The 72,089-nt window shown below is 43.4% G+C and overlaps 1 long non-coding RNA gene across 1 annotated transcript; it reads right to left on the minus strand.

Moving 5' to 3' along the window:
• Positions 1–37,732: 37,732 nt before the first annotated feature.
• On the minus strand, positions 37,733–41,202 carry LOC110728732. The gene is made up of 3 exons (XR_002512750.1): positions 40,643–41,202; positions 38,201–38,296; positions 37,733–37,928 (listed from the first exon to the last, which is right to left on the minus strand). It is a non-coding gene; the product is annotated as an uncharacterized LOC110728732 (long non-coding RNA).
• Between the last annotated feature and the right edge of the window lie 30,887 nt (positions 41,203–72,089).

The following is a 72,089-nucleotide window of genomic DNA, read 5'->3' on the forward strand; positions in this document are numbered from 1 at the left end:
CACCTAGGCGCCTATGACGCAGGCGACTGTTCAGCTAACCGCTTGCCCAAGAGGGAGCGGTAGTAGGCGGCAGGTTTCCTTGATGCCGAGAGCTTCTCCATTTCTTTGTCTACATAAGAAAATTCATATGGTTAAGTAAGAAGCATAAAAATAAAAACAAACAAGTCTTATTAAACGCTTAACATTCGGTCATCTACCTCTCGGCCTCTCTACACTAAGGTAACCTTGGGGAACGAACTTTCTCGCCTCAATCTCTGCGTTTGCCTGGATGACCACCTTAAAGAGGCCCTTATCCATGATCTCCTTCCTGGCTTTCCTGGGAATAGGCGGCAGCAATGCTGCGCCTGTTAGAAGAGGTGGGTTCTGGTTCCACTTGTTATACTTCTTGTTCTGCACTTTGTCAGGGCAGAAGACAATGTAGAACTTATTTCTCTAGTCCTTCCATTTGTTCTCCTTCCCAATAGTCATCATGTAGCTCTTGTGGCTCAAAGTGTACCAGCGGGACCCGCTTGTTTTTGGGGTTTGGCTAAGGTAATGCATGTGGGCGAATGCCTCAAAGCTGGGATCCACACCGAGCATTTCACGGGCGGTAACATCGCCCAGGATGTTAAACCAAGAATTAGGGGCAAGTTTCCAGACACCCAGTTGGTATCCGTGCAAGATTCGCTCCACAACCGTGTTGGGTTTTATAGCATCCAACGCTACGCGGAAGAGAAACCCGCCCAAGATCCGCTCACTAATTAAAGCAAACTAAATATTTAATCACATAATTAACAACATAAATAGAAAGGGAAATGACATTCTTACCCTCGACGCGTGCTTCGCTCCTATAGAGCTCGGAGTCCACCCTCGAGACCCGACCCGAACGGCCTCTACCCCGAAGGATAGTCGGGGTTAGACCAAGAAAAGACTAGAGTATTAAAAACATAGAGGTTTTCTCACCTAAAGGGAGATACCTCATTGAGTTCAACTCAAGTTGATTTAAAAAATGCCCAACCAATGGGTATTTATAGAGAATTGCAACTTGTTATCCCATTCATGACCAATGTGGGATAATTGCATTTCCACTAACTTATTTAAATAAAAAATAAATTAGAAACCAATGCAATCAACAATCAACAAGTGGCAATATGAGGAGAGGGAGAAGGTGAGGACAACCAAGGGAGGGGACCATCCCACCTTGCTCCCCAAGGCAATAAGCATGCCTTGGTCCCCACAAGACAAAACCGGACCACCAAGCATGTGGTAAGCTGGTAGCGTGCCTTGGCTGCCAAGGCTGCCAGCTGGCGCCTGGCACCAAGGCTGGGCAGCCTGGCCAGCCATCAAGCACACTGATGCATAGCCCAGCGCATGCGTGCTGCTAGCGAGCCACGCATGTTGTTGCTGCTGGGTGCTGCCATGCGAAGGCACACGCACATAGTGCAAGCACGCATAGCATGCTGCTAAGCTAGCAAGCACGCACAGCACATTGCGATGGCAGTTGCTGCTTGGCTAGCACGCACGCAGGCACAGCACAAGTACGAATAGCGATGCTAGCATGGCCCAGCACTTGCGAGCTGTTGCTGGCCTTACGATGCTACGGTAGGGCTACTATGTGCGAGGCACTAGTATGCTAGCACACCTAGCATGCCAGCGATGCTAGCCTTGCCATACCAGCTAGCTAGCCAGCGCTGCTAGCAAGCTCGGTATGGTGCGTGGCCTAGGGTAGCCTAGCACTCGCATGGCTAGGCTAATGCGAGGCTACGACTTAGTACATACTTGTCGCTTGTTGATTTTTCTCGTCTCCTTGAATTCTAAATTCGACTCGACTCATGACGCTCGATTTCGATGCTCTAAGCTCAATATCCGACGTCTTTGTTCGTAATACTCTAATGACCCATCAAATTCTTCAGATTGATTCGTCGACTGGGATCGATTACTCGATAGGGCGTGACCCGAAGGGTTCAGTCGAGATTAATCTGTAATATTAATTACACATTAATATTACTGATCGGAAGCGGCCTCCACCTAGGAATCCTGATCACTTCACCTCACTGAGGAATTAGCTTTCTAATAATTCTGAACCCTCTATCGGAATAAAACACTTGTTGGAAGGACACCATTCCTTTCAATCTCCCACTTGTCCTTCCGGACAAGTGTGCAATTAGTGTATAGCGTTTTTCCTATGTTGCTTAATGTCTTCATGAACTATAAGGTAAGATTCTTCGTCATCCTTTTTACATCCAGAAGTGTTTCTTGATTCCCGAGTCCGACTGTCAATAAGCAGATGGTTTCTAAAATCCATCTGAGCACGACCATGCATTTTCACAGTCTCGCTCTTCAAGAGGCCTTGTAAACAACAAAGACATATTCCCTATTATTAATAGGGGGACATTCCCAGTCTTGTACAGTAAGCTTCTCTTACTAAGAGGACCTAGTTACTTGAGTGTTGCTGTTATAATCCCCATTGATAGCATCAAAACGACTAGTACTCAAACTAGAGAACTTGCAATACTCATGGTCAAGGAAAAAAGGTTCCGATAGCTATAATGAGAAATATACTTATGACGATTTTAAATCTCTTAAAGTATTCTCATAGGTCGATCCGGTATAGTTCCAAACCAATACCTATGCAAATGATTTATGACAATCATGTCCTCGTAGCACAAGAAACGGTGCTATAAATCATACTACACACTAATCTCAAGTGGTCATTAATCGTTCATCATTTAAATGACCTTGGTTAGGGATAATTTTCGATTTTAATATTCAATGTTCACTTAATAGGTGTTTCTTTATCCAAGACATGGTCTTGATATCTTGTTTTGAATATTCTTAGAAATCGAATGGACTCATTAATTAATTCTAAACCACAATTAAATTGTTTGTGGAATTTTATTAGTAAAATTTTATTCCACTATGAAACTTCCAAACATTTCATCTTATGATAAATGGTTTTTCCCTAAATGTTTTAAGAGTAACACTCATATTTAATATGCTTGATTTCTTTCATGCAATCTGCTAAATGTTTTCGTTCACTTATCGCATAGGTTTAGCTACTATTACTTTGCAAATCTTAGCATCTTCATTATCGAACAATTTCATAATAAGATGTTAAAATTTTGAGAGTGTTTATGGATCATATATGATTTAGGATTTATTGTCCAAGTGATGGCTACCACTCATTTTCATGACCTGAGATCTTTCAACTTGACAACCTACAATTAATGTTCGACAATGAACTTTCCATTGAACGCTATCTTATTATTGCCTCCCAGGCAACAACATTCTAAACATATATTTCAGTAAACATTCTAATGGTGCTTTGCTCGGATTTCATTCCGAACGGGTCACAATGATTTGGGAGACCCTAATCACTTGTGATTATGGAAATTTTCCTTAAATTTCCGCACATTATACATGGATGTGCATCCATGTTACCATTATCAAGCAACAACGCATTCTAGCTCGTGCTTATAAACGGCTTCCTTATTAAGGATCTAATCCTTGCTAAGAATGTGCTTGCAACATCAATTCTTAAATTACATTTGTTTCCATGCCTCAAGAGCTTATCCCCTTTTACTTATCAAAGTACTTTGGATTTTTCTTGATCATAATCTAACGAATCATCACTTAGATTTAAATTGATTGGTATTTTATACTTCTCATGCTCTAAGCATGTAAGTTGAGTGACGACTCCATATCATAGCATACATGATGGTTTTAATTGCAGAATTATTCCCAATATGTTCCATTCATGTGACCTTTTAGCTCATCCAGTTTCACTGAGTCTTGCTAAACTGTTTGCTATGTGATACAGTTGAAAGTCTCTACTAGAGTCTTTCTTGTTTTACTTAGTATTTTCCCAGCTTATACAAACATTTACATAGTTTTATACATATGGGTTGAAAGCCTTTTCAAGTCCTTCATGTTTAACACGGTAAATTCCTCTACTCGTTTAAACATTTCATTAAGTCTATCCTATAGATCTTAATTCCCACCATGTACTAAGTATCGCCTTTTGCTTGGTCCATTGTCAAAAATCCTTTCAAATCTAAGCATTTAGAATTTGATAGTCATTTCACAATATAGTTCATAAACTTCTTGTTGGACCATACAAGATTGACTCTTGCTCCCACTAAACTTCTTGTTTATAAGAATTTCTATGATTCTCCACAAGTCAAACCTTTTATTAACTTTATGAGAATACATGTTCAAATTCCTACATGCAATGCTTCACTTAATCCCACAATGGATTTCTTGAGCTTGCCTTCTAGCATTATTTAGAATTACAAAACCCTTAGACTATTTCCATAGTCTCTTCAAAAATCCAATTTTAGGAAGGCGGTTTCGTATTTTGCCGTATTTTATATGCGCAATTTTGCTCGAACAATCATGAAAAGATTTAAGCATTCCGATTGGTGAATAGGTTTTAATTAAAATCATCGCCGTGAATTAATTGTATCCTTTTCACCCAATCTAGCTTTGTATGCACTATGCATTTCACATTTGTCAGTTTTCTTCTTGAAAACTTATTTGCTATTGATGGGTCTTTCCCCCTTCATGCAAATGTATCAAGTTCTAAACATGATTTACAAACATGGAGTCTACTTCGAAGTTTATGGCCTCTAACCATTGTTCGGTATTTGGATTTGTCGTAGCTTAGTTACTAGACACTGTTCCCTCACCATCCAATGGTTGATAGTAGGCTTGTAAGTCTTAGGTTTATTTCTAACTTAATAGAAATTTATAGGATTCAATCCAAGCCTTTGATGAATTCTATACCTATACGGGTAATTGCATCAAACACTAAGTTTCAAGGTGCTTTCAAAGACCTTCTTACTCCACCACTTCTAAGGTTTTGTGGGTATTGAATTTTCATTTAAGGCACTTGTAAAACCCTTTGAGTATTCTTGATAAATCATTCTCATAAAGCCCTTCTAAAGTCTTCGGAGATTCTCAGTTTAAGTTTGTTGCTAATCTCGATGGTCATCGAGTTCACTTTCCTCCCACTTGTCATTTTGCAAATGTGTTACTTTCCAGAAAGACACCACTTAGAGCAACAAATACTATGTTCTCAATGAGGTTGTGGAGGTAATGCCCGTAGTCTCACTTGAATGCTTACAAAAAGACATGTATACTGTCTTTGTGTAAAAGTTCGTTGTGAAAAAAACAGTTAGCTCCGTCTCGAGCTACCTTAGCCCTTATTGAGCCACTTAGCTCCCACTGAGCCAATCAACTCCCACTGAGCTAAGAGCCCTAGACATATACTTTAAAAGACTCTAGAAACTATTTCTATCCATAACTGAATATGGTTTCCTTTCATAGCTTCGACAATTTTGTTTAGTGTAACATTAGTGATTTGTGCAAATCTTTAAGAACTTTATAGGAAGGGATGTGATCCATCATCATTCGAGTCATTTCCAAATGGCATCGAGGTCTCCGTTAAGACAGACTATATTCTTTGTGGATCTCATTATGAAATTTTTATTTCATAAGATTGATATGATCACTCTTAGCTAAAGCAAACATCGCTCGATCTAATTTAGACGTTTTGATATCTTTCCAAATCGATTCTATACTTCACTGAAAATTTGAGCTTCTCATGGTCTAGTTTGTTCACATTTGATGAATGTAGCAACATTCTTTCAAATTCTTGTGAGACATTGAAGTAATGGAATCCTCTTTAGCTTTTGGAGTCCATTGTCTATGCCAAGCACAATAGCTCCCTTCTTTGTCAATTTCAACAAGTAAGACTTGCTTGTCTTAGAACGATTCTAAATCGATCAACTATCAAGAGTCTATCTAATAGAGCCTTGAGTATGTTCTTGTCAATGTGACATTGCTAAAGATGTTTGGAACACAAATCATGTCCATGATTTGAACTTTTGAGTATTCATGTCAGGGAAATGTTTGTTTATAATCAAGCTTTCTTGACTCATGGGTTAGACAACCATGCCATTCAAATAAAACCCGCAACTACTGCTCTTTTATTGAATGTGAGTCTTTCCGTGTGTAAACGGATCGTTTGCTGATTATGGAACACGATAACCATTATTCGTTCTAGCCTTGGCTTAAAAGGACTTTAAACAAAACAAATGACCTTACAACTGATGTAGCACTACTTACTTCATTCTAAGCTTGTAAGTAAATAACTTAGCTTGTCTTCAATGGTTTGAGGTCACTTTCAAAGCGGAACACTCAAGCACTATCCAATACTTATGAAGATAACGATTTGCTAAGTTGACCATAATAACATGAACTCATGGGTAGAAAAAGAATCTTATTCCTTTCCTTTGTTCCTTGTTTCCTATATTTCTTATCATACACCATCTCATAACTTTAAGAGTCAAGTACTTTGACCTTCACACTTTGTTAGGCATAATTAAGCATCTAATGCGCCGCGAAACAAAGTTCCATCTTTTCCTTCAATTCGTACTTGAATTGCTACATCAATGAGTCCTACTCATTTTTGTATGAAGCGAAAAGATATGTTGGTTGTCAACTATTAAAAATTTGAGTTTTCAAACTCAATATTCCATGTTCATCAAAACTACCCAGTATTTTGAATACATGATATCCAACCGTCCTTTCAAACTTAAGTCATAAAAGTCAATTATGAGAGGTTGTAGTTTAGAAATGCCTTTCCATTCTTTGAGAACCATTCTCAAAAGATTTCCTTTACCAATCATTGAAAATAATGTAATTTGAGTTAGTATTCTACAAATATAAGTGCAATGTATAACAATTTATCAAGTTCATAACATAATAAGTTTGAAATTCAAAGCATACATGCAAACTTTCAATCTTATTACTCGTCTTATCCACGCATTAAAATTTGTCCCTTTTAGGCGACAATTAAACGATTCCAAGATCCCAAAAATCAGAAAGTGATTAAGCATGTTTTGGCTTGTCTTAACACTTAATATTTTAGGGTAAGCAATCCAAGTGCTAGCTCCAAGCTACTCATGGTTCGATAGAACGTCGCATCCAATGCTTTCTTGACATTTTATCTCCATTGCCACGACATCTAAGGACTCCTTACTGATATCGTTGAGCATAACCAAGACAACTTGTATACCTAGTATACCTTACGTTCCTAGGGAAGTAGTGATGCCTCACTTTGGCGTAGCCCATCACATACGCGCATTAGTTTGGTAAGTGTTGTTCTTGGAATGGCATATTTTAGCTCAATATTTTAGGTACCTAGGGTTTCTATGTTGGTTGATTTAAGTGAACTCAATTAATCATCGCAACATTTGAAATCCTAAACATGCATCCATCATACAATTCAATCATATATAAACACAATATATAAATTATAAGTATAAGATGTATTTGGCAACTAGCATGACCCCTTGAAATCTTCAAATCTTCAAGGGACTCCGATGCAACTTCTTTGGCTTGCCTTCTTGGAAACGCCGTCTTCAAGACATCTTCGCCAACTAAGCATCTACTAGCTACTACGAATAGGAATAATCTAAATATTAAGGTACAAAAATACGCAATGGTACGTAGACCGTATTTAGATTTATAAAAATACATAACGGATCGCAGTCCGTATTAACTATCCTAGTCGGGCCCCACTAATTGCCATTTTCACAAAACCTGTGAAACAATATATAAATTCCATTCATCCGTTCACTATATGCGAATGGCCCATGCATTTTACAACGAAAAACAAGTAATAATGCATAAGACGCGCAAACTAGTAACTAACTTAGGTGTTTAATCCAATTAACACGTCTAATTAAAACTAGTCAAAGTTGTTAAATATATTATGTGATTAAAACGCAAGTAGTTCATGCAATTAACGAAGCTCCCACTAAATTCCGCATCAAATTTAATTAATCCAATTAATTAAGCCGGTCAACCCAAATTTTGTCAAAATTAAAATTTTGCAAGAGCCGGAAAAACCGAGGCCTAGCCTCGTTAAAATAATTAAATTAATTAAAAACGGCAAAATTTTGCAAATTCAATAGCCCAAGTCAAGCAAGAAATCGACCCACCCAGAATTCGTGGGATGCGCACCATGGCTGCCTAGCAGCACTAGGGAGATGCGGCTGCCTGTGCTAGGTGATGGCATGCATGCCCAGCAACGCATGTCACACTTTCTAGCACCAGCAGGCGAGTGGCTGGCTGATTGCTGGCGCTGGCAGGCGAGTGGCTGGCTTGCTGCCTCGCTGCCCAGAAGCACGCACAAGCATGGCCAGCAGCCATCCGCCACGCACCATGCACATAACTGCACACACACGAGCCCAGCCACACAACAACAACAACATTATGAGGTGAAGCGCCCTTGTGAGCAGCCTTGCTAGCCTTGGTGGCGCTTGGGTGTTTTGCCTCGATTTGCGTGCCTTTTTCTCGGGATTTTTAATCCCGTTATTCGTGTGACATAAAATTAATGCTAAATTTATTTTAGAATCAATTTAGGCCAAAAATGAAATTAAAACAAGTCCAACTTAATTAAATTCAATTTTTTAATGGTGCACAAGCCAAAATTATTCAAGAACCATTCTTAAAACAATTTAGATCTTTCTTTATGCTACAAAAATTGAAGGGCTACACTCATAATTAATTTAATCAACTGTAAATTAATAATTAGATTTGACAAAATTAAAGGGGTTGAAAAAATAAACCCTTTTATCCAATGAAAAATTTCCCAACAACAACTTGTGTAAAATTAAAAAAATTACATCTTCCAATATGAAGATTAATAAAAAATTCAATCACAAGTTTTGAACTCTAAGGACTTTAATCAACACAAAAATGATTAAATCCAAAAATTAGTTCAACATGGAATTTAGCAATTAAAGTTCCAACCAAATAAACAATTAAAGATTAGATCTTTAAAATTTTAGGGGCTTCAAAATTGCAAGTTCACCATAAACATTCACCCTTAAAGCAATTTATTTGCAATAATGTGAAAAATACAAGTTTATGTGAAAAGTGAACACACCAAATTAAGCACCAATTATGACTTCAGAAACATGCTTAATGAGGTTTATAATTGCAGTAGATTAGGGATGCAACCATACATTTAATCTACCTTCATCATGCAATAATTAATCAAGGTTAAAAGATTTAAAATTTTTCGTCAAAAATGAAAAACCCCTCGAAAAACATATTTCTGGGTGGATTTTGGCTTCTAAACCTAAAGGGTTAGAAATGATTTAGAACATCGATTTCACCAAAAAAATCACTGATTTTGAGTCAAAATCTGGGTTCGTCGTCCAAAATAACAAAATTACGAGATTAAAAATAATTAAAACGAGCTTCTAATCCTATTAAAAAGCACAACCAGAAATTTAAATTCACTTTAAATAACATTAATTAATTATTAGTCACAATAATTAAAGTGAGCGCGGCTCCGATACCACTGTTGGGTTTCATAGCGTCCAACGCTACGCAGAAGAGAAACCCGCCCAATACCCGCTCACGAATTAAAGCAAATAAATATTTAATCACATAATTAACAACATAAAGAGAGAAAGGGAAATGACATTCTTACCCTCGATGCGTGCTTCGCTCCTATAGAGCTCGGACTTCAAAGCCTTAGCTCCGTAAGCACGAGATCCTCCGACGAAGTCCACCCTCGAGACCCGACCCGAACAGCCACTACCACGAAGGTTAGTCGGGGCTAGACCAAGAAAAGACAGGAGTATTACGAACTTAGAGGTTTTCTCACCTAAAGGGAGATGCCTCATTGAGTTCAACTCAAGTTGATTTCCAAATGCCCAACCATTGGGTATTTATAGAGAAATGCAACTTGCCATCCCATTCATGATCATTGTGGGATAATTGCATTTCGACTAACTTATTTAAATCAAAAATAAATTAGAAACCAATGCCATCAACAATCAACAAGTGGCAATAGGAGGAGTGGGAGAACGTGAGGACTACCAAGGGAGGGGACCATCCCTACTTGCTCCCCAAGGCAATAAGCATGCCTTGGTCCACACATGACACAACCGGACCACCAAGGATGTACTAGGCTGGCAACGTGCCTTGGCTGCCAAGGCTGCCAGCTGGCGCCTGGCAGCAAGGCTGGGCAGCCTGGCCAGCCAACCAGCACACTGATGCATAGCCCAGCGCATGCGTGCTGCTAGCGAACCACGCATGCTGCTGCTGCTGGGCGAGGCCCTAGCTCGCTTCTGCTGGGTGTTGCCATGCAAAGGCATATGTACATATTGCAAGCACGCACATCGTCCTTCACAGCACATTGCGATGGCTGGTGCTGCTTAGCTAGCACGCACGCAGGCACAACACAAGCACGCATATCGATGCTAGCGAGGCCCAACACTTGCGTGCTGCTGCTGGCCTTATGATGCTACGGTAGGGCTGCTATGTGCGAGGCACTAGCATGCTAGCACGCCTAGCGCGCCAACAATGCTAGCCTTGCCACACCAGCTAGCTAGCCAGCGCTGCTAGCATGCGATACTAGCTTGCATGCGCTGCTAGCAAGCTTGGTATGGTGCGTGGCCTAGGCTAGCCTATGACTCGCATGGCTAGGCCAATGCGAGGCTACGGCTTAGCAAATACTTGTTGCTTGTTGATTTTTCTCGTCTTGTCGAATTCTAAATTCGACTCGACTCGCGACGCTCGATTTTGACACTCTAAGCGCGACATCCGACGTCGTTGTTCGTAATACTCTAATGACTCATCAAATCCTTCGGATAGATTCGTCGACTCGGATCGGTTACTCGATTGGATGTGACCCGAAGGGTTCAGTCGAGATTAAGCTATAATATTAATTACACATTAATATTACTGATTCGAAGCGGCCTCCACCTAGGAATTCCGATCACTTGACCTCACTGAAGAATTAGCTTTCTAATAATTCTGAACCCTCTATCAGAATAATACACTTGTTTGAAGGACACCATTCCTTTCAGACCGGATGGAGGGGAAATCTAAGGCCAGCCTGAATGGCCGCCTCATAGCAACCAAAGCATTCGTCCCCGTAGCTGGACCCCTCTGGCCAGACTACGGTGTTCTCCGCATCCAGCACGCATAAGATTAAACCATGTCCCATGACATGGTCACCCTTGAAACTTCATACTTTTTTAGCCATAGTCTTCCGCCTGCCTGGGGGAATGTGATAGTTATAGGCAGCATACATCTCTCGGTTGCTAGCATCTGGCTTAGCCTAACCTTCACCCTGTTCTACGAAAAGGGATTCTCTCGTCGTTTCCAGTCGAGAGTAAAATTTCTCCGAGGCATTAGACGGCCTGCTAGAGGTACTCGTCTCGGGTTCACTTCTAGAACATTCGGACCTATCGTCCGCCTGAGGGACCTGTTCAACAGAGCCCGAGACCTCACTCTGCACTTCCTCTCTTGAATCTTCTAATATTGAATCGTTTGGGGTGGTAGGTGACACATCAAATAGTTCACTAATAGGCGCCCTAAAAGAGGAGTCGTCCGAGTTCACCACCCTGGTTGTTTGTTTGATTCTAGCCATGGTGTCCTGCATAAACACATAGAATGTCGGACTTGGGGTAGTTCGCGGAGTGTGGTCAAGCAAGGGGCAGTCGACACTCCTAGTTCTAGATTCAGCTGTCCCCGATGACCAGCTGATCACTAATCTAGGTCGTGTCGTGTGCTTTTGGGATATCATTTTCAAAAAGGAAAAAGAAACAAAGAAAAAGTAAGAGAGAAAAAACAGGCGGTTACCTTTAGTCTATAAAGTCGAAGGCGCTATAAAGAGTCTTGGGAGGCCGTAAGAGCAGGCGGTCCAGTAGCAGGCGGCAGTTGTTTTTCTCGGAAATGACAAATTCTTTTCTTAAAATTCCAGAGATTCTATGTCTGAAAATAACCGTCCTCCAATCTTCAAGTGAAACCTGTCACAAGTGCCACGTGGCAAGCCACGTCACCCCTGTAAGGGGCAAATGATTAGGGGATTTTTACCCCGCAGCGTGGACCAATCAAGATCCTCCATGTGTCATCCACGTGGACCTACCACAGTCCGCCATGTGTCACTCAGTAAAGAGTCAAAAGTGGACCAATCAGGGCATGACATGTGGCAGACAAATGTCAAACTAGGAATGGCTGCCTTCAAGACCCAAACTCCTAGGCAGCCTAATCAGTCCTAGGTTTCCGTAACCTAGGACTGGGCACGTACTTCGAGACCCAATAAAAGGGAGATGTTCCCACCTAGGGAACTAGATTCATTCACAAATGTTCAAAGAGAATTAATTACAGAATTGAATACACTTGAGAGTTTACACTTAGATATTGAGGTTGTTCGCTATAGCCGGATGATCACTTCACTTCCTAGAGGAGCCTGATCCCATTTACATTCCGCATTTTATGCATCCGAATGCGTTCTAACTTGATCATCAGAGGCGGAGCTCCTTGTTGGGTTTCGTAGAGTCCAACGCTGCGCGGAAGAGAAACCCGCCCAAGACCCGCCCCAATAATTAAAGCAATAAAGCATGCATAAACATAATTAAACAATAATTAAGAAAAAGGATAAAGAAGTATTACCCACGACTAGACCCGAACGATCTTCGCCTCGAGGGTTAGTCAAGACTTGACCAAGTATAAAACTAGAGTTTTACGAGCTTAAAGGTTTTCTCAATAATAAGAGATGCCTTTTTGAGTTCTACTCAAGTTGATTTCCAAATATCCAATCATGGGGTATTTATAGGGAAATGCAACTTGCTCTTCCCATACATGATCAATGTGGGATAGTTGCATTTTCTACTAATTTATTTAATTCAAAAATAAATTATAAAATAATGCAATCACAAATCAACAAGTGGCATGAGGAGAGGAGAGGTTAGGTGAGGACCATAACCATGGGGGGACCATTGCCTTGCTCCCCAAGGCATGGCTCTAAGCCTTGGTCCCCACTCACCTTTAACTGGCATCAAGCAAGGGGTGAGTTAGCTGCCAGCACAGCCAATCCAACACAACTAGCATGCATCAGCCAGCATGCCTAGCACATGCGTGCTGCTAGCGAGCCACGCATGCTGTTGGCTGCTGGGCGCTAGGCGAGGCCTCGCTGCTTGCTGCTTGATGCTGCCATGCGAAGGCACGCATACGCAAACTCCTAGCTCGCTGCTGCTGCTTGGTGCTGCTAAGCGAAGGCACGCACGCAAGCACCTAGCTACACGAGGCATGTTGTGCTAGCGATGCACGCACACATGCCAGCGCCTAGTGCTAGCGATGGTGTGTTGTGCGCCTAGCTGAGCGAGCCCTTGCGATAGCACCTAGGCACGCAAGCTCGCATGCTGCGGTGGTGCTGTACCATGCGAAGGAACTCACACACGCAAGCACGTTGCTACTGCTTGGTGCTGCCATGTGAAGGCACGCACACAAGCACGCATGGTGCTGCCATGCGAGCAACGCACACACGCAAGCACCTAGTGCTAGCGATGGTGCGCCTAGCATACATGGTGCGTCTAGTAGCCATGCAAAGTGCATGCTAGCTCGAGCTAGCCTAGCTTCCACGTGGCTAAGCCATTGTGATGCTACGGCTACGCTCGAACTTGTTGCTTGTTGATTTTGCAACGCTCGGTCTCGACGCCCTAGGCTCGATATCCGACGTCTGTGTTCGTAATACTCTAGTGACTCATCAAATCCTTCGGATTGATTCGTTGGTTCGGATCGGCAGTTCGTTTGGGTTCTACCTGAAGGGCTCAGTCAAGACAAAGCTGTAATATTAATTGTTCACTTATATTACAGATCGGAAGCGGCCTCCACCCAGGCATTCTGATCACTTGATCTCACTGAAGAATTAGCTTCAAGATAATTCTGAACCCTCTATCAGAATAATACACTTGTTGGAAGGACACCATTCCTTTCAATCTCCCACTTGTCCTTCCGGACAAGTGTGCATACAGTGTATAGCCTATTTCATGTGTCTCTTATTGTCTCTTCACGAACTATAATGTAAGAATCTTCGTCATCCTTATACGTCCAAAAGTGTTTCTCGATCTCCGAGTTCGGCTGTCAATAAGCAGATGATTTATAAAATCCATCTGAGCACGGCCATGCATTTTCACATTCTTGCTTTTCGAGCGACCTTGTAAACAACAAAGACATATTCCCTATTGTTAATAGGGGGACATTCCCAGTCTTGTATTGTAAGCCTCTCTTACTAAGAGGACCTAATCTCCCGAGTGTTCCCGTTATAATCCCTAGTTACGGCGGACGTTTGACAACATCAAAGAGACTAGTACTCAAACAAGAGAACTTCCCAATACTCATGGTTGAGGAAACAGGTTCCGATAGCTATAATGAGAAATGTACTTATGACGTTCTAAATCTCTTAAAGTACTGTCATAGGTCAATCCGGTGCAGTTCCAAACTAGCACCTTTGTAAATGATTTATGACTACTACGTCCTTACAGCACAAGAAACAGTGCTATAAATCATACTACACACTAATCTCTAGTGGTCATTAATCGTCTATTAGTTAAATGACCTTGATTAGGGATAATTTTCGATTTAAATATTCAATGTTCACTTAACAGGTGTTTCTTTATCCAAGACATGGTCTTGATACCCTGTTTTGAATATTCTCAGAAATCGAATGGACTCATTATTTAATTCTAAACCACAATTAAATAGCAATGGAGTGAATAGTAATTTTACATGAAAAATTAATTACTCCATAAATGAATGGTTTCAACACAGTTTTTTACATTAAAACATCTAGTTTAATAAAAACACATATACAGGGAATTCAATGCCAATCTCCAACATGCTTGATTCCCATTGCCTTGACGTGCTTGTTGTGCTTCACTTGAGGCAGAGGTTTAGTCAAAGGATCGGCCACATTGTCATCCGTTCCGATCTTACAAATTCTGATTTCACCATCGGATTTCCATTCCCTTATTATGTGAAATTGCCTTTGGACATGTTTGACCTTCTGGTGCTCTATTGGCTCTCTGGCCTGAGCAATAGCTCCATTGTTGTCACAATAGAGATCAATTGGAGCCTTGATGGAGGGTACAACACAAAGTTCACTAACGAACTTACGAATCTAAACTGCCTTCTTAGCTGCTTCCGAAGCTGCCAAGTATTCGACTTCAGTTGTAGAATCTACAATGGTGCTTTGCTTGGCACCCTTCCAACTAAACGCTCCTCAATTTAGGCAAAATATATACCCTGACTATGACTTGAAGTCGTCTCTGTCAGTCTGGAAGCTAGCGTCGCTGTAACCTTCAACAACCAAATCTTTGCGGCCACCATAGACCAGGAATTTATCCTTGTTCCTTTTCAAGTACTTTAGGATATTCTTAGCCGTAGTCCAATGCGCCTCTCCTAGGTCAGATTGGTATCGGCTCGTAGCACTTAAGGCGTACGATACATCAGGCCTAGTACATATCTTTGCATACATGATCGATCTAATTAGCGAAGCATATGGAATCTGAATCATTCGCTCTCGCTCAACAGGTGTTTATGGACACTGTTTCTTGCAGAGTTTTACGCCATGGGACATGGGTAGGTGCCCTCTCTTGGCATTCTCCATGATGAATCGTGCCAGTACTTTATCAATGTAAGTACTCTAGTTTAATCCAATCATCCTCTTAGATTTATCCCTATAGATCATGATGCCCAATATGTACTATGCCTCTCCTAAGTCCTTCATTGTAAAGCACTTTCTCATCCAGCCCTATACGGACTCTAACAATTTTGTGATGTTTCCAATGAGTAATATGTCATCGACATATAGGACTAGGAATGCGATGTCACTCCCACTAACATTCTGGTAAACACAAGACTCATCTGGATTCTTGATAAAACCAAACTTACTGATGGCTTCATCAAATCGTAGATTCCAACTTCTGCTTGCCTGCTTCAGTCCATAAATGGACTTCTTAAGCTTGCATACCTTTCCAACGTTGCTTGGATCAACAAAACCTTCCGTCTGTGTCATATACACAGTTTCTTCCAAAATCCCATTAAGCAAGGCGGTTTTGACATCCATTTGCCAAATTTCGTAATCGTAATATGCAGCAATCGCTAGGATGATCCGGACGGACTTAAGCATTGCGACTGGCGAAAAGGTTTCATCATAATCAATCCCGTGGATTTGCCTATAACCTTTTGCTACCAGTCTAGCTTTGTATATTGATACATTTCCATCTTTGTCTATTTTCAATTTGAAAATCCATTTGTAATCGATGGGTGTGTAACCTTCTGGAAAATTTACCAAGTCTTAGACTTGATTTTCAGACATGGAGTCCATCTCAGATTTCATGGCCTCTTGCCATTTAGTAGAGCCGCGGCTCGTCATAGCTTATTTGTATGTCGTTGGCTCATCTCCATCCATGACTAGGATGTCCTGATCTTCGGTTAAGACAATACCAAGGTATCTGTCTGGTTGAGATCTTGGCCATTGCGACCTACGAAGGGTAATAGGCTCAGCATTTACATTGTCTTTTTGAATCTGACCAATCTTATGAACTGCTTCTAAAGCATTTTGATTGTCAATTTTATCAGGTTGACATTGTTTCTCGTCCTCTTGAACTTCTTCGATTTCGATTTTTCTCCCACTTGTCATTTTGGAAAGATGTTCCTTCCCCAAAAAGACACCATCACGAGCAACAAACACTTTGTTCTCGGATATATTGTAGAAGTAATACCCCTTGGTTTCTTTTGGGTAGCCCACAAAGAAACATTTGTCTGATTTTGGGTGAAGCTTGTCAGAAATTAATCGCTTGACATATGCTTCGCAACCCCAAATCTTAAGAAAAGACAACATTGGAGGTTTCTTAGTCCATAATTCATATGGAGTCTTTTCTACAGCTTTTGACGGAGCACGGTTCAGTGTTAGTGCCGTAGATAGTAGCGCATGTCCCCAAAAAGATATAGGAAGTTCACTAAGACCCATCATTGATCGAACCATGTCTAACAAAGTTCGATTTCACCTTTCGGATACTCCGTTCCATTGAGGAGTTCCAAGAGGTGTCAACTCTGAAAGAATACCATTTTCTTTCAAAGTGATCGTCGAATTCATGGCTCAAATATTCGCCACCTCGATCCGATCGAAGTACTTTTATCTTCTTGCCAAGTTTATTCTCAACTTCACTCTGAAATTCTTTGAATTTCTCAAAGGATTCAGATTTATTCGACATAAGGTAGACATAACCATATCTACTATAGTCGCCGGTGAAGGTTGTGAATTGTCTTAGTTTTGTCAGCGGTATCAACATTTGTCTAATCATATGTAAAAACATGCTATTTCCATTGAACATATATAAACAAGACATTTTGAAACAACTATTGTCAAAGTCTTATGATCAATACAACTTGGTGTCCAACACCATAGATCATAGTATGTTCAAAAGCATGATGAAAACAACCATTTGTTTAATTACATGTCATAGACAAAATAAATGTGTCTACAAGTACGACTAAAAGACCATCTTCGTCGTCCGCTCGTAGTTGCACATCCACTTGTGAAGCCCTCTCACTTGGTTCCTGAAAAAGGCAACGTAAAGTGAGTCATATGTGGTATCCAATACCTATGAATAGCTTTTTAAACAAGTGTTAATGAAGATACCTGAGGCTGATGCCACATTCTTCTCCTCCTCCTCCTTTCGGAAGAGCTTGCATTCCCTCTTGTAGTGGCCTTGCCCAACACAATGGAAGCACCGCATCTTTGCCTTTTTCTTGAACTCCCTTCTCCTTGCTCTCAAGGGCATCTCGGTCACTCCATAAGTGGTGGCTCAGCTGAGTAGTTGCACCACCTCCATTAAAGAGTGTGTCTCCTTTCCCGCAGCTATATGCACTCTAAGTGCATCATAGCTCGAGTGGAGCAAAGCAAGCAAGATATGCCACGCCATCTCATCCTCTAATGAGATTTCGAGAAGCTGCATGTGTTTGAAGAGCCTAGTCATTCCAAGCACATGAGGTCGGAAGGGCATGCCGTGTCTCAATTTGGTATTATAGACCTTTGTCCAAAGCCGACGCCTTTCCTTAGCAAGACATCCCACATTCGGTGGCTTTATCTTCATGTTTGAGAGTGACCTAGTCAAATCAAACACGAGTCCATCGTAGTTGCCATTGTCACTCTTGGTGACTCTCACATTGACAACGTCCTCAAGGGCTTTGAGGAACATGTCCTAAAGGTAGGAGGAAAGGCTTTCCTTCCAGTCTTCCGGGATGGAATTAGCCATAAGTCGTGAGACTTTCTTGCAATTGGAAGACCATTCTTCATGAGCCTCATCGGTCATCATCCCCATAGAGAAGAAGCTTGGAATGGGAGTGTCAAGAGTGTACTCCAAGGAACAATTCCGAAGAGTTTTCCTGAGTTCCTCCTCCCACTCCTTGAAATTGACCAAGTTAAGGCAAAAGGCCAACTTGTCGGGGAGTTCTGGGCACATAGAATTGTTGTTTGAGTTACTTGCAGACATGGTTCTACAATTGAAAGAATTTGAAATGAAAAACCATTGGTAAACCAATAAGTTTAAAATTTAAAAGAGTTCATACAAATTTTTAATTTTATTGAGCATTTTATCCACGCATTAATAATTTGTCCCTTTTGGCAAGAATAAAATGATTCCGAGATCCCAAAAATCAAAAAGTGATTAAGCATGCTTTGGCTTGTCTTAACACTAGATATTTTAAGGAAAGCAATCCAATTGCTAATAGCTCTAAGCTACTCTCGGTTTTATAAAACGTCGCATCTAATGCATTCTTGACATTTTATCTCTTTTGCCACGACATCTAAGGACTCCTTACTGATATCGTTGAGCTTAACCAAGATCAACTCATATACCTAGTATACCTTACATTCCTAGGGAGGTAGTGATGGCTCGCTTTGGCGTAGCCCATCACGTACGCGCATTAGTTCGGTAAGTGTTGTTCTTGGAACGGAAAATTTTAGCTCAATATTTTAGGGACCTAGGGTTTCTATATTGGTTGATTTAAGTGAACTTAACTAATCATCGCAACGTTTGAAATCCTAGACATGCATCTAACATTCAAACATATTATATAAACACAATAATATATATAATGCATAAAATAGATGCATTTGGCAACTAGCATGACCCCTTGGAATATTCGTATCTTCAAGGGTATTCATCTTGGCTCGTCTTCATCGAAACGCCATCTTGAGACATCTTTGCCAAAATAAAAATACTAGCTACTACAACTAGGATTAATCCAAATATTAAGGTACAAAATTACTCAACGGTACGCAGATCGTATTTAGATTTACAAAAAACAAAACGTAACAGAATGCAGTCCGTATTTTCTATCCTAATCTGGCCCCACTAGTTGCCATTTTCAAGAAACCCGTGAAACGAGCTTTCATTCACCCATTCACTATATGTGAATGGCCCATGCATTTTACGACAAAAATAAGTAAAATTGCACAACATGCAAAAATAGTAACTAACTTAGGTGGTTAATCCGATTAACATGCTTAATTAAAACTAGTCAAAGTTGTTTAACACATTATGTTTATTAAGGCGCAATTTGTTCACGAAAAATCATAAGCTCCTACTAAATTCTGCATCCAACTTAATTAATCTAATTAATTAAGCTAGTAAACCCAAATTTTGTCAAAATTTAAAATTTTGCAAGAGCTGAAGAAATCGAGGTCTAACCTCGTTAAAATAACATTAAAACGACAAAATTTTGCAAAAGACAATAGCCCAAAACTTAAGCAAATCAGCCCACCCTCAAAATACGAGGGCTTCGCACCATGGCTGCTAGGCAGCCCATGTGTTGCGCCTGCTGTGCTGGGTGCCAGCATCCACGCCCAGCATAACGTGCTACGCCAACAAGCACTAGCAGCTCGCTACGCATGCTGCGCATGCTAGCTGGTGCCTGACATCATATGACAGGCTGGCTGGGGCTTGCTGCCTCGTTGCCCAGCAGCACGCACAAGCAACTCCAGCAGCCCAGCCACACACCTAGCACTACGGCAGCATGCAACAGCACCCTTCGCCACACTGCACAGCAACACCTCGAGGCTTAAGCACCCTTGTTCGATTGGTCGTTTGATTGGGTTCGACCCGAAGGGTTCAGTCAAGATTAAGCTGTAATACTAATTGTTCATTAATATTACTGATCGGAAGCGGCCTCAACTAGGCATTCTGATCACTTGACCTTACCGAAGAATTAGCTTTCTGTTTCGGGTTTTTTGATGTCCTGCAGGAGAGTTACGATTCCGGGACTGGGATCCTTGCGCCTGTACCTGAAAAACAATAATGACTCCGGTTGGTGGGAGCTCCGCCTCCGACGATCAAGTTAGAACGTGTTTAAGAGTAAAAATTGCGGAAAGTAATGGTGATTTTTCTCCTTTAAGGGAAGGAGTGAACGATGTGTGCAATTAAAGCTAAGCCTGATCTAGCAAGTAGAATGCACGAGGGTTTAGGCTTCTCTTGGTGAAATGATTAATTAATTCTACCTCCGTTTAATGAAGGCTAATTACTATATTTATAGCCTCGAAGTACGTGTCCAATACTAGGTTAAATGGTAAACCTAAGACTGATTGGACTTGCCTCAGGATTCGAGCCTCGTTGGCTGTTCTCCAGGTTGGCAATCTAGGTGCCACTTGGCGTGGTTGGTCCACGTTGGACCTCTTGGATTATGACACGTGGTCGCCCCTAATTGGTCTATGTAGCGTGGAAAAACCCCCTAAACATTTGCCCCTTACACGGGTCACGTGACTCGTCACGTGATGCTTGTGACAGGTGTTGGCCTGTAGCTGGGCGACGGCCTGTGACGCGTGTCGACCTGTGGTAGGCCGTTTGATTTTTCCCGCTTATTTTTGAATTTAGGGTGTGACCCTTCAAATTCTTAGATAAACCTATATAAGGGAATTTTGACCAAGGTCTAGTTCACATTTGTGAACTTTGCAAGAGAAATCAGAACCTCCGAACTTAAGCCCTGAAATTTTCTAGACGACTGTTATTCATCCGACTGTTTGCGCTAGCCGAATGTTTGTGGTGACCGGGTGCTTTAGACTTGCATTTGCTTTCTCAAAAAACTTCAAATCTTCAGGTAACCGTCTGCTCTTGCACTTTTTCATTTCTCTCCATTTTCTTTTGAAGATATGGTATCCTAAAAGTGCCCGGTACGACCAAGGTTAGTGATTAGTCAGTCACCGGGGACGGCTGAATCTAGGACTAGGAGTGCCGCTTGCCCCTTTTTGGATCAATCTCTGCCCTGTGCTCCATGTCTGACTGTCTCTGTGTCTTTGGAGGAAACTATGACCAGAACAAAGAGGACGGCCAGTTATACAAATTTAGACGGCTCCTCATAATATGTTCAGATGAGCGAGCTCTCGGACCAGCCGCCTGGTCCCCCAAGCACTCTGAGTGAATCAATTTTGGGAGAATCTAAGGAGGTTTAGGGGGCCACTCCTATGCTTGTTCATATGTTAAGACTAGAGCCGGTCCTTTCTGAGAAAGAGGAGTCGGCCTCTTCTGAGAGCTCAAGTGACTCTAAGTCCAGCTCATCCAGCCGGCATTCCCTGGATTCAGAAGAAAGGCATTCTTATCTTCATGAGGCGAGAGCATCTCACACTGTTGAAAAGGGGGACGACTGGGATCAGCCGTCTGCTTCTCATAAGGAATTGAACACTCCCTACTATTGTCATGTCCCAAAAGGCCGAATTAAAGCCATGGACGAGAGGTTAGGGACTTTTAAGGCGGACCATGTAATGGGTCCTGATTATTCTCTATCAGTGTCGGATGTTAAGGATATGGTAGTCTGGCCTAAGGGGACCAGCTATGGGGACGCCTGCTTTAGCTGCTATGAGGCGGCCATTAAGGTTGTGTTAAGATTCCCTTTGCATCCGGCTGTTCAACAACTCCTAGATGGGTACCAGGTGGGGCTCTGGTAGTTAGCCCCAAACTCATTGTTCAACATTCTAGGCTTTGTAGCCGGCTGTGAAATGTATGGGGTTAAACCAAATTTTGTAGCGTTCGCCCAAATGAACTATCTGAGTCAGACCCCAAAAGCAAGCGGTACCGGCTGGTACCAGATTTCCAGCCATAAGGGCTACTTCATGACAAGGGGAAGGAGAACAAGTGGAAGGACTAGAGGAACACCTTCTTCATTGTTTCCAACCCCAACAATCTTCTCAACAAGAGGTACAATAACTGGAACAGGGATCCACCTCTCTTGGCAGGCGGCTTTGGCCTGCCGCCTGTTCCTCGTAAAGCTAAGGAGGAGATCCTTGATCAAGGTCTCTTCAAAGTAGATATCAAAGCCAACTCTGCTACAGGGGTACGAGAGTTAATCCCCCTAAATTGGTTGTATGATGAGTATTTCCTGGCCGCATGTGGCCTTAGTGAACGGACCACTAGAGGTAGTCGGCTCTTTTTATGTTCTTGCATTTTTTATTTTGTTTGAATTTTTACTAACTCTATGATGCATTGTTTGTAGGTGAAGCCATGGACAGAATCACTGCTTCCAAAAAGGCAGCCGCCCTCTTGCGTACGGCTATCATTAACAAGAAGCGACCCTCTACCACTCTCCCTCAAAAGAGAAGTCCAAGGTGAGCTTCCCACACTTGTAAAAATTCTTTGTGTTTTCCCCCCTTTTTACCATACTAATAACTTTTTCTTGTCGCAGGACAGGGCACCCAGATCTTCTCCCTCCATACAGCCGAACCCCAAGGTTCAAAAACAGACGGCTGGGAGTACGGCTGGTTTTACCAGGAAGCAACCGGCTAAAAAGCAGGCGTGGACCCCTCAAAGTGGGTCAAAACAAACAACCGTCCTTAGGGACACTCGGCCTCCAAGAGGTATAATTGGTTTAGATTTGTCAATCTTTCTTAGATCAGGCGGCCTGTTGCTTTCCCTTGTCTAATTTTCCATGTTTTCTATTGCAGGCGGCCATCAAGAGCCGAACATGGCCTAGATGGCCAAGTCTATGGTAAAGGCTATTCCCTTAGATGACAGGGAATCAGTTAGGGGAGTTGGCACCCTTGACTTGGACTCTATTAAGGGTCTACTCTCTGAGATAGACTTGATGAATTTTCTTCGACATTGGGCAACATTGGCATTTAAGCGCTGCCTGTTTCTTGGAAAATTTTGACGCATGTTCTATTGATTTGTAGGCCTTGCTTCGTGTTTATGGTCTCCGCTGACCCATCAACGAAAAGAACAAGGAGGTAAAGGCTGCAAAGGCCATGGCTGCCTCTGATTGTGACCGGGCAATGTTTCAGATTGCCTAAAATGAGATTTTGACAACTGACATTCTGTATTATCAGGCGACTGCCACCTTGCAGGTCAAAACTGAATTGGAAGCAGCCAAGAAGAAGGCGGTTAAAGACCTTCAAAACCAGTTGCAGCTGCTAAAGCATGTAAAACATGCGGCCGAAGAGCTTAAAAAATCAAACCGGAAGCTCAAGGAGCGCATGTCAAACCAGGAGGCGACCTTGACCAAGCAACTCAACGCTAAGGCTGAGTCCGGGAAGATTGCCCTAGCCCAGGATACGATGGAGGACTCTTCGGCCGTCATGAAGATGACCTGGACTGCCCTCTTCCTAGACTTAGACTATGAGCAATGGAAGTCCAAATTTGCCGCCTGCACTGAAGAATATAATATCAAGGTTATGCAGCAGGCGGCTGAAGAGGATGAAGAGAAGGATGAAGCGGCCGGCTCCTCTTCTAATGGTGAGGATGGGAACAAATAGGAAGAGGAGGCAGACATCGACAAGGGGGAGACTGAGAAAGAGGAGGCGGGCGCCAATCAAGAACAAGCGACTGCTAATGAGCCACAAGAGAGTCTGCTGGAGGAGCAGGCGCCCATTGCCGAAGCTGATCAGGCGGCCGCCGTTACTGAAACCCCTCTCTAATGCTTAAGCTGCATATTTTTAACTCTTCTTTGGCCTGCGTGAAGTCTCTTTTTTTCGTATCTCTTTACCCGACTAAGGGGTCGGGGTTTATGAATATTTTTGCCAGCCTCCATGGCTGGTTGTTTATGAATGAATTTTGGCGACTTGTTTAGTCGTCTTGTCCAACAATCTTAATTTTGTTATTTCCCCTTGCCAAGTGTAGAATGTCTTTAATAGCCGCTTGTTTATCATGTCGACTGTTCTTGCTTGTTTTCTTCCTTTTTGCATAAAAAACGAAACATTTGAATGTTTGAATGTTGCTAAGTATAGAAGACCTCTTAGTGGGTGTCGCAACCGACTGATATTGTTGCCCCTGGCCGACTAATTGTTTCTTTATCAGTCAGTTGATCACAAGTTCAGCCGGCCTTCCCTTGAAAGCTTGGGATAGCAAACTTTCCAGACTTGGATTATTTTAGGAACCTTACCCAGGCCGCCTGTTGGTCGCCCTTGGGCACAATCGGCTGTCTTGAGGGTTTTGAGCAATGGTCGTAGTAGGCGTAGTTGAGGGGCTAAGTACCAAGATCTTGGCAGGGTTCCCAAGCTTTAGTTAAGGTTACACAATGGTAGTCAGCGTTTGACTTGGTCCATTGTGGGTAGCCGCCTAGTTGAGGAACAGTCGTTCATTTCATTAGGCCTGGCGTTGTTCTTATAAGGGTGCTACCTAGGTGGTTAGGCGCCTATTTTTATTTTAATTGTTTTCCGAGTTTGATGGAAATAGGCCGTCTGTAAACGAGACGCCTGTTTTGATGGGATCCGCCTGTATTTGCTACAGACGTTCCCTTATTAGGTCTAGAGGGAACAATAGTGAACGGCCACCTGTTTTCAAGAACAGGTGGTCCTTTAATACTTTTGGTTCCATTCAAGGGAGGGCGACTGGTTATCCAATCACCACCTCTTTTGTTTGACTGGTAGGAGGGTCAAGCAGCGGAGGCCGCTTGACTTCCTTTATTCGCTATGTTTTGCTTGGCTATTAACCCAGATTATGCCAAGATGTTTCGGCAGTTTACAGGTCATTGATGTTTGGTAGAGACAGGCCGCCTATTAATGTGGACGAGGCGCCTGGTATGTAAAACTGCGCATGTATTGGTGGACCTAGTTGAAATAGTGGCCAAGTACCCTTGTTTACCAAAAAACAAATGTTCTTGTACCTTTTAGGTTCCAAACTAGACTAATTTGAGTAGTAGAGCTGCTAGGTGGCTTAGACCGGCTTGCCCCCTTGATTCGCCAAGTTTTGCTTGGCTATTAACTCAAAAGGTATCGTCTGCATTAATCCCAAGTAATGACAGGCGGTCATCCGACTCAGATGTAAACTAACTACCACTGGTTCGATTAGTGGTAGTAGTTATCTTTGTCTCAAGTGTAAACGGTGACGTGGTTGTCCTTGGGGAAAGTCGTTAGTGGCCGTTTGTTTGGTTTATAGAGCATTATTCCACCCAAAAGGGAGCTTCTCTCTACGACGAATCTCATCCGGAGGGATGTCGCCGGACGCCTGCTATGATGTTGGGACTTGTCGTATTTTTTTAATTATGAGATAGGATCAGTCGGCCAGATGCCTTGGCTGAACATCCGGCCATAGGCTTTGTTTAGTTCATGGTGAACGTAGATGCTAAGTTACCTTAGACATGAAGTATAGGAAAGTAGCCGTCTGTTTTAGGTTCAGGCGGCGTGCCTCTCTAATAATTAATATACATTGGAGAGTAGCCGACTGCAAATGTAGAGGCGGGATGCCCCTCTAATGATAAAGAGTAAAACACACTTTGGAGTGTAGCCGCCTGCAGATGTACAGGCGGCATGCCCCTCTAATGACCACAAAGTATTGAAAATAATTGCAAGTTTTATTAATAACCCTTGTACAATTAAATCATTCAAAAGTAATACTTCTTCAAATTGTTTACATTTCATGTTCTAGGTAGGAGCCGGCCGTTTGGTGTTTCCAGGCGATAGGTGCCGTCTCTCACCTCTTCATAGATCTGGTAGGGTCCTTCCCAGTTTGGAGTTAGCTTTCCCAACTCATTTGCCCTACCGACTACTTCCATTTTTCGTAGTACAAGGTCCCCTACTTTTAGTGGACGCCTGTGTACTCTCTTGTTATAAGTTCTTGTCATTCTCCGATGGTAGATCTCATGGCGTAGGGCTGCGTTGCCCCTACGCTCGGGGAGTGAGTCCAATGCTAAGCGCATGGATTCCCAATTGGCCGCCTCGTCATACAGCATGACACGAAGAGTCGGCTCATAATGCTCAATGGGTAGAACAGCTTCTGCCCCATAGGTCAGGAGGAATGGGGTTTCCCCAGTCGCCCCTTTTTCAGTCGTCCTTATGGCCCAGAGAACATGTGGTAGTTCGTCTGCCCATAGGCTGCCTACTTTTTCAATCTTTTTCTTGATACCGTCACAGATAATCTTGTTGAACGCTTCTACCTAGCCGTTTTCTTGGGGTCGGCCTATTGATGCAAAGTTGTATGCAATTCCTTGATCCCCCAGCCAGTTCTTGAGAACAGGCGTCTCGAACTCAGGACCATTATCAAAGACCATTGACATAGGCCCCCAAATCGTGTAATGACGTTCCTCTAAATGAATGAGATAACGTCCTTGGTCTTGATACCTTTGACAGCCTCGGCCTCTACCCATTTGGTAAAGTAGTCGACTGCTACCGGGATGTATCTTCGGCCGCTTGTTGAACGTGTATATGGACCCAAGACGTCCATGCCCTACTTGGCAAATGGTAAGGAGCTATGTATGGCCGTCAGATTAGTGGCCAGACGATGGATTAGCTTGCCAAACCTCTGACACTTGTCACATTTTTTCACCATCTCCATACCATCTACTTCCAGGGTTGGCCAGAAATATCCCTGCCGCCTGGTTCTATGAGCTAGGGACCTACCGCCTACGTGGGAGGCGCAGTATCCCGAGTGCAAGTCTTCTAAGATCTCTCGCCCTTTTTCCGGGGTGACATATTTGAAGAGAGGTTGGAGATAGCCCTTTTTGAAGAGTTTCCCTTTATGCATTTTGTAGGGTTTCGTAGTAACCCGACACTACGCGGAAGGAAACCTACCAAGACCCGCCCCTTAATTAAAGAAATTAACAAGCATAATAAACTTAATCAAACAAGATTAAGAACAATAATTATACCTTTGACGCGTGCTTCGCTCCCAAGAGCTCTTACTTCAAAATCCCGAAAAGACGAGATCTTCGACGGATTGTACCCTCGACCCGACCCGAGCGTCCTAAGTCTTGAAGGTTAGTCAAGCCCAGACAAAATAACTATGAGTTTTACGAATCAAAGGTTTACTCTTTTCTTAGAGTTGCCTTTTTAATTCCACTCAAGGTTGTTCATTTCTCAATACCCAAGCTTGGTATTTATAGGGAAATAAACCCTTGCATTTCATTCCTAAACCAATGTGGGAGAATGTATAATTTGCTAATTAATTTATTTCTAAAATAAATTAATAAATAAATCTAATCACAATGCAACAAGTATCAAATGGAGAGAGAAGGTTAGTGAGGACCATGGAGGGGTGGGGGGGACCATTGCCTTGCTCCCCAAGGCTTTCCCAAAGCCTTGGTCCCCACCCTCACAAAACCGCCTCACCTAAGAGCGGTGCTGGGCTGCTGCCAGCCAGCACGCCAGCTAGCATGGTGCTGGCCAGCCCAGCCAGCTAGCATGTGCTTGCCCAGTAGCCTCGCATGCCTGGTGTTAGGCTGTGTTAGGCGCTGGTGCTGGCCAGTGCTAGGCGCTGGTGCTGCTGGCTGCCTAGCACTGCCTATCGCACGCACACGCATCTCTCTCGCATCCTATTGCTAGCACAGCCAGCATGCGTGCTGCTAGCGAGCCACGCATGTTGGCCCCTTCCTTCGCACCATGCATCCCTCGCACACGCATCAGCCAGTGCCTAGCACTGCTATGCTTGGTGCGAGGCACGCACACACGCACCAGCCCACACGCATCATTGCTGCTGCTGTGCGAGGCTGTTGTGCGAGGATGCGAGGTTAGGCTGTGAGGCACACATGCACACATACGCAAGCCCTTGGCATTGCGATGGTGCCTGGCCTTGAGCTTGCATGCTGCGATGGCCTGCCACATGCACCCAGGCACCCAAGCTAGCATGCTGCTAGCTTGCAATGGGCTTCCATGGCACGCTTAGGCTGCGATAGTGCCTAGCACACCACGGTGCGCCTAGCACACACATGGTGTGCCTATGCATGCGATGAGCTAGCCTAGCCTAGCTACGGCTACGCTCATACTTGTTGCTTGTGATTTTACGACGCTCGGTCTCGACGCCCTTGGCCTGATTTCCAACGTTTGTATTCGTAAAACTCTGCTAACGTATTAAATCCTTTCGGATTAATTCGTTGTCTCGGATCGGTGATTCGATTGGGTTCGACCCGAAGGGTTTAGTTAAGATTAAGCTGTAATATCAATTGTACCTCGATATTACTGATCGGAAGCGGCCTCCACCTAGGCATTCCGATCACTTGACCTTAATGAAGAATTAGCCCTGTAATAATTTTGAACCCTCTATCGGAAGAATACACTTGTTGGAAGGACACCATTCCTTTCAATCTCCCACTTGTCCTTCCGGACAAGTGTGCATACAGTGTATAGCTCATTTCCTATGTCAATTAATGTTTATTCGTGAACTATAAGGTAAGATTCTTTGTCATCCTTATTACGTTCAGAAATGTTTCTCGATCTCCGAGTTCGACTGTCAATAAGCAGATGATTTCTAAAATCCATCTGAGCACGGCCATGCATTTTCACAGTCTCGCTCTTCGAGCGGCCTTGTAAACAACAAAACATTTTCCCTATTGTTAGTAGGGGGACAATCCCAGTCTTGTATTGTAAGTTCTTCTTACTAAGAGGACATAGTCTCCCGAGTGTTCCCGTTATGATCCCCAGTTACGGCAGACGTTTGGGAACATCAAAGAGTCTAGTACTCAAACAAGAAAACTTCACAGTACTCATGGTCGGAGGAAACAAGTTCGGATAGTCATAATGAGAAATGTACTTATGACAAAATTTAAATTTTCTTAAAGTACTCTCATAGGTCTTATCCAGTACAGTTCCAAACTGTACCTATGCAAATGATTTATGATCGTCACGTCCTCGCAGCACAAGAAACGGTGCTGTAAATCATACTACACACTAATCTATGGTGGTCATCAATCGTCCATCTGTTAGATGACCTCAATTAGGGACACTTTTCGATTTAATATTCAATGTTCACTTAACAGGTGTTTCTTTATCCAAGACATGGTCTTGATACCCTGTTTTGAATATTTCCGTAAATTGAATGGACTCATTATTTAATTCTAAACCATAATTAAATAGTAATGGAGTGACTGATAATTTTGCACAAAAATTAATTACTCCATTAATGAATGGTTTTAATACAGTGTCTTACATTAAACGTCCTATTTAATTAAAACACATGTACAGGGAATTTTAAAGCCAGTCTCCAACATGCTTGATTCCCATTTCCTTAATGTGCTTGTTGTGTTTCAATTGAGGCAAAGGTTTAGTCAAAGGATCGGCTACATTATCATTCGTGTCGATGTTACAAATTCTGATTTCACCTTTGGATTTCCATTCCCTTATCATGTGAAATCGCCTTTGCACATTTTTGACCTTCTGGTGTTCTCTTGGCTCCCTGGCCTGAGCGATAGCTCCATTGTTATCACAATAGAGGTCTATCGGCCCCTTGATTGAGAGTACAACACCAAGTTCGCTAATGAACTTGCGAATCCAAACAGCTTCCTTGGCAGCTTCTGAAGCGGCCAAGTACTTGGCTTCAGTTGTAGAGTCTGCAGTGGTGCTCTGCTTGGCACTCTTCCAGCTAAACGCTCTTCCATTTAGACAGAATATGTACCCCGACTGTGACTTGAATTCGTCTCTGTCGGTCTGGAAGCTAGCGTCGGTGTAACCTTCAACAACCAGTTCTTTGTGGCCTCCATACACCAGGAATTTATCCTTGTTCCTTTTCAGGTACTTAAGGATGTTCTTGGCCGCAGTCCAATGCGCCTCTCCTGGGTTCGATTGGTATTGACTCGTTGCACTCAGGGCATACGATACATCTGGCCTTGTACATATCATGGCATACATGATCGATCCGATTAGCGAAGCATATGGGATCTGATTCATTCTTTCTCACTCAACAGGTGTCTGCGGACATTGTTTTTTGCTGAGAGTTACGCCATGGGACATGGGTAAATGCCCTCTTTTGGTATTTTCCATGTTGAATAGAGCTAGTACCTTATCAATGTAGGTACTCTGGCTTAATCCAATCATCCTCTTAGATCTGTCCCAGTAGATCTTGATGCCCAATATGTACTGTGCCTCTCCTAAGTCCTTCATTGAAAAGCACTTTCCCAACCAGCCCTTTACGGACTCCAACAATTTTGTGCTGTTTCCAATGAGCAGTATGTCATCGACATACAGGACTAGGAATGCAATATCACTCCCACTGACCTTCTTGTATACACAAGACTCATCTGGATTTTTGATAAAACCAAACTTGCTAATGGCTTCATCAAATCGCAGATTCCAACTTCTGCTGGCTTGATTTAGTCCATAAATGGACTTCTTCAGCATGCAAACCTTTCCAGCGTTGCCTGGATCGACAAAACCTTCTGGCTGTGTCATATACACAGTTTCTTCCAAAATTCCATTAAGGAAGGCGGTTTTATCATCCATTTTCCATATTTCATAATCATAATATGCAGCAATCGCTAGGATGATCCGGACGGATTTTAGCATTGCAACTGGTGAAAAAGTTTCATCATAGTCAATCCCGTGGACTTGTCTATAACCTTTTGCCACCAGTCTAGCTTTGTATATTGATACATTCCCATCCTTGTCTGTCTTCACCTTGAAGATCCATTTGCAACCAATGGGTGTATAACCCTCGGGCAAATTCACCAAGTCCAGGACTTAATTTTCAGACATGGAGTCCATCTCGGATTTCGTGGCCTCTTGCAATTTTGCAGAGTCGGGGCTCGTCATAGCTTGCTTGTATGTCGCCGGCTCATCCCCATCCATAACTAGGATGTCCTGATCATCGGTTAAGACGATACCGAGGTATCTGTCTGGTTGAGATCTTTGCCGTTGCGACCTACGTAGGGTAATCGGTTGAGCATTTACATTGTCTGTTTGATTCTGACCAATCTTCTTAGATGCTTCTAAAGTATCTAGATTGTCAGTTTTGTCAGGTTGACATTGTTGCTCGTCCTCTCGAACTTCGTCGAGTTCGATTTTCCTCCCACTTGTCATTTTGGAAAGGTGATCCTTCTCCAAAAAGACACCATCACGAGCAACAAAAAACTTTCTTCTCGGATTTATTGTAGAAGTAATACCCTTTGGTTTCTTTTGGATATCCCACAAAGAAACACTTATCCGATTTGGGGTGAAGTTTGTCCGAAATTAATCGCTTGACATATGCTTCGCATCCCCAAATCTTGAGAAAAGACAACCTAGGAGGTTTCTTAGTCCATAGTTCATATGGAGTCTTTTCAATAGCTTTTGACGGAGCTCTTATTAGTGTTAGTGATGGTGTTTGTAGCGCATGTCCCCAAAAAGAGATAGGGAGTTCACTAAGATCCATCATTGATCGAACCATGTCTAACAAGGTTCGATTCCTCCGTTCGGACACTCCGTTCCATTGAGGAGTTCCGGGAGGTGTCAACTCTGAAAGAATGCCATTTTCTTTCAAGTGATCGTCGAATTCATGGCTCAAATATTCGCCACCTCGATCCGATCGAAGTGCTTTAATTTTCTTACCAAGTTGATTTTCAACTTCTTTCTGAAATTCTTTGAATTTCTCAAAGGATTCAGATTTATTCGACATTAAGTAGACATAGCCATATCTACTATAATCGTCGGTGAAAGTGATGAAATATCGGTAACCTTGCCTTGCGGGTGTGCTCATTGGTCCACATACATCCGTGTGTGTTAGACCTAATAAGTCACTTGCCCTCTCTCCCAACTTGGAGAATGACTGTGTTATCATCTTGCCTAATAAGCATCCTTCGCAATTTTCAAACGACTCTAAGTCGAATGAGTCAAGAACACCTTCTTGAAGAAGTTTCTTGATGCGTTTGATGTTAATATGGCCAAGACGACAATGCCACAAGTAGGTTTGATTCGACTCGTTGGTCTTAGCTAGTGGTATCAACTTTTGTCTAATCTTATGTAAAACATGTAATTTAATTGAACATAAATTTGTAAGACAAACTTGAAACAACTATTGTTAAAGTCTTACACTTGAAATTCCTAGGTGTCCAACACCATGGATCATAATATGTTCAAAAGCATGATGAAAACTAGAAATAGTTTAATTACATGTCATAGACAAAATAGTGCATGCAAGCACGATCGAAAAATCATCTTCGTCGTCTTCTTGCTCTTGCACCAACACTTGATAAGCTTCTCATTGGTCCCTGAAAAGGCAGCATTAAGTGAGTCATACTTGGTATCTAATACCTATGATAAGCTTAATCCACAAGTGTTAAGGAAGATACCTGAGGTAGTCGGAGTGATCCCCTCTTCCTTGACGAGCATGCATTCCCTTTTGTAGTGGCCTTGCCTGCCACAATGGAAGCATCTCATCTTTGCCTTGACCTTCTTGAACTCCTTCTTCTTCGTAGTGACCCGACACTACGTGGAAGGAAACCCACCAAGACCCGCCCCTTAATTAAAGCAATTAACCAGCATAATAAACTTAATCAACCAAGATTAAGAACAAGAATTATACCTTTGACGCGTGCTTCGCTCCCAAGAGCTCTTACTTTAAAATCCCGAAATGACTAGATCTCCGACGGATCGTACCCTCGACCCGACCCGAGCGTCCTAAGTCTTGAAGGTTAGTCAAGACCCGGACAAAATAACTATGAGTTTTACGAATCAAAGGTTTACTCTTTTCTTAGAGTTGCCTTTTTAATTCCACTCAAGGTTGTTCATTTCCCAATACCCAAGCTTGGTATTTATAGGGAAATGAACCCTTGCATTTCATTCCCCAACCAATGTGGGAGAATGTATAATTTGCTAATTAATTTATTTCTAAAATAAATTAATAAATACATCTAATCAAAATGCAAGAAGTGTCAAATGTAGAGAGAAGGTTAGGTGAGGACCATGGAGGGGTGGGGGGGGGACCATTGCTTTTCTCCCCAAGGCTTTCCCAAAGCCTTGGTCCCCACCCTCACAAAACCGCCTCACCTAAGAGTTGTGCTGGGCTGCTGCCAGCTAGCACGCCAGCTAGCATGGTGCTGACCAGCCCAGCCAGCTAGCATGGTGCTGACCAGCCCAGCCAGCTAGCATGTGCCTGCCCAGCAGCCTCGCATACCTGGTGCTAGGCTAAGCTAGGCAATGGTGCTGGCCAGTGCTAGGCGATGGTGCTGGCCAGTGCTAGGCGCTGGTGCTGCTGGCTGCCTAGCACTGCCTATCGCACGCACACGCATCTCTCTCGCATCCTATTGCTAGCACAGCCAGCATGCGTGCTGCTAGCGAGCCATGCATGCTGGCCCCTTCCTTCGCACCATCCACGCTGCGCATCATGCATCCCTCGCACACGCATCAGCCAGTGCCTAGCACTGCTATGCTTGGTGCGAGGCACACACACACGCACCAGCCCACACGCATCATTGCTGCTGTTGTGCGAGGATGCGAGGCTAGGCTGCGAGGCACTCATGTACACATACGCAAGCCCTTGGCATTGCGATGGTTCCTGGCCTTGAGCTTGCGTGCTGCGATGGCCTGCCACATGCACCCAGTCACCCAAGCTAGCATGCTGCTAGCTTGCGATGGGCTGCCATGGAACGCCTAGGCTGCGATAGTGCCTAGCACACACATGGTGCGCCTATGCATACGATGAGCTAGCCTAGCCTAGCTACGGCTACGCTCATACTTGTTGCTTGTGATTTTGCGACGCTCGATCTCGACGCCCAAGGCCCGATTTCCGACGTCTGTATTCGTAAAACTCTGCTGATGTATTAAATCCTTTCGGATTAATTCGTCGCCTCGAATCGGTGATTCGATTAGGTTCGACCCGAAGGGTTCAGTTAAGATTAAGCTGTAATATCAATTGTACCTCGATATTACTGATCGGAAGCGGCCTCCTCCTAGGCATTCCGATCACTTGACCTTACTGAAGAATTTGCCTTGTAATAATTCTGAACCCTCTATCGGAAGAATACACTTGTTGGAAGGACACCATTCCTTTCACATTTCAAAGTTAGACGCCCGTTTTTTCAGTAGGACCGCCTCTGAGTGAGTATCCGGCAGGGTGCCGTCTGTCAAGTATGCCCGGATGTCATCCATCCAGGTTGAGCTTATGTCTAGGATCCCAATAGGGTCTTCCTCGATGCTTCTTTTATCCATTACTTCCCAGAAAAACGTCCTAGGTGTGTCACAAGAGGCTGATGATGCTAGTTTAGAGAGGGTGTCTGCCTGGTTATTCTCTAACCTGGGCACTTGATTTAGGTGAAACTCTTCAAGTGTCCCGGCCTCCTGCTTTACCGCTTGCGGGTACTGGATCATGGCCGGATGTGTGGCTTCATAGTCACCATGGTATTGGCTTACGATAAGTTGTGAGTTAGAACAGGCGGCTATCTTCCTTGCCCCAGCTGCCTTACACATGCGGATGCCAGCCAATAGGGCTTCATATTCCGCCTCATTGTTGGAGGCTTGAAACATAAACCGTAGTGCATACTCATACCTGTCCCCTTCAGAAGACCGACAAATGACGCCTGCACCACAACCGTTCATTGTAGAGCTCCCGTCCACATAGACTTTCCGGACAAGCTCAAAGTTCTTTGGATCAGTCAGCCTGGTTAATTCCACTATGAAGTCAGCAAATAATTGCCCCTTCACTACTTTCCTTGGCTCAAAGGTGATCTCTAGACTTTGGATCTCGATGGCCCATTTGGTAATTCGACCTGACGACTCCATGGTTGTCATAGGCCTCTTGGTTGGCTGGTCGGTGTAGACCACAACAGGATGTGCCAGAAAGTAAGGCTTCGATTTTTTAACTGCCATGAAGAGGGCAAGGCCAAACTTCTCCACCATAGGGTACCGTAACTTAGCGTTCTTTAGAACATGACTGATGAATTAGACCAGGAGCTAGCAGCCGTCCCTTTCAGCAAGCAGGACGACACTAAGAGCATGGTCTGAAACTGCTAAATACATGTATAGTACTTCCTTGGGTAGAAGGCTGACCAGCCTTGGCAAAGAGTGCAAGTGTTGTTTCAATTTCTGGAAGGCCGCCTCTGCATCCGGCCCCCATTCAAACATGGTCTTCTTCTTAATAGCTTGAAAAAGTAGAGACACTTGTCGCCCGACCGGCTGAGGAATCTCCTCAATGCCGCCAGGCAACCCGTAAGCTTTTGAACTTCTCGGACAGTGCGGGGCGACTACATGTCTATGACCGCCTGTACCTTCTCGAGGTTAGCCTCTATCCCCCTTTGATTGATTAGAAATCCGAGGAACTTCCCAGACTCAACACCAAAAACACATTTCTTGGGATTGAGCATGACCTAGTACCGCCTGAGTGTGGTGAAAGTTTCTCAGAGGTCAGCTAGGTAGTCCGTCTGGAGTTTGGATTTAACAATCATATCATCTATGTACGCCTCCATATTCCTTCCAATCTAGTTGAAGAAGACCGTATTTATCAATCTTTAGAAGGTTGCAGGCGCATTCTTTAGTCCGAACGACATGACAGTATAGCAAAACAACCCCTGATTTGTGACGAAGGCCGTCTTTTCTTGATCTTTCTTCAACAAGGGTATTTGATGGAAGCCTACGTAGGCATCCATGAAGCTCATCAAGGCATGATCGGCTGTAGAGTCGACCAGGTGGTCGATCTTTGGGAGCGGGTAACTGTCCTTGGGACATGCCTTGTTCAAGTCTGTGTAATCTACACACATGCGCCAGGTCCCATTCGACTTTTTGACAAGTACTACATTCGCTACCCAGTCCGGAAAGTAACACTTTCGAATGAATCCTGCGTCCAGGAATTTCTTAACCTCGGCGGCTGCCGCCTAGCTTCATTCTTCACCATGGTTCCTCTTTTTTTGCCTGACTGGCTTCTTTTTGGGATCCACAGCACGCTTATGTACGGCCAGATCTGGGCTTATGCCTGGCATCTCATGAACTTTAAATGCAAATACATCTTTGAATTCCCTCAGTCGGTGTAGTTAAGCACCAAGTTCAGCAAAAGCAGTCGTCCCGACCTTAACAGTTCTCTCAGGGCGAGAGTCGTCCAAGACGAGGTCTACATGTTCACCAGCCGACTGAGGGCGAAAGTCATCTGACCACTCCTCGGCCAATGATTGCTATTGTATTTCTGTTCTTTCAGCCTCCAAGTGGGTGGCCTTTCTCTTCTTGTCGGCTGCTGTTGGGGTAGGCATGGCTCCCTTGATTTGCTCAAGGTCTGCAGTCTCCCCACTAGGGTCGGCTGCCGCAACAGTGGGTTTAATGTCAGAGAGATAACATTCCCTTGCCATCTTCTGGTCTCCCCTAAGGGAGCCGACTATTCCATCATCTTTCTCAAACTTGAGAAGCATGAGAGATGGAATGATAACAACTATTGAATTATTCAGGGTGGGTCACCCTAAGATCATGTTGTAGGCCGACAATTCTTCTACCACTTAGAATCGAACCATCATGTGACGGCCCTCCCTTTTCTCACCCGGGCGGATAGGCAGATCCACCCGTCCAACTGGGTGTACGACCCCTCCTCCAAATCCCACTAAGGGATGGGAGACCGGGTGTATACTGTCGGGCTTATACTTGAGCTTTGCCAAGCACTTGTTGCTGATGAGATAAGATGAGCTCCAAGTATCTATGAGAATCCGGTCAACTCTTTGATTAGCCACCTAGCATTCAATTACAATGGTGTCGTCATGCGGCCCCCTGATTCCCCCTAATTCTTCTTCAGTGATAACAACTTTTGGAAATGAACTTTTGGAGGTCCGTCCCTGGTCGACGGATTTAACATCTAGATGTCTGATGTTGTCTTTGTTGGCCCGGATAGTAGGGCCTCCTCTTGCGAAGCCGCCTGCTATAGTATAGACTAGCGCTTCGTTAGTGTCGTAGCTTTCAGCAGGTGTCGCCCTTTTTCGGCCCGCCTATTTCTGTTTGGGGTGTTGGGTACCCTTTGATTTCCCGCTTGGCAGACTTCTTTTCTCTTTTTCTCTTCTTTATTTGCCGACTGCTTTGGCCGACTTTCTCTTTTGTCGGACTTTTTGTGGTCCGACTGTTTTCCAACATTACAATGGTTGGTCGCCTGAATGTAGGCGTCCGCCTCCATCATTGCTTCTTGGAGGGTGGTCACCCTTTTTTTGACAAGATTGAATTTGAAGTTCAACCCGTCCTTCAGACCTTTGAAAAAGTCTGTGTAAGCTACTTCATCAGGTAGTCCCTGTATCCGAATTATCATCAGATTGAACCTCTTGATGTAAGAGTGCAGTCCTTCCTTATCTCCCTGTTGTATATGGCCCCCAAGTCAAGGGTGGTCTTCTTACACTAGACGAAAATTGTAAAAAGGCACCGGTTCAAACCCCCCCTCTGGCACCGGTTTTGAATCGTTGGGGATTTGAGGGATGCCAAATCCATGAAAACTAAAGCACATAGCACCGGTTAACCGGTGCCTACTACATGCATTTAGCACCGGTTAACCGGTGCCAACTACCATGGCGCCAAATTTTTTATTTTATTTTCAATACTATTGGCACCGGTTCTGAGTTAGAGCCGGTGCGAAAAACCCCACTTTAGGCACCGGTTCTTGCTTTGAACCGGTGCCTATAGTCTAAAAAAAAATTTATAAAACTTTTGGCACCGGTTCTGGTCCAAACTGGTGCCAAAAATACCCCATAAAAATAAAAATAAAAAAATATTTTTTTTGCATTTTTTTCACTTAAATTGTTACAGAAACATTAACATATATATAAAGTTACATTATTTCATTAAAAAAGGCTAAAATAATACAATTTTCGTCTAAAAAAAAATTTGAAGTGTCCAAGGTTTCTGGCTGCTGTGTGTCTGCTGCCTGCACTGGTACTGTTGTCTTGGTTATGCACTGCTACTGCTGGTCTCATGATATCAAAGTAGACTATGCGGACTTCCATTATAGCAGAAAGACCTATTTCAAAGTCAGACGTTTAACTAATATAAAGCCATGTATATTAACCTCAAAAGTCAAGACATTGTTTAATGAAGGTGAATTAAAAAAAAGATTATCTATAAAGCATTAACGCCCTAGCCTCTCAAAAGATTTAGCACCCGTGCAAAAATCACTATATCCCCAGGAAAGGCATCAACCTAAAAGCAACCATTACAATGTTTACAAACATATATGACAGGAGAAATAGTGTAGCAATCGTAGCATCATTCATTGAAACCAAGTGTACTTACAGGACTAAATTCGTTTAGCTTCTTTGTCATCAAGCTTCGTTTTTTCTTGTAAGGCTTTCATTTTTTTGGCTCTTTCGTCTGAGAAATTCTTCAATGCTTCTTGGACAAAGAACATGAAATTAGTATAGATTAGATAAAAAACAGTGACCTTGACACTAAACTGGGCACTCACAACAGCTTTATAAAATCAGATTAAATGATACAGCAGCTACACTAGAAACAAAATGTAACATAGATATTAAGGTTGCAAGCAATCAGGAAGAACAGAGTGATTACATGATCTGTTGAACTGCAAATCATTTCCCAAATAACAGCCTTCCATTAAACCGAATTCCCAAACTATTTTCCAAAACAAATTTAATGGATATGAGACGAACACTGGATTAAACAAAACACATAATCTTGTTATTTCTTCCAAAGTAAAATGATTAAAAAAAATGTTAGGAAATATAGTTTGTTTTAACCGGTTAGACTGGAAATGGCTCCTTAGTTTGGTTAACTAATGATGAACTGCTATAGACTTTCAAAGAAAACAAAGAGTAATTTAGGATATTCACAATTTTTTTTCACGTTTAAACCAATATTTCCTGTTTTGGAAGAAAAAGAAAAGTAAGAATTTCATATAGACAGATTTTTGTCATCACTTCCTTTCCTAATCTGCTCAACCATATTCCTAAGCTTTCTCTTAACACACGTGGCCTCTATGCCCATTTCTCAAATTTATAAGAACTGTGAGCTATTTTTCTATTTTTTAAGTAAAACCAGACACACAGATAGTCAACCAAATAGATTACCACACAAGCAAAAACTTAATCTAGGACCAATGGGGAAGAAAGAAAATAATAAGAACAAAAAGGTCATTCATACTTCGTATTGCTTGCTTCTAGCATTCTAGTTAAACCAATTACTCCGTAACACCATTGAGCTATCAAATAGAATGTAAACTTCACCAAATCAACTGATAGGTCATATAATAGAAGGCACTCCAGCAAACATACATACTAAGCCATAAAACCTATCTTACTGCTTTAAATAGGCACACATATAAACTAGGGCAAGCAACCAAGACAATGTTACTTAGTTCACCTGACATGTCTAGCTAGAAATGCTGCCAGAAGTTAAGGGATTGCCAGTCACAACTCACAAGTATCTGATACAGGGAACTAAACAAACAGAGAGCTACAGCGTTATAAGAGTGATGCTGAGCATTAAGGGCAAGGTGATATTATCTTCCAAAAGTTTAGTCAACCCATGAATTTGTGAAGCCAATATATCTCTACTTGAAGGTTCTCTAATTTGGTTGGATAACCCAACTGTTCTCTGTTTGAACTAATAAACTACTCAACATGAAGGTTGCGATTTAGAAAATAGGAGCAACTCAACTTAACTTAACTACTGTTAAGTAAATAGCTCAAGTTTTCAACCAAACAACCAAACATCAAATCTCAACCTTCAAGTTCAAAAACTGATCAAATCAAACCCAATTCATCAATTCCTAGATTCGAATTTGACCCAATTCTACTCACACTTCAATTTAAATACCAGCCTTATAGCCGTTAAATTCTACTCACTCTTCAATTCTACATCTGAAAATGACATACAGCAAAAATGTATGAAAGACAACCAACACTGATCCTGATTCAGCCCTCTACTGGTTGTAATAAGCAGATAGCAAATATTGTTGTGGTACATTGAACCAGGTAGCATTAGAAGAAATATATTGACGTAAAATCCCATACAATTTCAGATGGAATTTGTAGTTAATAGCATTAAGAAAAACCCCGAAATACACGACAACCAACACTGATCCTGTGTTTCCCCTCAGCTCCTCAGCAGTAACCTCTTATAATCAACGTTGACTAAAAAATTACCATTACTACCAAAAATACTAAACAAACAAAAAAATAAAATCAAGACAACAAACCTCTTTTAGCAAACAATTTTTTTTTTTAATCCGCATCAAAAACCATATTCTATATACATTGGAGCGAATCAAAATAAGCAAAATCAAACAACTTAACAATTCAAAAAATAATATGTGGTTAATTTAATAAAAGTTTAACACCTTAAGCACATCTTTAGTAGCGTGAGCAAACCCAAGCGAAGAGAAAAGAGCAAAACAAAATATGCGGTTAATTTAATTGACCCCTCACCTGAGCAAATAGGAAGATGGTGCATAATGTCACCCTGACCACCCACGAAACCCGTAAACCCCCCACGAAAGTACCTCCCCATTGACTACCTAAAAGAAAGTCAAATCCAGAAAAACCCCAAAGTGAAACCCAAACCCAGAGAACCCTAATCGAAATTAAGAGGGTTACAGTAGTAAACTAACCCTAGTTTACAAGAACTAACCCTAAATTCGAAAATCAAATAAACGACAAACCCTAGATTGCGAAAACTGAAATCGATAATCTAAAAAGGACAAAAACAAATTTTTACCTCGAAGCTGCTTCAATGAAGGTGAGAAAGCTCGAATCCGCTTCAATGGAGAATTAAAAGTACGCGTAGTGGAGGAGTGATATGGACAAAGCTCAGAATGCGCTTCAATGGAGACTTACGAGCACGCGTAACGGAGGAGAAATATGGAGAAAGGTGGTCGAAGCTAAGAGAAGGGCGAAATTAAACGAGAGTTAGGGTTAACGAAAATGAAATGCAGGGGGGAAAGAAAGAAAGAAAGAAAGAAGAAGAAGCAGAGAAATGAATACCTGAATATATTTTTTATTTCGCCCGGTTTTTTTTTTTCAAAATGGGCACCGGTTTAAACCGGTGCTAAATACCATAGTTGGCATCGGCTTAAGGCGAACCGGTGCCAACTATATTCCATACTTTTTTTTTTTTTTTAAATTGGCACCGGTTTGAACCGGTGCTAATTATATGATTTGGCACCGGTTTGGTGGGAACCGGTGCTAACGCTGAATTTTTCAATCCCGCACATTTCTTTTGGCACCGGTTTTCACGAACCGGTGCTAAAGGGGGGGTGCCTATTTCAATTTTTCTACTAGTGTTAGCAGGAATGTTCATTGCAAAATTTGTTGTGAACAAGTAGGCGAGGGTCTTGAAATTGTTAATACACCCGGTCAGCAAGTTGTCGAACCGTTGCTGGGCGATACCCTTCAATCTGGCCGGGAAACACTTGCACCATGTAGCGTCATCCAACCCTTTGAGGTACATAAGGTTGTTGTACGGCATGAAATGGTCTTCAGGGTTGGTAGTGCCATCATATGCCCCTACCAACACATTTTTTACTTTGGCCAGCTGGGCAGCCTCTATTATTTCCTTAGAGAAGGCGGAGGGCTGTTCTCCAAGTTTGAGCAACCTAAGTTGCCAATCCAAAGGCTGGACATTCCTTTCCGCTTATCCTCTAAAAAGAGTAGGCTGCATGAAATATTGGGACTGCGGAACGTATGGCTGAGGAGGCACATACGGGGCCGCACGATGTTTCTGGGAACCAGAACGAGAGGAGGCTCCGGTTGTCTGGCTCTCATAATTGATTTTGAATACCTTAGGGAGGTATTATGTAGACTTTCTTAAAAATCAGACGTAAAGGCCGACTCCGACAGTCGCTCATTCTTCTTCTGCTCAAGTAACATTCGAGCATCGGAGTATGTTTTCTTTGACCCGTCCGGCTGAACATAACGGATGGGCTTCCTCTCCCTGGTGAGGGGAAGCGATACTTAGTTAGATCGATAACTGGCGGCTCTCTCTCCCTAGTCCTAGGGTAAGGAGTCGCCTCCCGATCCTTTACATGCTTCTTCCTCCCAGAATGGGAGGGTCTTCTGGCCGACTGTTCCTTTGGTGGGACAGTGGCCTTTTTGTTGATAAGCTCCTAGATCTTCCCCTTGAAACTATTCATGAAGGTCATGAGTTCGTTTCTGGTGATGGGGGCAGATCCCTCGGTTGCTTGTTAATGATCAAGCGGCTGGCCGGCTGGTTTACTAGATCCAGCCGGGCAATCCTCCTGTTCCCTCCTTTTAGTGGGACGGGTGCGTCGTGCTCTTGATGTCCCGTTAGAGGCCGTATGAGTCTCGACTTCAATTTCATTGTCAGTATCAAGGTTTGTCTGAACCAAGGGGTCGTCCATGGGACGCTTCTCACTTAGAATCGGTACAGACTGTGATTCCATCTCAAAAGCACTCTCCCCACATACGGCTCTAAAATGTTTAAGGGTTTTCTGATGTCCTGCAAGAGAGTTACAATTCCGGGACTGGTATCCTTGTGCCTGTACCTGCCAAAAAACGGAGACTCCGGGTGGTGGGAGCTCCGCCTCCGACGATCAAGTTAGTACTTGTTTGAGGAGTGAATAGCGCGGAAAAGTAAGGTTGGGGGATCTGGTTCCTCATGGTGAGGAGTGATCAGTGTGTTTTTATTCTCTAGGTGAGTGTAATTAATTGCTTAACCTCCTTTAATGAGGATTAATTAGTATATTTATAGTCTTAGGAAGCGTGCCTAATTCTAGGGTTTTTGGTAAACCCTAGAGCTGACTGGGCTTCTCTTGGGAAGTGGGTCTTGGTGGCCTCCTTCCAAGCTAGCGATCAATAGGCCACTTGGCATGGCTCGATTGGTCCATGGTGGACAAATAGTTGTGCGACACGTGGCAGGCCCTAAGAGGTCCAAATGAAGGACACTTGGCAAGACCTGATTGGTCCACATGGCGCATTCTGGCAAGGCGAGGAAAATCCCCTAATCATTTGCCCCTCACAGGTGGCACGTGACTGGTCACATGTCACCTGTGACAGGTGTTGGCCTGTAACAGGCGACGGCATGCTATAGATGTCGCCCGATAACGGGCCGAGCGTTTTTCGCGCTCATTTTTTGAATTTGGAAGCGACCCTTCGCATTCTCCTTTTGCCCTATATAAGGGCATGTTGACCAAGTCTTTTGTTCACATTTGCGAACTTTTTCAAGAGAACTCTCGGACCCCTGAACTTGAGCTCTGACTTTCTGGACGACTGCTTTTACCAACCGCCTGTTTTTAGTGGACGCCTGTTCGATCAAGCTTTCTTTTAGAACTTAAGTTTCAGCTAACCGTCTGTTCTTTTATCCTTTTTGCTTTGCTTTTGCACTTTTTCTTTCTTTTTGAAAACGAGGCCTCAAAAGCATCCGGCACGACCTAGGTTAGCAATCAGCCGGTCACCCGGGACGGCTGAGTCTAGGACAAGGGGTGCCGACTGCCCTGCGGTACTTCAAAATTTGAGCAAGTCCCGGAATCCAACTGTCTTTGTATCTATGCAGGACAGTATGGGAAGAAAAAAAACAGGCAAAGAGGATTGAAAACTCTAATGGCTCTTCTTTACGGGTTCAGATTAGCGAGCTGTCGGACCAGCCGCCTGATACCGCAGGGACCCAAGGTGGCCCTTCTACCGAGAGCTCTGAGGAGGGAGCTAAGGTAGCCCCTTCCCACTTCACTGTTGACCTGGGCAGTCAGCAGACGACACCTGAAGAAGAAGAGGGGTCGGTCCCCTCAGGGAGAGGGGAGGAGTCGGACTCTTTTGATAGTGAGTCTGACTCTAGCTCTTTAAGCCGCCTCTCTATACACTCAGAGGAAAGGCATTCTCGCTTGCATGAGGCGAGACTTTCTCATGCAGCTGATAAGGGGGACGACTAGGCAGAACCATTTACCTCCCATAGGGAGCAAAATACCCCTTACTACTGTCACGTTCCAAAGGGCCGAATCAAGGCCATGAAGGAACGAATAGACTCTTTTCTATCGGACCATGTGATGGGTCTTGATTTTAAAGTATTTGTGCCGGATGCTGAGGATACTGAGGATACATTCAGCTGATACAGTCGTCTGACCCGCGGGAACAAACTACGGTGACGCCTGTTTTGGCTGCTACGAGGTGACCATTGAGGCTGGGCTTCGACTTCCTTTGCATCCGGTCGTTCAACAAATCCTCGATGGATACGAGGTGGGGCTATGGCAGTTAGCCCCGAATTCCTGGTTCAACATCCTTGGCTATGGGGTGGAGCCGAATTTTGAGGCGTTCATCCATATGAACTATCTTAGCCGGACCCCCAAAGCAAGCGGTACCGGCTGGTACCAAATAACGAGCCACAAAGGCTATCTAATGACGAGGGGCAAAGAAAATAAATTGAAGGATTGGAGAAACACCTTCCTCATCATTGCCAGCCCTGACAAGCTGCTGAACAAGCGCTACAACAGGTGGAACAAGGATCCGCCTCTTCTAGCAGGCAGTCACAGCATGCCGCTTGTCCCCTGCAAGGCTAGGGAAGAGATCCTTGACCGAGGACTCTTCAAAGTGGGGATTAGGGCAAACTCTACTACTGGGGTACGAGAGCAAGTGCCCCTAAATTGCGTCCCAAAGTTTTAATGGCTCTATGACGAGTATTTTCTAGCCGCCTGTGGCCTCAGCAGTCGGTCCTCCAGAGGTGGCCGACCTCTTGAGCATGTGTACACATCTTTGGCTTTGCTTTCGAATTTTTTCTAACTCTTTGCAGTTTTATTTTCAGCTGAAGTTATGGACCATATTTCTGCGTTAAAGAAGGCAGCCGCCTTGCTGCGGTCCTCCATCATGCACCAAAAGTGGACTTCTTCTGACTTTCCTGCCAAGGAGACGCCCATAGTGAGTTCCAAGCCTTCAAACTTGTCTTGAAAACTTGCTTTTAATAGTATTGACCATTCATCTTTTTCGCAGGCGGGCACTTCCAAACCCTCTTCCTCCCAACAGCCGGACTCTAAAGTTCGGAAGACAACTGATGGGAGTACGCTTGGATCTACCAGGAAGCCGTCGGCTGACAAACCGCCAATCAACCCACAAAGTGTGGGTAAACCATTACAAGTCCTTAGGGACAGTCGGCCGCCAAGAAGTATAAACAGCTCTGCTTGACTTGACTTATTTCTTCATCGCTTTCTTCATGTTTTGATGTTTCTATTTTCTTGATGCAGGCGGCCCTCAAGAACCAGACTTGGTCCAAATGGCCAAGTCTATGATTAAGGACGTCCCTCAACAGGAGAGGGACGCGGTCAAGGGAGTCGGCACCCTTGACCTAGACGATATCATGGGTCTCCTTTCCGAGGTAGACTTGGAGTATTTTTAAGATGTTTGATTTTCCCTGTCGCCTACGTTTTCCAAATCCGACGCCTGTTTTCCCTTTCTTAGACTCTGCTACGAGTACACGGCCTTCGTAGGCCGATCAGCGCCAAGAACAAAGAGGTAAAGGCTGCTAAAGCTATGGCCGCCTCTGACGTTGATAAGGCAATGTTTCAAATTGCCCAAAATTAAATTTTGACAACTAATATTCTTTATTACCAAGTGCAGGCCACTTCGACTGTCTGCACCAAGTTGAAGGCGGCCAAAAAGAAGAACAATGAGCTGGAGGCGACTATCAAAGGTCTCCGAGAGGAGCTGAAGCCACTTAAGCACATAGCGCACCTAAATGAATCCCTTAAGAAATCCTTGGAGGGTGCCAAGGACCGCTTGGTGAAGCAGGAGGCGGCCATCACCCAAGATCTTAAGGCGAAGGCCAAGACTGAGAAGCTAGCTCTAGTTCAGGCCACGATGGATGACTCGGCTCAGATCATGAAGATGACCTGGACAACCCTCTTCCCAAAAGCCAGCTATGCCGCCTGGGATAAGAAGTTCAATGTTGTACTAAAGAGTACAATCGAAGGATCATGGAGCAGGCGGCTGCTGATGTCGAGAAGGAAGATGAAGCGGCCAGCTCCAGCTCAGAAGAGGAGGAAGATGTGGTGGCGCTACAACCAATTGAGGTGGATGCATCTAAAGCTCCAGCCCCTGAAGATGAGACAACAAAGGAGGATGCTTCGAAGAATCAAGCGCCCTTCGTTAAGCTCGATCAGGCGGCAGCTAACACCGAAGCCCCTCACAATGCTTAGAGCTTATTTCTTCAAACTTTTCTCCGGCCTGCGTGCCGTTTGTTCTTGTATCACTTTACCCGGCCAAGGGGCCGGGGTTTATGAATATTTTGCCGGTCTTTATGGCCGGCTGTTTATATGAATGTGGCGACCATCTTTTGGTCGTCTTTGTTCGCTGAATATTGTTCATGCTTTATTTTTCCCAGCTGTAGGGGATCCTTACTTTCCGCTTGCATGCCATACCGACTGTTTCGGCTAAAAAATGTTTTAAAATTTGTAACTTATCGCAAGGCAAAGATTGCGAACAGGTACTAGGTACCGATTGCCTATGCCCCTGGAAGACTGGTTGTCTTGGTTCCAGGTTAGGTGATCAGTCGGCCATTTACCCAGTCAGATCCCCAACGTATTTTAGGAAACACGTTAAGTTTGTTTTTACTTTTCAAGTTAGAAAGGAACAGGACGCTTATAACTAGCCCACCTGTTTATTTAAATAGGAATAGTTCTTGAGTCCCTGTTTGCCAAAACACAGTCGACTTACGAACCAGATTTTCAAACATGTTTGGTTTAAAAAGAAAATCATCTTAGTAGGGGTCGCAGTACGAGAGCTTTTGTTTGCCTTTGGACAAGCGGACTCCTCATACCTTTTTGAATTCCTACAAAGTATGAGAGAGTGACTTATGAGTAATCTTTGAGATTACTCATTTGTCGGCTTCTAAGCTTGATTAGTAGAGGTACTAGGCGACAAAGGCCGGTTGATCCCCTTGATTCGCCAATTTTTGTTGGCTATTTACTCAAGAGGTACCGACTGTACTTATCCCAAGTAATACAGTCGGCCATCCGACGCGGATGTTGACTGCTATCACTTGTTTGGTTTAGTGTTAGAGTTATCCTTGTCTCAAAAATGGCTACGAGGTTGCCCTTGGGGACAGTCGTCTAGGTGTCGTGTAATTATTTGATAGAGCAATGTTCCACCCAAAAAGGAGCTCCTCTCTGCGACGAATTTCATCCGGAGGGATGCCGCCGGACGCCTACTATGATGTTGGGACAGGTCGTATTAGTTTGAGGATTGGATCAGTTGGCTGGGCGTCTGGTCTGATCACTCGGCCATAGGCCTTAGGTAGTTCATGGCGAACTAAGTATTGGAGAGTAACCGACTGTATAGCTACAGGCGGCGTGCCCCTCGTAATTGAATGCATATTTGAGTAAAATGGAGAGTAGCCGGCTGTTTTACCAGTTGGCATGCCCCTCAATTGATGAAAAAACGGAGAGTAGCCGGCTACTCATAGAGCAGGCGGCATGCCTCTCTATGTACAATACTAATGAAGCGAAATAGCAAACTTTATTAGTAGCTCTTAGTTGTTTACATCATTCAAAAATAATACTTCTTTAAATTATCTACATTTCAGGTTCGAGGCAAGGGTTGGCCGTCTGGTGTTTCTAGGCGGTAGATGCCGTCCCGGACCTCTTCATAGATTCCGTAGGGTCCTTCCTAGTTGGGAGTTAATTTGCCTGACTCATTAGCCCTACCGACTGCTTCCATCTTTCTTAGTACAAAGTCCCCCACTTTGAGTGGACGCCTGTGCACTCTTTTGTTATATAACCTTGTCATTCTCAGGCGGTAGATTTCATGGCGCAGGGCTGCATTGCCCCTTCGTTCTAGGAGTAAGTCCAATGCCATGCGCATGGACTCCCAATTCCCCTCTTCGTCATACAGCATTATTCGAAGTGTCGGCTCGTAGTGTTCAATTGGAAGAACAACTTCTGCCCTATAAGTTAGGAGGAATGGAGTTTCTCCAGTCGCCCCTTTTTCAGTCGTCCTAATGGCCCAGAGAACATGTGGCATTTCGTCTACCCATAGGCCGCCTGCTCGTTCAATCTTCTTCTTAAGACCGTCTGAGATGATCTTATTGAAAGCTTCTACTTGGCCGTTTTCTTGAGGACGACCGACTGATGTAAAGCAGTGTGAGATGCCTTGGTCTCCCAGCTAATTTTTGAGAACAGGCGTCTCAAATTGGGGACCAGTATCAAAAACCATAGACATGGGCACCCCAAACCGAGTGATGACATTTTTCCAGATGAATGATATCACATCCTTCGTCTTGATTCCTTTAACAGCCTCTGCCTCTACCCATTTAGTGAAGTAGTCGACTGCTGCCAATATGTATCTCCTGCCGCTTGTAGCAGGCGTATAGGGACCTAGGATATCCATGCCCATTTAGCAAACGGTAGTGGGCTATGGATGGCCGTGAGATCAGTAGCCGGACATTAAATTAACTTGCCATACCTCTGGCAGTTGTCACATTTTTTCACCATCTCCATGGCGTCTTCTTCTAAGGTAGGCCAAAAGCAACCTTGTCGCCTTGCTCGTTGAGCAAGCGACCAGCCGCCTACATGAGAGGCGCAGTACCCAGAGTGTAGATCTTCTAAGACCTCTCGTCCTTTTTCTAGGGTACCACATTTCAAGAGGGGTTGAAGGTACCCCTTCATAAAGAGTTCCCCCTTTCGCATCTCAAAACTAGACGCTCGCTTTTTCAGTAGGGCCGCCTGGGAACGATCACTCGGCAAGGTGCTGGATGTTAAATATGCTCGGATGTCGTCCATCCAAGTTGCGCTTCTATCGAGGATTCCAATAGGCTCTTCTTCGACACTTCTCTTCTCCATAACTTCCCAGAAGACGGTTCTTGGAGTATCACAGGAGGCCGAGGAGGCCAAATTTGGGAGAGCATCCGCCTGGTTGTTCTCAGACCGGGGTACTTGAGTTCGACGAAACTCTTCAAGTGACCCAGTCGCCTGTCGTACCGCCTGCAAAGAATTGTGAGTCTGAACAGGCGTCTATTTTTCTTGCCCCAGTCGCTTGCACATGGGGAAACTTGCCAGTAGGGCTTCATACTCCGCCTCGTTGTTCGAGGCTTGAAAGTTAAAGCGTAGAGCATATTCGTACCTGTCTCCTTCTGGCGACTGACATATGAGCCTGCCCCATAACCATTCGAAGTGGAGCTCCCGTCCACATAGACCTTCTAGACTTGGTCTGGAATCTGAGAATCTGAGGGCTGAGTCATCTCTAAAATAAAATCAGCAAATGCTTGCCCCTTTACTGCTTTTCTTGGCTCAAATGTGATTTCAAGGCTCTGAATCTCTATTGCCCATTTGATCATTCGACCTGACGACTCCATGGTTGTCAGTGGTCGCTTGATTGGCTGATCTGTGTATACGACGACTAAATGTGCCAAGAAGTAAGGCTTCAATTTTCTAACTGCCATGAAGAGAGCAAGACCAAATTTTTCCACGAGGGGGTACCTCAACTCGGCATTTTTCAATACATGACTGACAAAGTAGACCGGGAGCTGGCAGCCGTCTCTTTTAGCAAGGTCACTTAGAGCATGGTCAGACACTGCGAGATACATGTAGAGCACTTCTTTGGGCAAGGGATTGACCAGCCTTGGTAAGGAATGCAGATGGACTTTCAATTTTTGGAAGGCCGCCTCAGCATCCGGCCCCCATTCAAACCTAGCTCTCTTCTTTATTGCCTGAAAAAAGTAAAGGCACTTGTCGCCTGACCGGCTGAGAAATCTTCCCAGGGCCGCCAGACAACCTGTTAACTTCAGAACCTCTCGGACTGTGCGAGGCAACTGCATATCTATGATCGCCTGCACTTTCTTGGGGTTCGCCTCTATACCTCTCTGATTAATGAGAAATCCGAGGAACTTCCCAGACTCAACTCTAAAAACACATTTCATGGGATTGAGCATGACATGGTGCTGCCTGAGTGTGGTGAATGTTTCTCAGAGGTCGGCCAAATGGTCCGTCTAAAGCTTGAACTTCATAATCATATCATCTATGTATGCCTCGACATTCCCTCCAATTTGGTCAAAGAAGACCGTGTTTATCATCCTTTGGAAGGTGGTCGGGGCATTCTTCAAACTAAACGGCATGACCGTGTAGCAATATAACCCTTGATCAGTGACGAAGGCCGTCTTCTCCTGATCTTTCTTCCACAAAGGAATTTGATGGAAGCTAGAGTAGGCGTCCATGTAGCTCATCAAAGCGTGACCGGCTGTTGAGTCGACCAGGCTGTCAATCTTAGGCAATAAATAGCTATCCTTGGGGCACGCCTTGTTCAAATTAGTGTAGTCCACACACATTCGCCAGGTACCATTCGACTTCTTTACTAGCACAACGTTTGCAACCCAGTCTGGGAAATAACATTGCCGAATGAACCCTGCATCAAGCAACGTTTTAACCTCGGCGGCGGCCGCCTGGCTTCTTTCTTCACCATGGTTCCGTTTCTTTTGCCGGACCGGCTTCTTTTTTGGTTCCACGGCTAGTTTATGCACTACCAAGTCTAGACTGATACCTGGCATATCATGTACCTTAAATGCAAAGATATCCTTGAATTCCTTCAAGAGTTGGTGAAGATCTTCACCCAGTACCGCAAGAGCAGTCTTCCCAACCTTGACTGTTCGGTCAGGACGTGAGTCGTCCAGGACGACATTCATATGCTCACCAGCTGGCTGAGGACAAAATTCGTCTGACCGCTCCTCTGCCAGTGATTGCTATCTTTTTTCTTTTCTCTCGACCCCCAGTTGGGCGACCTTTCTTTTCTTGGCGCCTGCTGCTTGGGCAGGCGCATCCCCCTTGATTTGTTCAAGGTCCATTTTTTCTCCACTTGGGCCAGCATCTGCTAAAGTGGGTTTAATATCGAAGAGGTAGCACTCTCGTGCCATCTTTTGATTTCCCCTTAGGGAGCCGACTGTTCCGTCATCCCTCTCAAATTTGAGCAGCATAAGAGAGGGAATAATGACAGCTTTAGAGTTGTTCAGGGTGGGTCGTCCCGAGATCATGTTGTAGGCCGACAGTTCTTCAACCACTAATAACCAAACCACCATGTGATGGCCCTCCCCTTTCTCACACAGGCGGATGGGTAGATCCACTCGTCCCACTAGGTGTGCAACACTTCCTCCAAACCCTACTAAAGGGTGAAATACCAGGTGTATGCAGTCAGGTTTGTACTTGAGCTTTGCAAAGCACTTGTGGCTGATGAGATCAGAGGAACTGCCAGTGTCTATGAGGATCCGGTCAACTCTTTGGTTGGCCACTTTACATTCAATGATAATGGGGTCGTCATGCGACCCCCTAACACCTCCCAGATCCTCTTCTGTGATGACAATTTTCGGAAATGAACTCTTGGTGGTCCGTCCTTGGTGAACGGAATTAACATCTAACCGCCTGATGTTGTCTTTGTTGCCCCTGATTGTGGGGCCGCCTCCTGAGAAGTCGCCTGCTATAGTGTAGACGACGGCGTCGTTAGTATCTGAACTATCGGCCGGCGAATGATTCTTCTTGGCCGACTACTTTTGTTTGGGGGGAGCCTTCCCCTTGGACTTCTTGACATAGGAGTCAAGATCACCTTTTTCAGCAGGCGGTTCAGGTAGCGCATGAGGCTAATACACTCATTGGTTTCATGACCAATGTCTTCATGGAAATTATAGAATTTTTTTTGGTTCCGATTTCTCACAGAACCTTTCATGGGGGCCGGCTTCTCAATGGTCATCCGGCCTTGGATTTCTTTGAGGATAGCTGGGCTATCCTTATTGAACTCATACTTCGGGGAGTATGGTTTAAACTCTTTTTTCTTTTTCTGGGACGGCTGATCAGAGGAGTCGGCTGCCCAGACTTCTTTTCTTTTCTTCTCATCTTTATTGGCCGACTACTTTGGTCGGCTGTCTTTTTTGTCGAAACTTCTTCCATCCGACTGCTTCCCAGTATTACACAGATCATTCGATTGTATGTAGGCTTCCGCCTCAATTAATGCTTCTTGGAGAGTAGCGACTCTCTTTCGGACCAGGTCAAACTTGAAGGTCGACCCATCCTTTGGACCTCTGAAGAAGTCAATGTAGGCTACCTCATCCGGCAACCCTTGTATCTGGATTCTCATCAGGTTAAACTGCCTGATGTAGGAACGAAGTCCCTCCTTTTCTCCCTGTTGTATAGACCCTAGGTCAAGGGTCGTCTTCTTAGCAGGAATATTCATGGCGAAGTTGGAGGTTAATAAGTGGGCGAGGGTCTTGAAACTATTCACACAACCAGTCGGCAGGTTGCCGAACCACTGTTGTGCAATGCCCTTCAAAGTAGCTGGGAAGCACTTACACCATGTGGGATCATCCAACCATTGGAGGTACATAATGTTGGTGAACGCCATCAGATGGTACTCAGGGTTAGTAGTGCCATCATAGGCGCTTACTAATACATTCTTCACTTTAGCCTGCTAGGCGGCCTCTATAATTTCCTTGGAGAAGGCGGACGGCTGTTCTCCAAGTTTTAGAAACCGTAGTTGCCAGTCCAAAGGTTGGACGTTTCTTGCCGCCTGCCCTTCAAACATAGGAGGCTGCAAGAAATATTGTTGTTGCGGCACGTAAGGCTGATGTGGCACATGCGGAGCCTGTAGGGTTTCGTAGTGACCCGACACTACGCGGAAGGAAACCCACCAAGACCCGCCCCTTAATTAAAGCAATTAACAAGCATAATAAACTTAATCAAACAAGATTAAGAACAAGAATTATACCTTTGACGCGTGCTTCGCTCCCAAAGAGCTCTTACTTCAAAATCCCGAAAAGACGAGATCTCCGACGGATTATACCCTCGACCTGACCCGAGCGTCCTAAGTCTTGAAGGTTAGTCAAGACCCGGACAAAAATAACTATGAGTTTTACGAATCAAAGGTTTTCTCTTTCTTAGAGTTGCCTTTTTAATTCCACTCAAGGTTGTATTCTCAAAATCCCAACCAAGTGGGTATTTATAGAGAATGGGGACTTGAAACCCCTTTTCATGATCAATGTGGGATCATGTGCAATTGCAATAATTTATTTAATTCGAAAATAAATAATTAGGCAAAACCAATCACAAGCCAACACGTGGCAAAAGGAGAGAATGGGTAAGGTGAGGACAATATCCCATGTGGGGGACCATTCCCTTGCTCCCCAAGGGAAGCTTAGTGGCTTTTGTCCCCACCTCTCCTTAAACCGCCACTCACAAGGCAGCTGGGCTGGCTGCCACCTGGTGCTGCCAGCACGCACAGCCACCTAGCATGCCTGGCTGGCACAACACGCATCACCCAACCCAGCACTTGCGTGCTGCTAGCGAGCCATGCCTTGTGCTGGGCGCTGTTGCCTTGTTATCGCAGGCACACGCACATGCATGCGTGGTGCTGCTGCCTTGCTATCGCAGGCACACGTACATGCATGCGTGGTTCTGCTGTCCTGCTATCGCAGGCGCACGCACATGCATGCGTGGTGTTGCTGCCTTGCTATCACAGGCACACGCACATGCATGCGAGGCTCTCGCATAGCCAGCACAGCCAGGCCAGCATACGCATGGCCCCAGCCCGCGAGCACCACTCGCCTATGCTCGCACAGCTACGCGCATCCAGGCTAGCACGCACTAGCGCTGTACTTGGTGCGTGGCCTACGATGGTGCCTAGAACACACGCAAGGCCAGCACTGCCTGCCAGCTAGCTGTGCTTGGTGCATGGCCTGCGATGGTGCCTAGCACACACGCAAGGCCAGTGCAACCTGCCAGCTTGCTGTGCTATGGTGCACACGAACACGCACAGACGCATGTGCCTAGCACTGCGATGGTGCTGTGCGTGGTGCTGGGGGCTGCGATGGTGCTCACACTTATGCACACACACATGGGTGCTGTGCTTGGTGCGATAGGGTTGCGATGGTGCCTAACATCATGCTAGGGCTGCGATAGCGCCTAAGCATGATGCTAGGGCTGCGATAGTGCCTAGCACACTATAGTGCGCCTAGCACACACATGGTGCGCCTAGGCTTGCGATGAGCTAGCCTAGCCTAGCTACGGCTACGCTCATACTTGTTGCTTGTGATTTTGCGACGCTCGGTCTCAACGCCCTAGGCTCGATTTTCGACGTCTGTATTCGTAAAACTCTACTGACTCATTAAATCCTTTCGGATTAATTTGTCGTCTCGGATCGGTTATTCCATTGGGTTCGACCCGAAGGGTTCAGTTAAGATTAAGCTGTAACATCAATTGCACATTGATATTATTGATCGGAAGCGGCCTCCACCTAGGCATTTCGATCACTTGACCTTACTGAAGAATTAGCTCCGTAATAATTCTGAACCCTCTATCGGATGAATACACTTGTTGGAAGGACACCATTCCTTTCAATCTCCCACTTGTCCTTCCGGACAAGTGTGCATACAGTGTATAGCTCATTTCCTTTGTCACTTAATGTTTCTTCGTGAACTATAAGGTAAGATTCTTTGTCATCCTTATTACGTTCAGAAGTGTTTCTCGATCTCCGAGTTCGACTGTCAATAAGCAGATGATTTCTAAAATCCATCTAAGCACGGCCATGCATTTTCACAGTCTCGCTCTTCGAGCGGCCTTGTAAACAACAAAACATTTTTCCCTATTGTCAGTAGGGAGACAATCCCAGTCTTGTATTGTAAGTTCTTCTTACTAAGAGGACATAGTCTTCTGAGTGTTCCCGTTATAATCCCCAGTTACGGTAGAGCTTTGGAAACATCAAAGAGTCTAGTACTCAAATAAGAAAACTTCACAGTACTCATGGTCGGAGGAAACAAGTTCCGATAGTCATAATGAGAAATGTATTTATGACAAAAATTTAAATTTTCTTAAAGTACTCTCATAGGTCTTATTCAGTACAGTTCCAAACTGTGCTTGTGCAAATGATTTATGACCGTCACGTCCTCGCAACACAAGAAACGGTGCTGTAAATCATTCTACACACTAATCTATGGCGGTCATCAATCGTCCATCTGTTAGATGACCTCGATTAGGGACACTTTTTGATTTAAATATTCAATGTTCACTTAACAGGTGTTTCTATATCCAAGACATGGTCTTGATACCCTGTTTTGAATATTTCCATAAATCGAATGGACTCATTATTTAATTCTAAACCACAATTAAATAGTAATGGAGTGAATGATAATTTTGCACAAAAAATTAATTACTCCATTAATGAATGGTTTTAATACAGTGTCTTACATTAAATATCTTATTTAATTAAAACACATGTACAGGGAATTTCAAAGCCAGTCTCTAACATGCTTGATTCCCATCGCCTCAATGTGCTTGTTGTGTTTCACTTGAGGCAGCGGTTTAGTCAAAGGATCGACTACATCATCATCTGTGCCAATCTTACAAATTCTGATTTCACCTTTGGATTTTCATTCCCTTATCATGTGAAATCGCCTTTGTACGTGTTTTACCTTCTGGTGCTCTCTTGGCTCCCTAGCCTGAGCGATAACTCCATTGTTATCACAATAGAGGTCTATCGGTCCCTTGATTGAGGGTACAACACCAAGTTCGCTAATGAACTTGCGAATCTAAACAGCTTCCTTGGCAGCTTCTGAAGCGGCCAAGTACTCGGCTTCAGTTGTAGAGTCTGCAGTGGTGCTCTGCTTGGCACTCTTCCAGCTAAACGCTCCTCCATTCAGACAGAATATGTACCCTGACTGTGACTTGAAGTCGTCTCTATCAGTCTGGAAGCTAGCGTCGGTGTAACCTTCAACAACCAGTTCTTTGTGGCCTCCATACACCAGGAATTTATCCTTGTTCCTTTTCAGGTACTTAAGGATGTTCTTGGCCGCAGTCCAATGCGCCTCTCCTGGGTTCGATTGGTATCGACTCGTTGCACTCAGGGCATACGATACATCTGGCCTTGTACATATCATGGCATACATGATCGATCCGATTAGCGAATCATATGGGATTTGATTCATTCTTTCTCGCTCAACAGGTGTCTGTGGACACTGTTTCTTGCTGAGAGTTACGCCATGGGACATGGGTAAATGCCCTCTTTTGGCATTCTCCATGTTGAATCGAGCCAGTACCTTATCAATGTAAGTACTCTGACTTAATCCAATCATCCTCTTAGGTCTATCCCAGTAGATCTTGTTGCCCAATATGTACTATGCCTCTCCTAAGTCCTTCATTAAAAAGCACTTTCCCAACCAGCCATTTACGGACTCCAACAATTTTGTGATGTTTCCAATGAGAAGTATGTCATCGACATACATGACTAGGAATGCAATATAACTCCCACTGACCTTCTTGTATACACAAGATTCATCTGGATTCTTGATAAAACCAAACTTGCTAATGGCTTCATCAAATCGCAGATACCAACTTTTGCTGGCTTGGTTTAGTCCATAAATGGACTTCTTCAGCTTGCAAACCTTTCCAGCGTTGCTTGGATCGACAAAACCTTCTGGTTGTGTCATATACACAATATCTTCCAAAATTCCATTGAGGAAGGCGGTTTTGACATCCATATGCCATATTTCATAATCGTAATATGCAGCAATCGCTAGGATGATCCGGACGGATTTTAGCATTGCAACTGGTGAAAACGTTTTATCATAGTCAATCCCGTGGACTTGTCTATAACCTTTTGCCACCAGTCTAGCTTTGTATATTGATACATTTCCATCCTTGTCTGTCTTCACTTTGAAGATCCATTTGCAACCAATGGGTGTATAACCCTCGAGCAAATTCACCAAGTCCCAGACTTGATTTTCAGACATGGAGTCCATCTCGGATTTCATGGCCTCTTGCCATTTTGCAGAGTCGGGGCACGTCATAGCTTGCTTGTATGTCGCCAGCTCATCACTATCCATGACTAGGATATCCTGATCATCGGTTAAGACGATACCGAGGTATCTGTCTGGTTGAGATCTTTGTCGTTGCGACCTACGTAGGGTAATCGGTTGAGCATTTACATTGTCTGTTTGATTCTGACCAATCTTCTTAGATGCTTCCAAAGTATCTAGATTGTCAGTTTTGTCAGGTTCACATTGTTTCTTGTCCTCTCGAACTTCGTCGAGTTCGATTTTCCTCCCACTTGTCATTTTGGAAAGGTGATCCTCCTCCAAAAAGACACCATCACGAACAACAAATACTTTGTTCTCGAATTTATTGTAGAAGTAATACCCTTTGGTTTCTTTTGGATATCCCACAAAGAAACACTTATCCGATTTGGGGTGAAGTTTGTCCGAAATTAATCGCTTGACATATGCTTCGCATCCCCAAATCTTGAGAAAAGACAACCTAGGAGGTTTCTTAGTCCATAATTCATATGGAGTCTTTTCAACAGCTTTTGACGGAGCTCTATTCAGTGTTAGTGCTGCAGTTTGTAGCGCATGTCCCCAGAAAGAGATAGGGAGTTCACTAAGACCCATCATTGATCGAACCATGTCTAACAAGGTCCGATTCCTCCGTTCAGACACTCCATTCCATTGAGGAGTTCCGGGAGGTATCAACTCTGAAAGAATGCCATTTTCTTTCAAGTGATCGTCGAGTTCATGACTCAAATATTCGCCACCTCGATCCGATCAAAGTGCTTTAATTATCTTGCCAAGCTGATTTTCAACTTCTTTCTGAAATTCTTTGAATTTCTCAAAGGATTCAGATTTATTCGACATTAAGTATACATAGCCATATCTATTATAATCGTTGGTGAAATTGATGAAATATCGGTAACCTTGTCTTGCGGGTGTGCTCATTGGTCCACATACATCCGTGTGTATTAGACCTAATAAGTCACTTGCCCTTTCTCCTAACTTGGAGAATGGCTGTTTTATCATCTTGCCTAATAAGCATCCTTCACAATTTTCAAACGACTCTAAGTCGAATGAGTCAAGAACACTTTCTTGAAGAAGTTTCTTGATGCGTTTGATGTTAATATGGCCAAGACGACAATGCCACAAGTAGGTTTGATTCGACTCGATGGTCTTAGCTAGTGGTATCAACTTTTGTCTAATCATAAGTAAAACATGCAATTTAATTGAACAAAAATTTGTAAGACAAACTTGAAACAACCATTGTCAAAGTCTTACATCCAAAATTCCCAGGTGTCCAACACCGTGGATCATAGTATGTTCAAAGGGCATGATGAAAAACTAGAATTAGTTTAATTACATATCATAGACAAAATAGTGCATGCAAGCACGACCGAAAAACCATCTTCGCCGTCTTCTTGCTCTTGCACCAACACTTGATAAGCTTCTCACTTGGTTCCTGAAAAGGCAACATTAAGTGAGTCATACTTGGCATCTAATACCTATGATAAGCTTAATTCACAAGTGTTAAAGAAGATACCTAAGGCGGATGCTCCATTCCTCTCCTCCTCTTCCTGAAAGAGCTTGCATTCTCTCTTGAAGTGGCCTTGCCCGCCACAGTAGAAGCAACGCATCTTAGCCTTAACCTTGAGATCCCTCCTTCTTGACCGTCTTTTGGTTGCCCCAAATGAGTTGGCCCGGTGATGTAGCTCCACCACATTCTTCAAGGAATGTGTCTCCTTTGATTCAGAAATATATGCCTTTAGCGCATCATATCCTGAGTGGAGTGAAGTGAGCAAAATATGACCAGCCATTCCATCTTCTAGTGGAATTCCGAGGAGTTCCATGTGCTTGAAGAGCTTAGTCATTCTTGCCACATGGGGTCGGAGGGGCATACCCGGTCTCAACTTAGTCTTGCAGACTATAGACCAAAGATGGCTTTACATTCATGTCCGTAAGTGACCTAGTCACTTCAAACAAGAGTCCATCATTGTTGTCGTTGAAACTCTTAGAGAATCTCACACCGACAACATCCCTTAGTCCTCTAAGGAACAAGTCCGGGAAAGAGAATGAAAGTTTTTCTTTCCATTCTTCCGGGATGGAAATAGCCATGAGTTGTGACACTAATTTGCAGTCTTTCGACCATGCACAATAAGTTTCGTCACTCAAGAGGGTCTTGGAACAGAGGGTTGGGAGGGATGTATCTAGAACATACTCTTTGGAACAACTCCGGAGAGTTCTCCTGAGTTCTTCTTCCCATTCATAAAGGTTTGTTAAGTTAAGCTTGATAGCAAACTTTTCAGGGAGTGTCGGGCACAATTGGTTGTTGTTTGAGTTACTTGCAGACATGATTCTACAATTGAAAGAATTTGAAGTGAAAAACCATTCATACATCAATAAGTTGAAATTTAAAACGTTCATGCAAATATTCAATCTTATTGAGCATTTTATCCACGCATTTAGAAATTGTCCCTTATGGGCGAGGATAAAATGATTCCGAGATCCCAAAGATCAAGAAATGGTTAAGCATGCTTTGGCTTGTCTTAATCATTAAATATCTTAAGGTAAGCAATCCAATTGCTAATAGCTCCAAGCTACTCTAGGTTTGATAAAATGTCGCATCTAATGCATACTTGACATTTTATCTCTTTTGCCACGACATCTAAGGACTCCTTACTGATATCATTGAGCTTAACCAAGACAACTTGTATACCTAGTATACCTTATGTTCCTAGGGAAGTAGTGATGCCTCGCTTTGGCGTAATCCATCACGTACGCGTATTAGTTCGGTAAGTGTTGTTCTTGGAATGGCAAATTTTAGCTCAATATTATTAAAGGGACCTAGGGTTTCTATGTTGGTTGATTTAAGTGAACTTAACTAATCGTCGCAACATAATAGAAATCCTAGACATGCATCTAGCAATCATATATAATTACAATATATAAGGCATAAAAATAGATGCATTTGGCAACTAGCATGACCCCTTGAAATCTTCAATTTCCATGGGTCTTCATCTTGGCCCGTCTTCGTCGAAACGCCGTCTTGAACATCTTGGCCAAAATGAAATAAAAGAAGCTAGCTAGAACGACTAAGATTAATCTAATAGTACAAAAATACTTAACGGTTCGCAGACCGTATTTAGATTTACAAAAATACATAACGGAACGCAGTCCGTATTTTCTATCCTAGTCGGGCCCCACTAGTTGCCATTTTCAAAGAACCTGTTTTGAAAACAATCTTCCATTCACCCATTCACTATTTGTGAATGGCCCATGCAATTTTACGAAATACATAATTAAACACGCAAAACTAGTAACTAACTTAGGTGGTTAATCCAATTAACGCGCCTAATTAAAACTAGTCAAAGTGGTTTAATGCATTATTTCTAAACGCAAAATGCAAACGCTCTTAATTAAGCTCCCACTAAATTCCGCATCCGTACTTTAATTAATCTGATTAATTAAGTCGGCATAACCCATAATTTGTCAAAATTTTGCAAAATCGAAAATCAAGGTTTTTAACCTCGTTAAAATAATTATTTAAAATTATTAAAACGACAAGATTTTTGCAAAAATCATAGCCCAAACATTAAGCAAAAACCACCCAACAAAACCCTTGGTGGGTGCGCATCATGGCTGCTAGGCAGCCCATGGCTTGGCCCCATGGTGCGTGGGCGAGGCCTGCTATGCTCAGCAAGCAGCGCTGCTAACCCAGCTACCTGCTAGCATGCTGGTGCCTGCGAGCATCTGGCCTGCTGGGCAGGCGCCTCTTGATGCTCGTGGTGCGCTGGGCTGGTGCTTGCTGCCCTGCTGCCCAGCAGCATCCCTCACAAGCCAGCCCCAGCCACTGTCCCACGCACATCAGCCCATGCCTCCCCGCCACACAAAGGCGCACAGCAACATCATGGCTCACCCTTGTGTGCACCACAGGCAGCCACATGTGGGCTGCTAGGCAGCCCGGCTAGCCTAGGTAGCACTTGGGTGTTTTTGCCTTGATTTGCGTGCTATGACTCGGGATTTTAATCCCGATTTACGTGTGACATGAATTAATTCTAAATTACATTTTAGAATCAATTTGAGGAAAAATAAATTTATTTTATTGGTGCAGAAGCCTAAATTATCCAAAATTTCAATTTTGAACAAAATTAGGTCTAACTTTATGCTTAAAATAAAATGAGCTATGTCCAAAATTAATCTTACCAATATGCAAATTAATAATGGATTTGACAAACGGGAGTTGGAAAAATAAATTAACCATCCAATGATAAAATTTTCCAACTTGCATACTTATGTAAAATACCAAGATTACATCTTCCAATATGAAGATTAATCAAATTTTACTCACAAGTAATTGAACTTAGTGGATTTTAATCAACCAAACATGAAAAAATCCAAACTTTGTTCAATATGGAATTTAGGGTTAGGGTTCCAATCATTTAAACCTTTAAAGATTAGAACTTTAACGTTATTTGGGAACTTAAAAAACAAAATCACAACAAGTTTTCACACTTCATTGCAATTTATTTGCAAAATTTGTGAAAACAAGTTTATGTGAAAAATTGGTATATCAACTTAAGCACTAATAAAAACTCCATTATTATGCTCAAGTATATTTTAAAACCAGTAGATTAGTATGCAAATGTGCATTTAATCTAACCTTGTAATGCTTGCAATAATCAAGGCTTAAAAAGAATTAAAATTTTCGTTGAAAAAACGAAAAACCCCAGAAAAATTGGGTTTCTGGTTCGAATTTGGCTTCTGGACATCCTAAAAGGGTTGCATCTGTTCCAGAATGTCGATTCCACCCAAAAATCATTATTTTTGAGCCAAAATCTGGGTTCGACAGCCAAATCGAAAATAAAATCGAGTTTTAAAATTAATTAAAACGAGCATCTAATCAAATTAGAAGAACATAAACCAGAAAATAAAATTATTTTAAAACACCTTAATTAAAAAATAATTGCAAAAATTAAAAGGATCTTCTTTAGGGTTTTGTAGTGACCCGACACTACGCGGAAGGAAACCCACCAAGACCCGCCCCTTAATTAAAGCAATTAACAAGCATAATAAACTTAATCAAACAAGATTAAGAACAAGAATTATACCTTTGACGCGTGCTTCACTCCCAAAGAGCTCTTAATTCAAAATCCCGAAAAGACGAGATCTCCGACGGATCGTACCCTCGACCCGACCCGAGCGTCCTAAGTCTAGAAGGTTAGTCAAGACCCGGACAAAAATAACTATGAGTTTTACGAATCAAAGGTTTACTCTGTCTTAAAGTTGCCTTTTTAATTCCACTCAAGGTTGTATTCTCAAAATCCCAACCAAGTGGGTATTTATAGAGAATGGGGACTTGAAACCCCTTTTCATGATCAATGTGGGATCATGTGCAATTGCAATAATTTATTTAATTCCAAAATAAATAATTAGGCAAAACCAATCACAAGCCAACAAGTGGCAAAAGGAGAGAATGGGTTAGGTGAGGACCATATCCCATGGGGGGACCATTGCCTTGCTCCCCAAGGGAAGCTTAGTGGCTTTGGTCCCCACCTCTCCTTAAACTGCCACTCACAAGGCAGCTGGGCTGGCATCCACCTGGTGCTGCCAGCACGCACAGCCACCTAGCATGCCTGGCTGGCACAGCACGCATCACCCAGCCCAGCGCTTGCGTGCTGCTAGCGAGCCATGCCTGGTGCTGGGCGCTGGGCGCTGCTGCCTTGCAATCGCAGGCACACACACATGCATGCGTGGTGCTGCTGCATTGCTATTGCAGGCACACGCTCATGCATGCGTGGTGCTGCTGCCTTGCTATCGCAGGCACACGCACATGCATGCGAGGCTCTCGTATAGCCAGCACAGCCAGGCCAGCATACGCATGGCCTCAGCCCGCAAGCACCACTCGCCCGTTCTCCCACAACTACGCGCATCCAGGCCAGCACGCACTAGCGATGTGCTTGGTGTGTGGCCTGCGATGGTGCCTAGCACACACGCAAGGCCAGCACTGCCTGCCAGCTAGCTGTGCTTGGTGCGTGGCCTGCGATGGTGCCTAGCACACACGCAAGGCCAATGCAACCTGCCAGCTTTCTGTGCTATGGTGCTAGGGGGCTACGATGGTGCTCACACTTATGCACACACACATGGGTGTTGTGGTTGTTGCGATAGGGTTGCGATGGTGCCTAGCATGATGCTAGGGCTGCGATAGCGCCTAGGCATGATGCTAGGGCTGCGATAGTTCCTAGCACACCATGGTGCGCCTAGCACACCATGGTGCACCTAGCACACACATGGTGCGCCTAGGCTTGCGATGAGCTAGCCTAGCCTAGCTACGGCTACGCTCATACTTGTTCCTTATGATTTTGCAACGCTCGGTCTCAACGCCCTAGGCTCGATTTCCGACGTCTGTATTCGTAAAACTCTGCTGACTCATTAAATCCTTTCAGATTAATTTGTCGTCTCGGATCGGTGATTCTATTGGGTTCGACCTGAAGGGTTCAGTTAAGATTGAGCTGTAACATCAATTGCACATTGATATTACTAATCGGAAGCGGCCTCCACCTAGGCATTTCGATCACTTGACCTTACTAAAGAATAAGCTCCGTAATAATTCTGAACCCTCTATCGGAAGAATACAATTGTTGGAAGGACACCATTCCTTTCAGAGCCGACTGGTCTTTATGGGATCTGGACCGACGGGAGGTGCCGCATGTGTGGCTCTAATAGTTTGATTATGAATACCTCATGGAGGTATTGTTCAGAATGTCTTGAAAATCGTAAGTAGAGGCCGACTCTGACAGTCGGTCACTCTTCTTTTGCTCTAGCAACAATAGGGTATTAGAGTATGTTTTCTTTAACCTGTTCGGCTGAATATGACGGATGGGCTTTCTCTTTCCTGGTGAGGGAAAGTGATACTTCGTTAGGTCGATCACTGGCGGCTCCCACTTCCTTGACTTAGGGTAAGGAGTCGCCTCTCGACCCTGTACGGGCTTCTTTCTCCCTGACTGGGAGAGTCTTCTAACCGACTGTTCCTTTGCAGGAACGAGCGTTCTCTTCTTAATGAACTCTGGGATTTCTCCCTTGAATCCCCTCATGAAGGTCCTGAGTTCGTCCCTTATAATGGGAGCAGATCCCTCAGCCGCCGGTTGTTGCTCAGGTGGTGGGCCGGCTGGATTGCTGGGTCTAGCTTGGCAATCTACCCGTTCCCTCCTTTCGGTGGGACGGGTGCGTCGGGCCCTTAGGGTCCCAAATGAGGCCGTGTGTGTCTCCACCTCGACCTCATTATCAGTGTCTTGGTCTGAGTAGACTTGACGCTTCTGGATTCGGAATAGACTGTGATGCCATCTCGAAAGTACTCTCCCCACACACGGTGCCAAAATGTTTCGGGGTTTACTGATGTCATGCGGGAGAGTTACAATTCCGGGACTGGTATCTGAAAGGAATTGTGTCCTTCCAACAAGTGTATTATTCTGATAGAGGGTTCAGAATTATTACAGAGCTAATTCTTCAGTAAGGTCAAGTGATCAGAATGTCTAGGTGGAGGCCGCTTCCGATCAGTAATATTAAGGTATAATTAATATTACAACTTAATCTTAATTGAACCCTTCGGGTCAAACCCAATTGAACAACCGATCCGAGACGACGAATTAATCCGAAGGATTTAATGAGTCGACAGAGTTTTAAGAATACAGATGTCGGATATCGAGCCTAGGGCGTCGACACCGAGCGTCGCAAAATCACAAGCGACAAGTACGAGCTTAGCCGTAGCTAGGCTAGGCTAGCTCATCGCAGCCCTAACATCATGCCTAGGCGCCATAACAGCCCTAGCATGATGCCTAGGCGCCATCGCAGCCCTAGCATGATGCCTAGGCGCGCATGGCAGGCCACACGCACCAAGCACAGCCATCGCAGTGCTGGGCACCGGCGCATGTGCGTGTGCGTGCATGCCTAGCACCATCGCAGGCCATAGCGTGCCTTGCACCATCGCAGGCCATGGCATGCCTCGCACCATCGCCCAACACGCATGCTAGGCCCTTGCGTGCTTAGGAAGTGTGGCTGGGCTAGCAATGCATGTGGTGCGTATGCGTGTTGGTGCGCATGCATGTGGTGCGTGTGCGTGTGGGCGAGGAGTATGCTGGGGGTGCGCTGCTAGCAAGTGCGTGGCCTTGGCTGGCATGGTTGTGCGTAGCAGCGTGCGTGTGCAAGGGATTGCGTGGGTGTGCTAGGCCAATGCCAGCATGCTAGCACAGCACAACACTAGCACGCAACACCAGCGCCAAGCATCACCCAGCACCAGCACGCACTGGCTGGCTGGGATGCGTAGTTGCTGGCTGTTGCTAGCTGGCACGCTAGCTGGCAGCAAGCACAACCCTCTTTGAGGCGGTTTATGTGTGGGTGTGGGGACCAAGCAAAGCCTTGGGGAGCAAGGCTATGCCCCCCCCCCCACCTAACCTTGGGCATCACTCATAAGCATATAATTATGCCACTTGTCGCGTTGTGATTGATCTTAATTATTTATTTAATTTGAAATTAAATAAATTATTGATTTTACCAACTCTCCCACATTGGTGGAAGATTGGAAATCAAGGGTGCATTTCCCATAAATACCAAAGGCATGGGTATTGGGAAAAACACAACCTTAAGTGGAATTAAAACGCAACTCTTGATTTGAGTAAACCTTGATTCGTAAAACTCATAGTTTTATTTGTCCGGGTCTCGACTAACCTTCGAGACTTAGGATGCTCGGGTCGGGTTCGAGGGTACGATCCCGTCGGAGGCCTCGTGTTTTCGAGGTTCATGTAAGAGCTCATAGTTGAGCGAAGCACTCGTCAAAGGTATAATCTTTTATCCTTAGTTATGTTTTAATTATGTTTTGCTTGTTAATTGCATTTATTATGGGGGCGGGTCTTGGCGGGTTTCTTTCCGCGTAGTGAGGGTCACTACGAAACCCAACAGTGGTATTAGAGCCACGCTCCTTTTAATCTTTGCAATTTTTAATTAATTAAGGTGTTTTAAAGTAAGATTTAATTTCTGGTTTTGCTTTTCTAATTAGATTATAAGCTCGTTTTAATTAATTTTAAAACTCGTATATTTATCGATTTGGCTGTCGAACCCAGATTTTGGCTCAAAAATAGTGATTTTTTTATGGAATCGACATTCTGAAACAGAATCAACCCTCTTTGAGAACTGTCCAGAAGCCAAATTCGAACCAGAAATCGAAGTTTTTAGGGTTTTTTCGTTTTTTCAACGAAAATTTTAAATCTTTTTAAGCCTTGATTAATGCAAGCATTACAAGGTTGGATTAAATGCATTATTGCATCCCTAATCTACTGCTATTTTAAATATCCTTAAGCATAATTATGGAGTTTTAATTAGTGCTTGTGTTGATATGCCTTTTTCACATAAACTTGATTTTTCACAATTTTGCATATTAATTGCAATAATGTGTGAATGTTTGATGTGAATGTGTAATTTTAAGTTCCCAAGTATGTTAAAGTTCTAATCTTTAAAGGTTTAAATGATTGGAACTCTAACCCTAAATTCCATATTGAACTAAGTTTGGATTTTTTTTTTTCCATTTTGGTTGATTAAAATCCATGAAGTTCAAATACTTGTGAGTAAAATTTAGATTAATCCTCATATTAGAAGATGTAATCTTGTTATTTTACACAAGTAAGAAAGTTGGAAAATTTATATCATTAGATGGTTAATTTATTTTTCCAACTCCCATTTGTCAAAACCATTATTAATTTGCATATTGGCTAAATTAATTATGGACATAGCTATTTAAATTTTAAGCATAAAGGAAGACCTAAATTATTTCAAAGATGTATTTTTTGATGATTTAGGCTTGTGCAGCGTTAAAATTGAATTTAATTAAGTTGGACTTATTTTATTTTCATTTTGCCCTTAAATTAATTCTAAAATAAATTTAGATTAACTTTATGTCACACGTAAATCAGGATTAAAATCCTGAGAAATGGCACGCAAATCAAGGCAAAAAAAACCAAGCGCCACCAAGGCTAGCCGGGCTGCCTAGCAGCCCACATGTGGCTGCGTATGGTGAGCACATGGTGTGTCTTGAGGGGCTGCTGTGTGGCAGTGGGAGCAGCGTGCTGCCCTAGTGCTAGGTGCATGGCAGGGCTGCTGGAGATGCTTGTGCGTGTTGCTGGGCAGCGAGGCAACAAGCCCCAGCCAGCCTGCCAGACGCTGCCAGGCACCAACTAGCAACCTAGCATGCACAACATGCGTAGCAAGCTGCTAGTGTTGGTTGGTGCAGCAAGCTACGCTGGGCGTGGATGCTGGCACACAGCACAGCAAGCGCAGCACATGGGCTGCCTAGCAGCCATGGTGCGCACCCACCAAGTGCTTGTGTAGGGTTTTTTTGCTTGATTTTGAGCCATGTAATTTTGCGAAAATTTTTGCCGTTTTAAATTATTTATGTGATTATTTTAACGAGGTTAGACCTCGGTTTTTCCGAGTTTTGCAAAATTTTTGATTTTGACAAATTATGGGTTCCGCCGACTTTATTAATCGGATTAATTAAGTATGGATGCGGAATTTATTGGGAGCTTAGTTAATTACGTGAGCACTTTGCTTTTAGAAATAATGAATTAAACAACTTTGACTAGTTTTAATTAGGCGCGTTAATTGGATTAACCACCTAAGTTAGTTACTAGTTTTGCGTGTTTAATTGTGTAAAATGCATGGGCCATTCACAAATAGTGAATGGGTGAATGGAAGATTGTTTTCAAAACATGTTATTGAAAATGGCAACTAGTGGAGCCCGACTAGGATAGAAAATACGGACTGCGTTCCGTTATGTATTTTTGTAAATCTAAATATGGTCTGCGAACCGTTAAGTATTGTTGTACTATTAGATTAATCTTAGTTGTACTAGCTAGTTATTTTTTTTGACCAAGATATCTCAAGACGGCGTTTCGATGAAGACGAGCCAAGATGAAGACCCATTGAAATTGAAGATTTCAAGGGGCCATGCTAGTTGCCAAATTCATCTATTTTATGCTTTATATATATTATTGTTATATATGAATGTTAGATGCATGTCTAGGATTTCATATGTTGCGACGATTATTTAAGTTCACTTGAATCAAACCAAAGCGAGGCATCACTACTTCCCTAGGAAAGTAAGGTATACTAGGTATACAAGTTGTCTTGGTTAAGCTCAACGATATCAGTAAGGAGTCCTTAGATGTCGTGGCAAAAGAGATAAAATGTCAAGGATGCATTAGATGCGACATTTTATAAAATCGAGAGTAGCTTGGAGCTATTAGCATTTGGATTGCTTACCTTAAGATATTTAATGATTAAGACAAGCCAAAGCATGCTTAACCATTTCTTGATCTTTAGGATCTCGGAATCATTTTATTCTTGCCTAAAAGGGACAATTTTTTAAATGCGTGGATAAAATGCTCAATAAGATTGAATATATGCATGAACTCTTTTAAATTTCAATTTATTGGTTATATGAATGGTTTTTCATTTCAAATTCTTTCAATTGTAGAACAATGTCTGCAAGTAACTCAAACAACAACCAATTCTCTTTACGCTCAATTCTCGACAAGGAGAAGTTAAGCGGGCCAAACTTTCTTAATTGGCAAAGAAATCTGCGCATTGTAGTAATGCAAGAGCAAAAGGAATACGTCCTTGATGAGGAAATGCCTGACGCTGCCAATGAGGAGGTCACTCAGGCTGCCCTTAACCGATGGCAAAGTGTCAATCGGGGTGTGAAATGCATCATGTTGGCTACTATGTCTCCGAACCTTCAAAAGACTTTCTTTGAAAAGGAGACGGCTTTTGAGATCATTTTCTGAGCTTCATAATATGTTTCAAGAGCAGGCCCGAACTGAAAGGTTCGAAACCCACAGGCAGATCCTTGAGAGCAAGCTCAAGAAAGGAGAGCCAGTCAGCCCGCATGTCCTTAAAATGATTGGATTATTTGAGAACATGGAAAGGCTCGATGCTGGGTATTCAACTGAGATGGCAATTGACATCATTCTCCACTCACTTCACAAAGGCTATGATTAGTTCAAGATGAACTATAATATGCATAACATGGAGAAAACCCTCACCGAGCTTCATGGTACGTTGAAGCAAGCCGAGCAAACCCTCAAGGATGAGGGTAAGCATGCCATGCTCATGATGACAAAGGGCAAGCCATTCAAACGTCCGGGCAAGAAGAGGAGCTTTAAAGGGAAAAAGAGAAATTTTCCGCCTAAGTCAAACACTGCCAAGGGCAGCAAGGACAAGAAGGTAGCCTCTTCTAAGTCCGATTCCGAATGTTTCTACTGCAAGAAGAAGGGACACTGAAAACGGGACTGCCTCAAATTCAAGGAAGATAAGAAGAATGACACCGTTGATTCTTCATCAGGTATTTTTGTTATAGACTTAAACTTCGCTAGCAAAACATCATGGGTATTAGATATCGGATGTGGCTCACTCCTTTGTTCCAATGCTCAGGGACTAAGGATAAATAGGAGGCTAGAGAAGGGAGAGGTCGAGCTTCGGGTCGGCAATGGAGCAAGAATGTCTGCTGTCTCCGTTAGAACTCTCAGTTTGTCAATGCCCTCTAGGATTATTTTAGAACTTGACAATTGTTATCATGTTCCTAGAGTTATGAAAAACATTATTTCAATATCGGCGTTGGACGCCAAAGGTTTTGAATTTCAAATTAAGAACAATAGTTGTTCATTTTATTTCGATAATGTTTTATATGGTAAAGCATATTCAGAAAATGGTCTTTATGTGGTTTCTCTTGACAAACAAGTCTATAACATTGATGATACCGCCAAAAGGGCTAAGACCATCGAGTTGAATCAAACCTACTTGTGGCATTGTCGTCTTGGCCATATTAACGTCAAACGCATCAAGAAACTTCTACAATAAGGTGTTCTTGACTCATTCGACTTGGAGTCGTTTGAAAATTGCGAAGGATGTCTATTAGGCAAGATGATAAAACAGCCATTCTCCAAGTTGGGAGAAAGGGCAAGTGACTTATTAGGTCTAATACACACGGATGTATGCGGACCAATGAGTACACCCGCAAGACAAGGTTACCGATATTTCATCACCTTCACCGACGATTTTAGTAGATATGGCTATATCTACTTAATGTGGAATAAATCTGAATCTTTTGATAAATTCAAAGATTTTCAGAAAGAAGTTGAAAATCAACTTGGCAAGAAAATTAAAGCACTTCGATCGGATCGAGGTGGCGAATATTTGAGCCATGAATTCGACGATCACTTCAAAGAAAATGGTATTCTTTCAGAGTTGACACCTCCTGGAACTCCTCAATGGAACGGAGTGTCCGAACGGAGGAATCGAACTTTGTTAGACATGGTTCGATCAATGATGGGTCTTAGTGAACTTCCTATCTCTTTATGGGGACATGCGCTACAAGCCGCGGCACTAACACTGAACCGCGCTCCGTCAAAAGCTGTTGAAAAGACTCCATATGAATTATGGACTAAGAAACCTCCTAGGTTGTCTTTTCTCAAGATTTGGGGATGCGAAGCATATGTCAAGCGATTAATTTCGGACAAACTTCACCCCAAATCGGATAAGTTTTTCTTTGTGGGATATCCAAAAGAAACCAAAGGGTATTACTTCTACAATAAATCCGAGAACAAAGTGTTTGTTTCTCGTGATGGTGTCTTTTTGGAGAAGGAACACCTTTCCAAAATGACATGTGGGAGGAAAATCGAACTCGACGAAGTTCGAGAGGACGAGCAACGGTGTCAACCTGAAAAAACTGACAATCTAAGTGCTTTGGAAGCAGCTAGGAAGATTTGTCAGAATCAAACAGACAATGTAAACGGACAGTTAGAATCGCAGTCCGTATTTACTATCCTAATTGGGCCCCACTAGTTGCCATTTTCACAAAACCTGTGAAACAATATGTCTTCCATTCATCCATTCACTATATGTAAATGGCCCATGCATTTTACAACGATAAACAAGTAACAATACGTAACACGCGCAAACTAGTATCTAACTTAGGTGGTTAATCCAATTAACGCGCCTAATTAAAACTAGTCAAAGTTGTTTAACATTTTATGTGATTAAGACGCAATTATTTCATGCAATTAACGAGCTCCCACTAAATTTCGCATCCAACTTAATTAATCCAATTAATTAAGCCGGTTAACCCAAATTTTGTCAAAATTAAATTTTTTCAAAAGCCGGAAAAACCGAGACCTAGCCACGTTAAAAATATTAAATAAAATTAAAACGGAAAAATTTTGCAAAAACACATAGCCCACGCATCGAAAAAAATTAGCCTACTCTAAAACCGAGTGCCTAGCATCCTAGCCAAGGGGCTAGGCTTGCTAGGCACCAAAGCTACGGCTGGGGGTTTGCTTGGGCGCAGGCAGTATGCCTAGCAAGGCATTGCTGCGCCTGTTAGCACCAGCATGCATCGCAGCACGCTGCGCATGCTAGTATGCGTGCTGGCAGGTATGGCTGGGCTTGCTTGGGGCTCGCTGCCTTGCTGCCGAGCAGCATTGCGAGCATCTCCAACAGACACGCACCACTGCCCTCAAGCATACCCCTTGCGCACTCCTAGCCCTGCCACACAGCCGCAAAGCTTCGAGGTGGGAGCACCAACATGCGCACCAAGGCTGCCACATGTGGCCTGCGTGAGCATCCCAGCTAGTATTGGTGGTGTTTGGATGTTTTTACCTCGATTTGCGTGCGATTATTTCGAGATTTTAATCCCGATATACGTGTGACGTAAAATTAATTCTAAATTTACTTTAGAATCAATTTAGAGCAAAATGAAAAATTAAAATAAGTCCAACCTAATTAAATTCAATTTAATTAAAGCACAAGCCTAAATTATTCAAGAACCATTCTTTAATTAAATTTAGGTCTATCTTGATGCTACAAAATTGAAGGGCTACTCTCACAATTAATTTTATTAAATGTAAATTAATAATGAGATTTGACAAAATTAAAGGGGTTGGAAAATTAAACCCTTTCATCCAATGAAAATTTCCCAACAACAACTTGAGTAAAATTGGAAAATTACATCTTCCAATATGAAGATTAATCAAAATTCAATCACAAGTTTTGAACTTTAAGGACTTTAATTAATCAACACAAAAATGATTAAATCCAAAAATTAGTTCAACATGGAATTTAGCAATCAAAGTTCCAACCAAATAAACAATTAAAGATTGGATCTTTGAAATATATGGGGGTTCAAAAATTATAAGTTCACCATAAACATTCACACTTGAAGCAATTAATTTGCAACAATGTGAAATATTCAAGTTTATGTAAAAAATGAACACACTAAATTAAGCACCAATTATGACTTTATAAACATGCTTAATGAGGTTTATAATTGCAGTAGATTAGAGATACAACCATACATTTAATCTACCTTCAACATGCAATAATTAATTAAGGTTAAAAAAAT

The sequence above is a fragment of the Chenopodium quinoa genome, unplaced genomic scaffold (assembly GCF_001683475.1).
Source record: "Chenopodium quinoa cultivar QQ74 unplaced genomic scaffold, ASM168347v1, whole genome shotgun sequence".
Taxonomy (NCBI): Eukaryota; Viridiplantae; Streptophyta; class Magnoliopsida; order Caryophyllales; family Amaranthaceae; genus Chenopodium; species Chenopodium quinoa.